Consider the following 71,470-nt stretch of genomic DNA (forward strand, 5'->3'; position numbering starts at 1 on the left):
GGGATCAAGCCCTCAACCTGGGCATGTGCCTTGACCAGGGATCCAACTGGTGACCATTTGGTGCATGGGATGACACAAACAACTAAGCCACAGTAGCCAGGGCTATCCACAGATTTTTATTTGTTTCCATTTACTCCAAATAATTCAGAATTGCATGGTGGTGGGAGAAAAGTTTTGGTGGTTAAAAGCGGAGGCTGAAGACACATACTTGAGCCACAGATAACTTGCTGAGGAGGCAGACAGACATTTTTAATTGGCTGCATTTCATTCGCAGGGCTGGCAATTTGATGTAAGGGATGTTTTAAGAAATTGCTAAACCCTCAGGAATTGTGCCAGAATAAAAGAAAATCATCCTCATATCATTTATGACGCAGATGCCAATGCCACATTTCATTCCTTTTCTGAGTTTTCACAAAATGTGTAACGTTGCCAAGCCTGTGATGGGACAAAAGGACCTCCTCTTCAGCAGTTTTGTTAGTTTTGATTCCCTTTTCAAATCTGCTGTCGAGTTGTCTGTTTCTGCGAGGACCCTGTTTGCTTCTCCGTTAGCTGAGACTACAGGAAGCTCAGCTGAAGATTCTGGAAGACTGCTCTCCTCTGGCCTGTGTGTCCTCCTCCTCGCTCTTTCCACATGGACACCGACATGTATTATGTTCTTTGCAGCTAGTTTGTCGAACTACCTATCTTTTTAAAAACTCCTTATTTGAAAGAAAAGATCTTGAGACATACAAGTTACCGATAAAGTATTTATTGCCTCTCCCATCCCAGGAATCAGATTAAACTTTTAATAATTTGCTTCCAAAGGTCTCTTCTAACTTTGGGTGAAGACTATGATCACTTCTGAAGAGAAGTCCTGTCCAACTACCGACGAGAGGATGTTTGGGGAGGGTGTCCATCTGGACAGGATCACGGGGAAATGTTTCAGGCCGATGAAAGATCTGAGAACGGGTACACTTTTCACTCCTTCTTTTCCACTTGTTGTGTGAGACCTCCAAACCCAATACCTGTTGGGCCAAAATTTTTGGCATAGCAAACTGGTAACGAAAACAGGGTGGGGGAGAGAGAAGGGTTGGTTAGCACCATTATTTTAGTTTCTTGTCTGCCTACAGTTTTCACCTGTAAGAAGCATCCTTTTAATAATTTTTTGTAAGATAATTTGTAAGTAAAATGAACACTTTAGATCTTCTAATAAAAATTGCTTATACTTTGCGCTTCTCTATGTTCACATTTTCTCATTGGAGTTGACGCAGTCTGGCCCCTGGCTGCCTGCCCAGCCCTGTCTCCCACTGCTTCCTGCCTCCCCAGGCACATAGAACGATGCCCCAAGTTTGGGGCCTTCGCACTCACGGCTTCCAGTGCCTGGAATGCCTCCTCCCGAACCCACACTCATCCTTCAAGACCAGAGAAAGCTTGTCCTCTAAGAAGCATCCCTAACACCCCACACTGATCACTGGCCTCTCTGTATGTCACTGCCTTGTGTAGGTCTCTGCTGTTAGAGCTTTTTACACTTGCACATGCAATTATTTGTCCACATGTTGATCTCCCTGCTGCTCACAGCAACATGTTAGGGTTTTATGGCTTATGAATGCTGAGGACACTGTGTCCTCTACTGCCAGGAGAAGCCAACCATGGTGTCTCATGGGAAAAGCCTTGGCAACCTACAATCTTGATTAGTAATGTCCTCCCTCTGCCCGCCTCTCAGTGTTCCCTCTCTCAGTGTTCCCCTCACCCAACTCCAGCACAGCTCCTGGGGTCTAGGAGAGGCTCTGAGGTTGAGGACGCATTACCTTGGCCCTAACGCAGCCCTCTCCTTTTGTAGCATCAGGGAAGAGCTACGCCTCTATTACCTCTGTGCAAGACAAAGGGATCATGGAGGCAGCTCGGGGCAGAGCTGCGAGGACCAGAAGGAAAACCCACTTGTTGGTTTTATCTCTGTTAGTAAAGTGGTGTGCAACGTCAACAGTAGTAATGTCAGGAGGGAAAGAGCAATGGAGGGATGGAGGGAAGAAGAGAGAGAGGAAGAGAGGGAGGGGGAGGGAGGGAAGGATATGTCTTGATGAACTGAAGAGAGGGCAAACTGAGTTCATCGTCCCCAGTCAATCCCACCTGCCACTCAGGTACACAGAGGGCTTTTGGGTTTTCAGAAGAGAATGTGATGCTATTTGTCTAGGCCTGTGGTCTCTTCCTGCTCATCTCTCCCCTGGGCACCACCCCTGAGCATTTGCAAGCATCATCCCCCATATGCTCTGATGGAGAGGACCAGAGCTAGGTTAGGCAGATTGCTTTTTTAGGTGTTCTTCCCATCCTGAGATCCCAAACCCTGCTCAGGCTGGGCAGCCGTGTGTTCTGCAGACACAGCTCTCCTCAGGAAAACATCTCAAGAGAGTGTCCGGAACCACTCACCTTTGCAATAAAGCTCTCCATCTTTGTCAGTGACGTTCGTGGACTCCAGGCTCTTCCCACAGATGGCGCAGCGAAAACAGGTCTTGTGCCAAGGCTGAGGAGCACAGGAGAGTTACATACTTAATGCGGGGGACAGTGCATTCTGCTTCCATGTTCACTACCCTGACCAGCGCATCTAAAGAAGTGCCACTGCCTTAACCATTCCTGTATCTAATCAGCCTCCGGAATAATTTTTCCAGGGATTTGAAGAAAATGAGATGTTATGGACTTGGCCAGCAATTCTCAGTGCCCCTAAAAAATAAACTTATCGTTGTGATTTCCATGTGTATCCCTTCAGAACAGGCTAGAAGACCAAGAAACTGGAGAGGGGAGCTTGGATTTGGGACAGTGGGTAACATTTACATGGAATATAAAGTTAAGGAAGAAAAGTGAATAAGGCAATTATCCAGGTAACTCAACCTCATTTAACTCTGTATTTCCGGCCGGGAGAGTGCATGGCTTGGGACATCCAAATCACCTGCCTTCTGCACATCCGCATGTCTACCAGGCATGGGCCAGGGGTTCTCATGTGTCTTCAAATGGCCACTCTGGGGTGGACACTGCCCTGATATTTGAAGTCAGTCACTGCTCTCCATGGCCCTTCCACCACTCAGTTAGTGTAAGCAGGATGTTTTCCTTTCGTCGGGCCCAGATCCTTTGGTGAAGAGCCTGGGGTCAGGCCTGAGATAGGAGCTTATAGAGCGAGTGTGCGTTGCTGTCTCAGACATTTGATCACTCTCCCGATTGCCAGGACATTTGAGGGAGGTTGTGTCTTGCTGCTGTGACATGTTTGCTCTGTTAGTGGTGAGGCCAGCAGCGGACTGAATTATGTAGTGGTGGCTCCTCTGGAAGCACTGTGGACCCTGAAGGGCAGGGAGGCTTGAGCATCTTTATCTCCGGAGCTTCTACTGAGTGCCTCATAGCTAGTGGGCTAATGCTTGTTGCATTGAAGTCACCAGTTCTCGTTTCCAAGGGCACTGCAGGGGACAGCCTTAGCCCGGGAACGCGGGTGAGGATGGATGGCTCTTAAAGTGGTCCCTCAGAGCTAAAGGGAATGAGGGGTCTGGCTCCCACCCACAGTCTTGCTTCTCTCATTCCTCCCAGCCCATCCAGTGGAGGTAAGCAGCTCCCATTTGGCTCATATAGAAGTCCTTACCTTGCCCCCTGCCATCACCTTCTCAGCAGCATAGACTGACTTTCCGCATCGAGGGCACTTCTCTGATTCTCCAAACTTTGCAGTGAACTTGGAAGGGTTGCTTGTGGTGGCTGACCGTGCTTGCTTTGGGGACCTGATGGAAATAGACAAATGAATGAAACCTATCCACCTCCCTTGCTGTATGATCTTGAGCAAGTTACTTAACTTCTCTGTGCCTCAGACTCCTCATCTAGAAAATGGGGACAGTCATAATGCCTTCCTCACAGAGTTGTTGAGAGGGTTAAATGAGGTGACATGCACAAAGCTTTTAGAACAGTGCCTGCCTGGTATGAATAAGGACTCCTAAATGTCAGCTATGATTAGTTTAAACCTTTCCTTTCTACGGTAAAGCACTTAAGAAGTGTTCCATGTATGTTAGCTTTTATTAATTTTGTTACTGTGTTGTTATTATTGCTGTGACTGTAGAGATTTTTCTGTTCCATCTGGAAGCCCATTGGTCTACTTTCCAAAATGAGTTGTGAAAATATTATAGGGCAAGATGGGATCTTAACGGTTAATACTAAACAAACCATAGTCCATTCCTTGTCCCCATGAGAACAATGTACAAAATAGAGGCACCACAACCACCCCTGTGTTGCCATATCTTTTGATATTTTCTTGTCCACTCATCCCTTAGTCTCACCATAACCTCTAACGAAGGCAGGACTAGTTGGAGGAAAGTGAGGGTGGAGGGGCCACTCATAAGCAGTGGGACAGGGTCTCCAGACTCTTGTCCCTCTTTGTGCAGCATCATAAGACAACCCTAACATAGAAGAGTGAGCCTTGGGTAGTGCATGGCAGAGAAGTCAGTTGGTATCATCTTGAAACATAGTATCTGGTTGGGACTGAGTAATGAGAAAAATCAAAATGACTGATCACACATCCTTGCACTTGCTCAGGCTCTTCCGTGGGCTCTTCTTTTTGGAAGTGACCAGGTGACTCTTCAGATGGTCGGACTGCTCTGTGGGGCAGGCTCTCCCTGGGACATTGCCTTTCTGCCCAGTCCCATCGCAGAGCTGAGCCCGGCCACCAGCTGGCCAGACAGCAGCTGCAGGTGTGTGGCTGCCAGTCTATACTCAGTTCTGGGCTGGAGGTCAGCGTGCTCATCAAGACAGACTGGCAGACGGAAGAGGCACAGTGTGAGGTCCCAGCCCCCCTAGGATAATGTTGGGGGAAACCTCAGCACTGTGTTGGCAACAGGCAGCAGGGGGCACCCACAGGATAGTTGTAATTGATTGTTTACTCCTGAGGCACAGCCCCACCCCACAGAACCACTCCTCCTGTGGACATTAGTCATCTTACAACCCAAGGGAAGAAATCTTTTAGTGACACACACACAGCAAATGGCCATTGCTTCCCTGCCATATTTATGTGATTTACACAGAAAAGCTCAAAGGGAAGAAATGAGACTCCATGCAGTTTTATAAAAGTCAAACAAAGGAATATCTGTACTTTGTGGGTTTTCTATTGACATAAGAACCAAGGGCCATGGTGCAAAAGTAACTGCCCTTTAGACAGGCAGATAAAGAGACTTTGGGGAGATGGCCCATTATTAAAACTTGGTCAGACTGAGGATTCCTATGGTTGGCAAGTCAACAATAGTTCATTCTCCCACTTCCAGGAAACGTTGCTATGGGAACAGAATGAACTGTCCTGGTAACTGGGGCTGTGCAGGCCGGGAGAAGCAGGACAGTCACTCACTCTTGGAATTGGAGGCCCAGGTGTTCGCCTGTGTCGGTGCTGAGGCAGCCGGCGCCTTGTCCAAACCCGATGCCCTTGGGGCCGTACTTGCGCCCATAGCAGACCTTACAGTAGATCTCTGAGTCGTGAGCTGCGACCGTGGTGCTGTCCAGAGCCTTCCTACAGGCCACTGCCGAAGAGAGGAAGGTCAGGAGGTTGGGGTTAGACTCCTCCCCACTTCCCTGCACCTCCAAAGCCATATGCTCGGGGCCAAGAGACCGAGCAGAGGGGCCCTCGGCCAAGAACACTTTGATTCCTGACCGCTGCACCTGTCCTGGGCACAGAGAGGGAAGCAATGTGTTCAGTGGTGCCCAGCAAGAAAGAGGTGGAAGTGGAACCAGGCGTGTGGTCTTGGGTCAGCTAAGAATATTGTCCCTGAATCGGAAGAACCTGAATTATGGAGTGACTTCCTAAATGACATCAGGGTAGTATGTGTGTATATACGTGTGTAAGTAGAAGGTAAGGGGCTGAGACAGGAGAGGAACTTATTTTTTCTTAATCATATAAGAATTTGGATTGAGCAGTTTCTCTACTTATCATGGCCTTAGGAGGGCGCTGCGACATTCAAGGAGACAGTTACCATGGAGGCTTCTTCTGATCCAGTCTGAAAGCCGAGAGGAGGTGAGGGGGGCAGACCTGCCTCAGAGACCCTTAGGGCTTATCTTGGCTCAAGCCCCCTGGTCACCCTATGTTATCTAATGTAAAGTGTCCCCCATCATGAAAAGTGTACGAAGTAAACCCCCATTTTCCCAGAGAGAGGATTTCTAGAAAGATTTATTTTGCCTATTTAAAAGAAAAACTTTTAAGGATATAAGTGAAAGTGTCAAATCCCTACTTATAGTACTTAATTTAATGACATAATTCAATCACATATTGACTTGGAGATGTTATTTTTCTTTTCCTAATTGCACACAAATTCGGGAAACAAGGGCAGCCAGATTGTTTCTCTGCATCTTCAGCATCAGCAGTGTCTCTGAGACACCTGGCCCAGCCTCCTGGGCAGCTCTTCTCCACTCTCTGCAGCCCCGTTTGCCCCTGGTGGGAGGCTGTCACCTGGAAATTGTGTCTCAATCAGAAGTACCTATTAAAATGACATTAGGGCAGCTTTTAAAAATATGTAGGATTTCCACAAAGTAACAACGGGCTCAATTGCTTTGTAGCAATGGTCCTTCAAGGTTGTTCATGGTGATGCTTAGTGATTATTAGAGGGAGGTCACAGCCCCAGGAATAAGAATACACATACATTCAATTTACTTGCCTCCTTTTTTATTTTTAAACCAGTTCCATCAAATGACCTCTAGAAGCAATTCAGCATTGAATGAGGTTGTTTCAGGCTCATCTGCCTTCCTCAAATGGTATTTTATTTTTAAAAATGAAGTAATTGAATAAGAGTGTGTGTGTAGACAATAAAGATGTAGATGAGGTAGGACTGGCCAGAGGCTGGTGGCTGTGTGATTGGGGAAAGAGAAGTTTATGAAACAATTATGTCAATGTTATGGGTATTAAAAATTCTGTTAAAAATTTTTAAAAAAAGATAATAAAATAATTGAGAGACTGTCTTATAGCATGGGAGACTTTATAAAGCTTTGAAAACAAGGGAAACCCTTATGAGGGATATTTTGGGAGGAAAGTGCTTTATATTTGGGTACCTAAGGTGTGTATCTGTCTCTGTCCTTGTTGCTCTCAGTTGCCAATTAGAACAATTTCTTAAATATTGATAGATGTTCTAGATTCTGAACATTCCTTAAGGGCAAGATTTTCATGTTAATATCCCCAGAACATAACATGCAGTCTGGCCCAGAATTAGTCCTCTGTAAACATTTGTTGAATGGGTAGATGGATGGATAGATGGGTGGGTGAATAAGTGGATGAATGGATGCATGTGTGAATGAAGACGAGCGACTTGTCCACGATTATACAACTGAGCCATGCCTGGCTTCAGAGCTTTGACTCCTCCTCCAGTGCTCATTCCTGTCACTGCAGGACTGCTGATGCCCTGGCACAGCCTGGCCCATTCTATACCACTCGCATGCTTGACCCGCTCTCAAGCACAGACACAGTGAGCTGTGCTGACCAGTACCCCAGACACTCGCATGTCACGTGAAGTACTGTAACCGCAAAGTGCACACTGAATTTCAAACACTCAATACAGACAAAATAAGAATATAAAAATAATTTGTGTATTGATTACACATAAATTATAATCTTATATAATAAAAGGCTAATATGCAAATCAACTGAACAGCGGAATGACTGGTCGCTATGATACGACACAGGACGCTCAACACAGGAGCTGCCCCCTGATGGACAGTGTGCTCCCCCAGGGGAGCGGGCCTAAGCTGTCAGTTGGACATCCCCCAAGGGCTCCCGGACTACAGGCGGGGCTGAGGGACCCTCCCCCCCGTCACTGCTGAGTGCACAAATTTTGTGCACTGGGCCTCTAGTTTTATATATATTATGTTAAGTAAAGTGTTTTACAATTCATTTCACCTGTTTCTTTGTACCTTTTAAAAATATAGTTACTAGAAAATGTAAATTTACATATGTGGCTTATATGTCTTTTGGACAGCACTGGTAGGGAGGATTAAGATTTGTCTAGAAGTTGGGCAAACACTAGTGGGGACAGGCTTAGGTAGACTGTGCCTCTCTGAACCCCATTTCCAGGGATTACAGGGTCGCCTGTGGACAGGCAAGTCTTTCAATGATAATATTAAAAAGTGTGCTTCTCTCTAGGACCTTTCTGTTTACCACTTTAGGAACATATACTGCTCAGATCCCCATGCATCCCACCTACGAGTTCTAAGGAAAACATCAACGGGTGGAAAGGAATGCACTATCACATGCTCACATCCCTTCCGCCACGGCTCCATGGAACAGGGGCGTCCTCCTGCTGACTGGGAAACACAAGACACCCTACCATGGAGAGCTTCACTACCATTTTCCATCCCCACTCAGGTATCAAAGTTGATCAAAGGAGAATAAAGGCCTAGAAAGCTGAATTTCCATATCAAGAACTCCAGCTTTCTCCTTACAACAACCTGTACGGTAGGTATCACCATCTCCATTTATAGATGGGAGATTGAGGCCTGATGGAGAAATGACTTGCCCAAGGTCTCACAGTAGATGGCAGAACCCAGACTCAAACCCTTGTCATTTTTACTCCAATGCCAGTGTCCTCTCCAATATTCCCCACTCCCACTCTTTATTAAGAACATGAGCTGTTTTTGGACAAAAGCTAGAGGGTTATGGGATAAACTCTCTTGAGCAATGACTTTTGGATAACTGTAATAATAATAATGAATCTGATGGACATGTCGGGTGACTTAAAAGAATTACCCATTGTTAAAAACTCAAGGCATCAGTAAATCTGCCAACCCAATCACTCAGAACAGTATTTTCCCCTGTCCTACTGTGATATTTATGTTTGCTGCGGGAGGTTAGAGATAATGGAAACGCCTGCAGCAGATAAAACGTTACTGTTTCTGGCAGTTTAAGGATGGAGTGTCTCCTGCCGCAACAGATGGAGCCCACCCCTTGAAGTTCTGTTTGAAACAGTGTGACGCCTTGTGGTCACTGGGCTGCGGCAGGGAGGTGGGGTGGGAGACTGTGGGGGGAGGGGATCTGCCAAATGTCCAGTAAAGCTGACCCTTAAGCCAGATCTACTGGAGGGAAGCAAAAAGGTAAGTGGCCAAAACAGACTGTTCTCCTAAAACAGGGCTAACTACTAAGAAATTCCAGAATGCACTCATGTCAAAGTGTGCATTTGACCAGAGAGAGTCAAAGATGCAGGTGCTATTCCTGGCTCTGCTACGGATGCTTACAGCCCGGGCTCACAGGTGAGAAATGACTTGTCCAAAGTCACATGAGGTCTTAACATTGCCTCAGCTTCAACCTTTGTGAATCTGCGTCTGGCAGGTGATGCTAAAAATTCCCTTTGTCAAGTGACTGGTGCCCAGGCCCAGAATTGCTTCCTTTTCTGACTCTTAAACAGAATTGGCACGTGTTCCCTTGTCTGACACAAGTTCTTTCTTAGGAAAAGCCAGTTGCAGCTGACGTCAGTGACAGCTGGCCAGTGGGAGAGACACCTAGAGCCAAATCCATCCTGTCCAGATAACTAATGGCTGTCTTTCTCTGCCAAGTCACACCTTGCAAATGTCACCCCTGGGTTAAAGCTTTCATCACTGAGGCCAGCTTTGCTCTGACTTTGAGCTGCAGGGAAATGGCCTCTGAACTGGGCAAGTGGTTGGAGAGAGGGTGCTCAGGAGAGCACTGACCCTAAGGTGGGAGCCACAAATTCCCAAGTGATGCTGATGTTGCTGGTCCCGGGACCACGCTGAGAACCACGGATATGTAAGCATTGGTGGCTAAATGTGAGCTTTGAAACGCCCCCTGGATGCTGAGGGGCCCTCGTTGGTGTTCACCCAACTCACTGCAGTGGAAACAGGTCTTGTGGAAACTCCTTCCGTTGCACTGGATTTCTTCCGCGTGATAGACGGTCTTTTCACAGGCTCCACATTTTGCACCGCCACCCAAGTTCGGCATCTTGAAGACTTTCTGACCAAGGTCAAGTCTAACAAGATATAAAGCAAATACCCCAAATTTAGGCAGCCTCGGGCGTGAACCAATCATTGACAGTGCAGTAGTCTGAAGACCAGGATTCTGCCCTATTTTGTTTGGTGGTTCGTTCGTTCATTCATTCATTCATTCATTCACTCATTCATTCATACATTCAATAGTTACTATGTGCAAGTCATTGCATAAGGCTCTGAGCAAGTCACTTCACTACATTGGGACTCAGTTTCCTCTTCTGTTAAATTTCAAAAGCACCTGCTCCTAGGGACTTCTCAGTGTTCTTGGAGGGAATGAATGAGCTAATTTTGTGTCTATAAAATTACATACAAATATTAAGTGTCATCATCTTTTCCATCTAGGGTTTTAAGAAATATTCCATCAGAAGTGGCAATACAAAAGAAGAAGATGTGGCAATAACCTATTAGTGGCATTATCTCTGATCTAGTCCAGTGCTTCTCCATTTACCTTGGATCTTGCTAATAATATGCAGATTCTGGGAGAGGCAGGAAATTCTGCATTTATAACAGACCCCAGGCAGTGCTGATACTGCTAGTAATGGACCACCCTTTGGGTAGCAAAGCCTTAGTTACTCTTGCTGATAAAAATATATACTCTATAAAATACCCTGTTCAGATTTATTCCTCCTATTCATTAATTCCTTTTTAAGGAAATATCCCAGCCCAGGCAATAAGCTATATTGGCACTATCCTATATCAGGGGTCTGGAAACCTACCTTCTGCTTTCGGGGCTACCCACACCTCGCCGTGCACATCAAGATGAACTGCGTAGCTTTTCTTACATCTGTCTTCCCAGCTATGCTATAAAGAGGGTTATTCTTTTCCTTGCTGCTTCACAGTGTTGTTTAGAGGACCAAGTGACACGATGTGCAGGAAGGTACATGACAGAGCTCCCAGTGCCAGGTGTCACAAGAGCCAGCGAGGATGCTGTGTGTCTACCCACACGCTTTGAGCACATCCTGCTGCAAGGAGCTGCTGATACCCACAGCCCTGGGCCATCATTGTCTCCTCACTACAGAGTTAAGTTTAAGAGATACTAGACAGCCCTAGACGGTTTGGCTCAATGGATAGAGCGTCGGCCTGCCGACTGAAGGGTGCCCAGGTCCGATTCCGGTCAGGGGCATGTACCTCAGTTGCAGGCTCCTCCCCAGCCGAAGTCCTGGTCAGGAGGCAACCGATCAATGTGTTTCTCTTACATTAATATTTCTCTCTGTCTTTCCCTCTCTCTCCCACTCTCTCTAAAAATCAATGGAAAAATATCCTCAGGTGAGGATTAAAAAAAGACAGAGAGAGAGAGAGATACTAGGCAAGGAGGAGCATCAGAAAAATGTTTTTTCTTTCTGTGTCTGTGTATAAGTGTGAATCCAGTTTTCAGTTTCTCCAGAGCAAAACTAAAGTAAATCACCCATACTCTGACATTTCTGAAATCCTGCCAGCCCCATGGGGCCTGAATTTTCACTGGGATCCTTTGGTTTCTCGAAGCCTGGTGTGTCATCTTGTCATCGACACCAGACACTATCAGCTCATTCCAAGTGGCTGCTTCTGACCTTCTCTTTCCCTCCTGGGAAGCTAGTCACCTTCTTATAATAGTTGGCCATTGCCACTAAGCCCTCCTGGTCACTGGTCAGGAATGTGTCTCCCAGACTCATAGCAAGGACAGGTTTTGCTAAGAAACAGAAGGTAAATAGCAAACAGACCACTGAACCCGATACTCAGACCAAAGGGAACATCCCTACCTGAATGTCCCTGCAAGGAGCTTTTTCCATTTACAAAAACAGTGTGAGGTTAGCCGGGAACATCCTATCCTTCCTCTCATAGGAGCAGGCTCTTGAACTCAGTATAATTGTAGAAAAAGCTTTTTTTTTCTTAAAGGAAACATTTAATGCTTCTATTTCTATAGTTCAAGTTGTTTGGTTAGTGGAAAGAATAATGAATTTTGAGTTGAAAGGCTTGGGAATCAAGTTTGTATTCATTCATTCATTCATTCATTCATTCATTCATTCACTATGCATTTACTACCTACCTATCATGTGTCAAGCACTGCATCAGGTACTGGTGAGGGACCCAAGGAGGAAAACATAAAACTAATAAGTGAATTGTGTCCCCCAGAATTGGGAAGTCCACATTCTATTGAGGAAGACAGGCAACAAAGAAGAGTCTTGTGAGCCGTGCCATGCAAACTCAGAGGATATGGCTACCCACGTTTAGATTAGAAATGAAAGCAGTGGTGTTGAAGGGTCACAGAAGTTGGCACATCCAAATGGGGTTTTGAAGGGTGACCAAGAGTTTGTCAGAGAAAGAGGAAGAACACTTCAGGCAGAGAAAAGAGCACCAAGAAAGGCATAGAGGCCTTAATATTCCCCAAAAAGTTTATTTATTTTACTTCATTAAAACGTTAGGACTTTTATGATTGGAATAGATTTTCACAATTGACCAATCCCTTCATTTATAAACAAGGTGAGGCATAAGTAAACACTTGGTGTAGTAATTTCTTAGCTAACCTCCTTTTCTTAGAGCCATCTTTCCCTAATTAAAGTTGATATATTATCTGGAAAAGAATGGAATCACATAATTTTGCCCATGTTCATTTTGATCTGGAGTTTCAATATGATATAAAATAAAGGAGAAATGCAATATATCTCCAGGAATGTGACAGTTACACTTGTGAAATTAATGATGTGGAAATTTTCAAGGAAAAAAACCTGAGGTCAAATTTCTCACTTCAGATCTCCACTGGAGATTTCATTGGCATGTCCTGCAAGTTAATGGGAGAGATATATGCCTCCTGGATGTATGAGGTGTGTGTGTGTGTGTGTGTGTGTGTGTGCGCGTGTGTGTAGCAATCGCCTACACGTGATACTTTCCAAAGTGAGGATAAGATTATAGATAATAACTTCTTCACAAAGTAACCTAGCCTAGTACAGGTTTTTAAAAAGTGATCATAAATATCTGACATACATATGTCAGGATTTGAAACCCCAAATAGAAATCCGTAAAGGTTCTATTGAACAGGTGCCCAGTTTCATTTCTGAAGATGGAATTGTAGCAGTGGAGGCCAAACACAGAAGACACCTCTGATTTTTTTTTTCTTTCCATGCTTAAAGGCCCAAAGATAAGGGTGTTGTAAAGCATCCTGAATTGGAAGGCATGGATTCTATTCTTGACCTTGTGACCTTGAACTTGAGTGAAAAATGGCGATAATACTGTCTCCTGCACTTTCCTCGCAGGACCACTGTGAAGGTCATGGAAAGACGGAATTTAAAGCAGTACAGCAGTATCCCTGGGAGGGACATGTTCTAAGACCCCAGAGGATGCCTGAAACCAGGCACCATAGTGAACCCTATACACACGGTTTCACTTACAGGAACCACTTCACGGCTAATCTGTGGCATATCCGAATTGCCAGCGTTGCTACTCTTGCAGTTTGGGGCCATTATTAAGTAAAATGAGGATGACTTGAACACAGCCCTGGGACAGCACAAGAGTAGATGTGAATCCGAGATTCACGTCTTGGGTGACGCATCGCGAGATTTCATCCCTACTTAGCGCGGCGCGGTTTCATCACACGACGCAGGACGGCGTGCAATTTAAAACATATGAATTGTTTACTTCTTGGAATTTTCCATTTAATATTTTTGGACCAAGGCTGCCTGCTGGTAACCGGAACCACGGGAAATCAGAACCTCGGGTAAGGGGGACTTTATTGAGAAGCTATTCAAAGGCAAGGCGTCGTCACGCCCTTTATATCAGGGCATGCAGACAGCACCAGTCCGCTCAGTAAGTCACTATGGGCTGAAGGCACATCTAGGCCCTGGCTTCCATGCATAACCTTTTTAGCCTCCTGCATTACTTTGGAATTCCTGTGTCTCAACACTCCCCTAGCCAGGCCCACGATGTGAGTTCACGCTGGCAAGACACCAAGGGATGGGCCATTTGTTTATCAGTGTTGCCCGGCACAGGCGAGGGCCAGTAAAGGTGGGACACCAAATATAGGCATGCCTGTCACTCAGACCCATTTGTCCCCTGGGTCACCATCTCCGTCCCATGTCCTGGGCCTGGTGAGGAGACGGCTGCGTTGTCACTGAGGAAGTTGCTCAGGATTGAAATGGGGGGCAGTCTGAGATTTATGGGGATGAGGCAGAAGGCAGGGCCCTGCTACGTCAGCGGGTGAGAGGGGGACTGCAGACTTTTGGATACCAGGTCCCAGTGAGAGACAACTTGTACAACTTCTGAATGAATAACGCTGTGGCAGAGATCACACTGGGAAGGCGCCGTAGTGGGGGCTGGGAAAACCCTGGTGAAATGCAGGAGATCAGAGTCCCAGTTCTGTCTTGCCTCTTCGAAGCTATATGATCGGGGAAAACCTTTCAACGCTCTGAACCTCAATATCATTCTCTCTAAAACGGGCATGGTAATCCTGTCTGTTTCCCTATTGCTGGTAGGACTGTAGCAGTTCAAGTACGTCAAATAGCTTTGTCAACTGTAGAGTATTATAAAATGTAAGAGCCCATTAGTTCAGTACTAACTCAAAGTGGCCATGCATCAACTGAATTTTTAAAAGAAAAACCAACTGTGTATCTTAGGCACATTCTTCCTAATCCAACACTTTGTTTCTTGGTTTTTAAATACCAACTATGGAGTGGAAAGGTGATTACCCTAGGGCAGAAGTGGGTGGGGTGAATAAAATGGGCACTGAGTGATTCAGTTTCCTCTTTGTCCATTAAAGTATCTGGGAAGGAATCTTAGGCCCTGACCGAGCAGAGACCTCAATCGAAGATGCCATTTTTAGCTCAGTGTTGGTTCATTTAGTTATCCTATTAGAAGCCTGATCATCCATCATCCTATAGTGAGTTACGTTGTCTGCACTGGCTGAGACAAAGATTTTGGATCTTATAAACTGTTATCTGGAACCTCAGAGACCATTATTATTGCAAATATAATAACACTAGAGGCCTGGTGCATGAAATTCATGCACTGGTAGATTCCCTAGCGGCTGCCAACTACCGGCTGGGTACTCACTGCCTTCCTCGGCTGGGTACTCACTCCCTTCCTCCGGTTGCCTGCTGCCACCGCTGGCTGGGTCCTCCCTCCCTTCTCCCAGCTGGCCCTGCCCCTGGTCAAACTCCCAGACAACTCCCAGTGGAGGGGACAATTTGCATACTACGCTTTTATTATATAGGATTATTATTGAAGCTAATGTGTGTCTGAGGACCTGCCCTTGGGCCTGTGTCATATCTCATTTAATCTTCACAGCAACCCTTCAAGCTAGGTAATATTACAAAATTTAGAGAGGGGGAAATGGAGTCTGAGGGAAATTACATTGCCCAAGGTCACATGGCGACTTGAAACTTGGGTCTCTCTGACCCCAAAGCTGTGTTCTTATATTAACGTTAACTATTACTTATTGCTAACCATGCATCAGCTGCCTTTATATCAACTATTTTTAGTGTTAACAGTCCTACAGAGCTAAGTTTGTTATTCCCATTTTGCAGATAAATAAAACTGAGACTTAGAGCTTAAGTGACTTGTCTGAGGTAACACGGCTGGTAAATGGCAGAGCTTCAATTGGAACCTCAGTTAAGCTGGTTCTGTGTCCCATTGTCCCTGCTCACAACCCACTGGAGAGGGGTCAAGACTCAGCACCTCCATTAACCAAACGTCCCAGACAATGGGCATTGGAATCTGGTTAACCCATTGTCTCTCAGTGGGACAGAGTACTCATGGGTGGGAGTAACCGGGAGACTGAAGTCGATTCAGTAACATAAAGGACTTTCCAAGGCCAGTGCTATTCAAACATGGAAAGGACTCCTTTGGAGCTGAAGAGTTCTCTCTCACTATTGATTTTACCTCGACTGGGGATGGATGTCCAAGTGCTGCAATGTTGTGAGGCTCCTTCAAGGGTCCTTCAAGCCCTGAGACAGATTTGGGGATCTTAATGGCAACTGAAGCCTCACCTTACAGAAATGCTGCCCCAGTTGCATCCCCTCTCAAACAATTCCTCCTCTCTAGTCTCTTAATCCAGGTAAGGGAGATGATGTGGCATAGTGGAAACTCAGGCTTTGGAAAGAATGGCCAGAGTTCAAACGACACAATCAGTGGGACTGTCGGCTAATTGCTCAATATCTCTGAGCCCAGTGTCTTCATGCAAAGACAAGATGGGGAGGCTTGAGTTAGAAGGTTGTTTTCAGGTTAAATAAGATAATAATAATAGCAAAGATACTATATATAGATCCTTAATACGTAGCAAGTGTTTAATAATTTGTGTTGCTATTATTATTTTACCTCTATTTTTAAAATCCATTTTCTTTTTAAATTTTTATTTATTGATTTTTAGAGAGAGAGAGAAACATCAACTTATTGTTTCACTTATTTAGGCATTCACTGGTTGTTTCTTGTACATGCCCTGACTGGAAATTGAACCCACAACCTTGGTGTATCAGGATGATGCTCTAACCAACTGAGCTACCCAGCCAGGGTCTAAATCCATTTTCTTAAAACAAGCAAATTTCTCCTTACTTCTGCTCTGTGGCCCTTCTGGTCCAGACTATGAAGCAATTCTGTTTCTCAGCCTTCAGAGTGTGCTGCACCCAGGAAGAGACACAACCAGGCCAGGGAAAGAGGCAACCCCTTTGGGGGATCAGGGTGCCTGGTGACCCAGGGCAGCCACTTCCTTGCTTTGGCAGCTCTGTTGCCTAACACCAGCTGACTTCTCCGGTGACCTGTGCTTTGAAGGGAAACAGCAGAGCCCCTCCCTGTGGCTCAGGGAGACAGTGCCCTTCAGCTCCCACATGTAGGACACTCAAGGTCAATAGCTTCCTCCTAAGCTTCTTCCCTGTGAAGAGGCCCTTTAAAACTTAGACACAGTACACGTGCCTGCCCATTACTCTTAGGGTGTAACATGGGGGTCATATTACATCTTTTCTGACATTATCTCTGAAGGAGGGCCAACTTTCACTCTCAGAAACTCACTTTGTTCTACTTTGACCGTTGTAATTTTTTTTTTAAAAAATATGCTTTTATTGATTTTAGAAGGAGAGGAAAGGAGAGAGAGATAGAAACATCGATGCGAGTGAATCAACATTGATCAGCTGCCTCCTGCACGCCCCTCAACGGGAATCAAGCCTGTAATCTGGGCATGTGCCCTGACTGAGAATCAAACCAGTGACCTTCTGGTTCATGGGATGACACTCAACCACTGAGCCACACCAGCTGGGCTGTAATTTGTTTTTAAAGACGATGTAGCACTGGCTTTGTCATTTTCTAGCCGTGTGACCCTGAGTAATTACTTCGCTTCCTTAAACTTGTTTCTTCCCCTGAAGAATGACTTCTTGCAGGACTCGTTGTGCCAGTCCAATAAGCTACTATTGTCTCCCCTTCCTACCCCCCCAGATCCCCTCCCCCCCGCCACCATAAACAACCAGCAAATCATGATCAACCCTTTCCCGTGATGAGAATCTTATTGAGGCTCAGAAGAGTCTCCCATCCTCCATGGTCCTTAAGACAATCACAGTCTTCCTCCTTTTCTTCACTGTGATCAAGAACTAGTTTTTTACATTTGAAGGCATCACATTTCTCTTTGGCCATGAAGCCCCACCCTGGACACAGTATTCCCAGATATCCGAGCCCTACGCTTGTAACTGGAAGTCTGCCTGCTCGGGAGTAGTATTTCCTGTGTATTATATTCCTATCCTGGGTCCATCCTCTTGTAAAACAAATCAATCATCTTCTAACTCCCGCTCAGCTTATCATTCACTCTGACCTCTGGACTTTTGTCATCACACTTGCACTTAGCAGGAAATCCTCCTGCAGCCCATGGGGTTTGGCCCTGCGCCTTTTCCGAAAGGTCTCGAGTATTGTGCAGCGTTATTAAGCTTTGCAAAGTACTTTCCTGTACTTCATCTCATTGGAATCTAGCAAATCCCTTTGGCCTTACCTTAATTTTCCTGCTCAGAAAATGGAAACTCAGAGAAGTGATGTTCAGGCTGCCTCCCCGTTCTCTAATGAATGGCTTGCACACGTGGGCCCAAGAGCAGCTGTCTGCCTGGGCTGGAGATGACACCAAGCCCTGAGGGCCAGCTGTACTCCCTGCCAACATCCAGGGCTCATTTTAATGACTAAGTTGATCAAAATGGAACCAAAGGCCTAGCCGGGGTGGCTCAGTGGTTGAGTGTCGACCTGTGAACCAGGAGGTCAAGGTTGCGGCGGGCTCGATCCCCAGGAGGGGGTGTGCGGGAGGCAGCCGATCAATGATTCTCTTTCATTATTGATGTCTCTATCTTTCTCTCCCTCTCACTTACTCTCTGAAATCAATAAAAATATATATTTTTAAAAATGGAACCAAAGCCAAACCAGAAGAATCCCTTACATTTTCTGGGTCATAAAGCAGTTTTACATACACTGTGATGAATTGGATATACCCAACCTTGAGATTCAGCCCCAAAAGTAAACTGAGGACACAGGGTCTTCCTACTTCCCCGCACTTTCTGCTGTTCCAGCCCACCGTTCCCTGCATTAGTGCTGCCTCTACTTCCCCAGCCCTGGAACAGGACTTGGTCAATAAAAGCCCATTAAATTTGCATTGAATTGCACTGCAGAGAAACAAGGTTTCTCTGACTAGTTCACCAACTTCACGTTGGAGATGTCACAGTCCCAGCTCAGGGATAGGAAGAGAAATTAGAGGCGGCGGCTTTGTTCTTTGGGTAGCATTTCCACTCAGACCATTGCTTAAAACCACTCCTCATTCTCAGTCACACTCGTGCCTGTCATTCAATGGGATGTAAAAACAAGTGAGGGGGGGGGGAGGAGGAGAAGAAAAGAAAACATTCTTGACAGAAGCCTAGAGGAAACACTGGGAATCACCCCCTCACTCCTGGTTAGGAATTATCCTCCTACTAAATAGAGCCCTCAATGGATTTTCAACATAGCGATACCTTTTTCAGATACTCTTTTGGTTAATTTAAAATTATTAAAAGCAAGCCTGTTGCTAAACATCCTTGGGATAGGAAAATCTATTTTAAACCAACAAATGTCACCGAGTATTTCCTATATGCAAGACAGGGTATGGTGAAGAATGAAAATCTCAATCACTCACTTACACCTTAGGAATAGCACAATTCCTTGTATTTGGAGCACTGGAAAGCTGGCTTCTGCTCTACTATACCTACCACACAGTTTATAACTGTGCAGTATTTTACAGTCTAGAAAATGTCACTACATCCATACTGATCCTTGCAGAGAAGACCAAGACCCTGAGGGCAGGAGCTTCTCAAAGTCACACATCCATTCATTATGTGGTACTAGGACTAGAATTCAGGTCTTTAGGCTAAGGCAGTGGTCGGCAAACTCATTAGTCAACAGCACGGCAAACCGAGGCTCGTGAGCCACAGGTGGCTCGCGAGCCGCAGTTTGCCGACCACTGGGCTAAGACAATAGGAAACATTATTCCACCATGAAAATAGTTTTAGACCAAAAATAATACCTTATTCATTTATCTGTCTGTGAGGTTCTCTTAAGCCCCCAAATGTTAATCGCCCTTCTTAGGAATTTTCTAAACAACTGTTAGGTCCACACCAGAGTCGAGCATAACTGAATCTCCTCACACAGGACCACCAGAGTGGTTGCTCGTACTTGGGATGTGAAACAGATCCTTACGCTTTTGGGACCTTCCATAGTCCCAACGAGCCACCAAGCCGGGAGCCCACCTCCAGCCCAAACCCTTGCTTTTCTCTACTTACCTGCCTGTTCGGTCTCTGTCAGCTCAACTGAGTAAGGAGGGGCTAACGTCCTTTTAAATATATGGAGGCCTTCACCAGCCTTGGCCTGCAGAGGGAAGGGCGGGAGGGAGGCTGAGGGGAGACATGAGTAACACAACTGCTATCAGAGGCTGAAAATAGCCTGTGACCAAAGCCTTGCGTTTTGTTCCCCCCACACCAGCTGTGGGGCCCTTGGAGAACAATATTGCTTCAGTTTTCATTGCCAACTGCCTATGGCACCTAAGGGATCAATTTGTGGAGTGTAAATTTCTGATCAATTGGTTGTACCAGGAGCAAAAACAAAGAAGGAAGTTATGTTCAAAATCATTTTTCCAGGCTCCTTCTCCTCTGACCTTTCTGGAAATCAATGCGAGGTACCTGCAAATGAATCATGAGCCATATCTGGGAGCCCTCTTGAACTCCAAGGCACAGGTCAGTACACTCGTGAAGAGAACTCAGAGCTAAAAATAAGAGTGATGGGTGTCTGAAACGATCCTTAGACACGCTCTTCAAAGAAGCTTGGGGGGAAAAGCTCAGTAATCATCAGGGTCCCGTCCCTCCATGGCCCACCATTCTAGGAAAAAAAGTTTTCTCAAAAGTTTTGAGTTACTTTGCGCACCATCTTTTCTACTTAAGAATTTAACCCGACAGGCATCATATGTATGACCAGTTTTTATAAGTCTCTGTAAATCCACATTTTCATTGGAGGTTTAATTTCTTTTTGCCTGGTATGCACATATTTTGGCTTTGATCAAGCCTCAGGGACTCACATGAATTGTAGAATTTTATAGTTGACAAGAAGTTTGGAGATTTAATAAACTAATTCTTCATGTTATGACTGAGGTAACTGAGGAACCTCCTCCTCAAGGCCAGACAATGAGCCATTGGCAGGTTCCAGATTGCAATTCAGGTCATTTGTCTCTCAGGTGAAGGCACTTTCCACTAATGTTGACCGGGATGTTGAGATTAGATGTAGGTAGTTCCTAATCGAAAGGTGTGTACTAGTATAATTCATATTAGTTTAGATCAGCTATATTAGCCCTTTAGTTATAGGACCACACACACAAAAATTGGTTGAGTGATAGAATTTTTCACTGTAAAAAGGTTGTGTTAATTTCCTTGGCTTGTAAACAATCATATTCTCCACATGTTTTCATAAGGTCTTCCCTCATGTGTGTCTATGTTCTAATCACCTCTTCTTATAAGGACACCAGTCATGTTGGATTGTGACCCACTCATATGACTTCATTTTATTTTTAAAGGAACTGTCTTCAAATACAATCACATTCTGAGGTACTGAGGGTAGGACTTTAACATATGAATTTGGGGGAAATACAATTCAGCCCATAACAGCCTTAATTTTGCCTTACACTTGGATGCTAGTTTAACAGTCTCTAGAGTTGTTCTGTTCAATACAACAGCCAGTAGTCATGCGTGGCTATTTATATTGAAATTATTTAAAACTTATAACAATAAAAAATTCAGTTCCCAGTCACAGTAGCCATATTCCAAGTGTTTAATGCCCACACTTGGCTAGTGCCTACAAATTGAACAGCCTAGAGAGAGCATGTTTCCATTATTGCAGACGTTCCCTTAAACAGTATGGCTGAGCATCTTCATCTGACAAATGAAGCAAATCCCTTTGGATTCTATGAAGAGCAGATAATAGTAAGCACGTGTTAGATACATAGCAGGGTGCTCAATCAATACTAGCTGAATGTTGACTCAGCAGGAAGTGAATGGTAAGATTAGGACTATAACCCCCTCTTCTCTGTCCCATTGTTTCCCCAGAACAACCATAAATGAGTAAGCCATTGAGAAATGTAGGACATGAAGAAGATCAGGCAAGAGAGTGAGGTGGAACAATGAGGACAATCTTAAGTATATGCCTTAAAACATGACTTTTATACCCCAAGTCAGAATAAACATTCTTCTATTTAACCCTCATGAAACTTTGTAAGGAAGGTATTATACCCATTGTCTAAATGAGAAATGAAGTAAATGCAGCTCTGGAAGGCTAAGAAACTTCTCCAAGGCCACACAGTGAGTCAACAGTAAGCCAGTGGCGGTGTCAGGCCTCGAATCCACTACTTTCGCTTCATTCCCCTATAATCACTAAAAACTGGTAATCATTTGGAAACACAGATCACTAAGGAGACAGAGAAATTTAAACTCAGATCGAACCCCTCCTACAACAGTGGTTCCCCAAATTGTTTGATCATGGTCCCCTCAGTAAACATGTTTGAACAATACACACACATACATGCATATGTACATACTAGTATGTGTACATATATTTATAAATTATAAAAATTATTGTAATATTTTATATAATAAAAGGCCAGAGGCGTCACGACTGAAACGACCAGAGACCAGACCACCACGGCCCCTCGCCAGGCCGGCCCTGCCCCCAAGCAAGCAGTTAGGGGCAATCAGGCAGGCAGGTAGAGTGGTTAGGGGTGATCAGGTAGGCAAGCAAGTGGTTAGGGGTGAGCAGGTAGGCAGGCAAGCGGTTAGGGGCAATCAGGTAGGCAGATGGCCCCTTGCAGGGCTGGCCCCACCCTCCAGCAAAGAAAGAGGGAGGCCCAGACCAGCCAAGCCATCACACCCCAGCCTGTCACCTGCAGAGGGAGGCCACTGGTGGCAGGGAAGGGGGGAGCAGCATTGCACAGATGGCAAGCAGTGGCAGCAGCGGGGTTGGGGCCAGCTGCCTGCAGCCAGGAGAAGGAAAGTCCTCATAGGCCCTGATCTCCGGCCAGGCCTAGGGACCCTACCCGAGGGGTCGCGGATTGTGAGAGGGTGCAGGCTGGGCTGAGGGACCCCCCCAAGTGCACAAATTTTTGTGCACTGGGCCTCTAGTTATATACATAATGAAACATACTCAAAAGGATATACTAAAAATTTAGAAATAATTGTAATAAAAGTTTCAATTTATTTTCTCATACTCCAGTATTGTTTCACATGCTCCCTCATGTGCTGGTCCTCTTAAACTTTGGAAAACACTGCTGTAAACCATGCCATAGAAAGAAGGAACAGGCTGTCGATCACAGAGGCCTGGAAATATCAGCTTCTATCTGCTCATCCAAACGACTCTGAAAGGAAACATGATTGGATCTTAATGTATTCAATATCAGCCACATTCTTAGCGTTACTAGTGCTTTTCAGTATTTCTGTGCACCATGAGTATGACATTTGCCATGGGTTCTTACTGCAAAGACAGAATTAATTTAAAACTATCATTCAAAGGTTGCTCCTGGCCCTGTGTCCCATCCATGAAAGGCAGAGAAATGGGTAAAGCAACACTTAAATGTATTAAGATGACTTTCCCCACCAAGAGATAAAAATAAATATTGCCATCTTCACTAAAATGAAGTGAGACTTGATGAAACAAATAGCTGAATTTACATGCATCATCCAGATTTTTAAATTTTTTCTTGTGTTTTTTTTTTTTATGGCCACTCATCACTTGCTGATTATAGTGATAACGTGTTCTTTACATAATGCTTTCAGCTTAAAAGCATGACCATGTGTTTCCTCTCTCAGGTGTGATCTCTTTCTCTGTCCTTCTAAGTCTGTTTCTGTTTTTCTCTCAAGCAGGGGAGGATATAGGTGTTATTATTCCCTTTTTATAGAAAGGGAACCTGACTTGAGGGGGCAGGTTACACAGCTAGTAAAGTCGGGGGTTGAACCAGGTTCTCTGCTCCAGAGGCAATGTTCTGAGGGCAATTCTAACAGATCTGGTTGGCGTCAGGAGAGAGGACAGTGTCGATCCCAGAACCACTGTAGGTCTGAGCACCGCCATAGCCAAAGTTCAACTTGCACTGAGAGATCAGCAGAGCTTTACATCGGTGGTCCCATGGGTTCAGTAGAGGCTGTTCTTACATCTGTTATTCGGTCAGTACAAAGCCTCTAGGAGAAGCCCAAAGCAGTTCAAGCCCCTGACCCATGCAAGGCCAGCAAATTGACAAATGCAATGAACTCACAGAGGTTCAGAAGTGGATCAATGAGATTGTTTTCTTAGAAGATATTTCCATGGGTTAGTAGAGTCTATGACAGTTCACCTGTGTCAACAACAGATACTTCACCAGTTCTTTGAATCCAGCCCTCCTCTTTAGTCCCGCTCCTCTTACTGCTCTGGTTCGAATATCTGCCTAGACGTTTTCTGGAGCCTCCCGTGCAGTTTTCCCCACCTCTCTCCGTGTCTCACGCTGCTACCAGAGCCCACTTTCCAAACACAGGTCTGATGATGGCACCCTTCAGCTTGAAGAGCACTGTTGACACCCCATTACTATAAGATCAGATTAAAAATCTTTGATACAGGCCAGGCCAGTGCGGTTCAGTTGCTTGGATCTTCGTCCTGGTCACCGAAAGGTTGCAGGGGCAACCAACTGATCAATGTTTTTCTCTTTGTATCTATGTTTCTCTCTCTCCTTCTCCTCTCTCTCTCTCTCTCTCTCTCTCTCTCTCTCTCTCTCTCTCTCTCTCTCTCTCTGTCTCTCTCTCTCTCTCTCAAATCAATAAAAATGTATCTTTGGATGAGGATTAAAAACAAAAAACCTTTCACTTGGTGTTCAAATTTCTTCATCTCGCCCCAAATTAACTTTCCAACGTTTTCTCCCACCACCCCACTTTCCCTTATCCTATCTTTCAGCCTCTCCAGTCTAATCACTGTTCTCTAAAAATAGCGAGCAGTTTCATGCCTCTCTGCTTTGCTCATGATCCATGCTCTGCCTGGAATGTCCTTTGCCTCCTGAACCAGCCCCCTCTGGTGGAATCTTCTTCATCCTTCCATGAGCAGCTCAGATGCTGCCTTTTCAGCGCACACCTTCACCCCCACCCCCACTAGGTAGACTGTGCCACTCTCTGTGCCAGGCCCCCAAACACTCCCTTCACACTTCTCATCACAAGAAACTGTGGCTGGTTGTTCACATGTTATTTTGGCTCATGAGATGGTGAACGCTTAGGGAACAGAGCACCTGGATTATCTTTGTCCTTGGAGTTGGCACCTGGTAGGCAAGCTGAAAATTTTGGGTTGAATTTATTCATATTTCTGAGAGGTCTTGAAATACGAAATTCCTACCAGATCTGAGTTAAGCAGCAAAAGAGAAAGCACAAACTTAGCAAGAAGAAATTATTTAAGCATATAGTCACTCTACCTAAACTGTTAAAGTAAGAACTGGATGCATTTTTAGAAGAGTTAGAAGACTTTTATTGGCTCTCCCAAAAAGTCTGTGCTGTGGCTAAAGCGGAAAGAGCACCTGGTTGGAATGGACAGATAACGGGTTTCTTTTAGCTCTGTTATTAGCTTAGCTGTGCGCCTTGGACAAGTCGGCTCCCCTTTCTGTTTCGTTATTTACAAACGTTCATGCTGGGTAAAATGACTTTTAAGTTGTCTTCTAATTCTAAAATTGGATGATTCTTCTTTTCTAGTTAGAAAAACTAAGTCTATTTTTCTTTGAGTGTGATGATCCCTTAGTAATAAGAGCAGACATTTTATCTTGTCATAAAAACACCTTTGTCCTACCGTGGCCTCACTACATAAAATCTGAGTATTAGAAAGAGTACAACATATTTTATGAAATGAGAGTTCATTAGAGAGGGAAACAAACAAACAAACAAACAAACAAACAAACTAACAAAAAACTCCTTACTATCAAAACATCAGGGCTCCGTTCCTTTGAAATTGAAAGGGTATCCATTAGGCAAGCAATAACCTCAGAAATAATAGTTGCTCTGTTGGGTTCATAAAGATAAAGGAGAGAATAAAGTGGAAAGGTCATACATGAAAACAGTTTGGAGAGGAAGGAGAGATGCTTGGATGTTGAGTTTTAAGCTCAGGATGTTAGGGAAGGCATTCTTACAATATGTCACGGGTACAAAGAAAATTGGGAATCCTCAAGACGGTGAGTGGACCTGTGTCACTGGCTCGTGCTGGGTGCTATGGCAGTTTCCTTTTGCATAACAAGAAAGCGCCCCCCACCCTCCAACATTCTGAAATGCTGTTTTATCCATTTAAAAAAGCTTTGTTTTTTAGAGCAATTTCAGGTTCACAGCAACATTGAGTAGAAGGTACAGAGAGTTTCCATACACCCTCTGCCCCCACATGCCACAGCCTCCCCCATTATCAGTTTCCTGTACCAGAGTGGCACATTCAATCAATGAGCCTCCACGGATACCTCATTATCATCCAAATTCCATAGTTTACATTAGGGCTCACTCTTGATGGCTTTTTTTTTTTTTATTGTTGACACTATTACAGATGTCCCACATCCCCCCACCCCTGCCCCTTGCTCATCTCTACCCAGCCCCTCCCTCCACCCCCTGGGCCCAGCCTTCACCACACTGTTGTCTTGGTCCACGGGCTATGCATATATTCTATGAGTCTCAACAAATGTATGATGATATGTATCGACAATGATAGTATCATACAGAATAGTTTCAATGCCCTAAAAATCCTCTGTGCTCTATCTATTCACCCCTCCTTCCCCCCTAACCTCTGAAAAATGGATCTTTTTATTGTGCCCATAGTTTTGCCTTTTCCAGAATGTCATATAGTTAGAATCATACAGTATGTAGCCTTTTCTGATTGGCTTCTTTCACTTAGTACTATGCATTTGAGGTTCTTTCATTTCTTTTCATAGCTTGATAGGTGATTTCTTTTTACTGCTGAATAATATTCCATTGTCTGGATGTACCATAGTTTAGTTAGTTATCTAAAACTAAGTGAGCCATGAAGGATATCTTGGTTGCTTCCAAGCTTTGGCAATTATGAATAAAACTTCAATAAACATCTGTGTGTAGGTTTTTGTATGAATATAAGTTTTCAGCTCCTTTGGGTGGATACTAAAGAGTGGAATTACTGTATTGTTTGGTAGCAATATGTTTAGTTTTGTAAAACAAACAAACAAACTGATTTTCAAAATGGCTGTACCATTTTGTATTCCCACCAGCAGTGAATGAGCGCCCTGCCTCGGGAGCTCTCCTATTGCTCCACATTCTTGGTAGCAAAAGGTGTGTGGTGGTATCTCATTGTTTTACTTTTCAGTTCCCTAATGACATATATTGAACATCTTTTAATGTGATATTTGTCTTCTGTATATCTTCTTTGGTGAGGTGTCTTTTCAGGACTTTTTCCCGTTAAAAATGTTTTTACTGATTTTAAAGAAAGAGGAAGGGGGAGGGAGAGAGAAAGAGAGAGAGAGAGAGAGAGAGAGAGAGAGAGAGAGAGAGAGAGAGGGATCGGCTGATTCCTACATGCCCCCTACTGGGGATCAAGCCTGCAACCCTGACTGAGAATCGAACCAGTGATCTTTTGGTGCACAGGATGACGCCCAACCAACTTAGCCACACCAGCCAGGGCTTGCCCATTTTTTAATTGAGTTGTTTATTTTCTTGTTGTTGAGTTTAAGAGTTCTTTGTATATTTTAGATAACAGTCCTTTATCAGATGCCTTTTACAAATAATTTCTCCCAGGCTGTGGTTTGCCTTCTCATTCTTTTGTCAGTGTCTTTTTGCAGAGCTGTTCTCATTTTTAATAGACCCATTCCAGCAAAATTCTACTTTTGAATTGCTTTAGCAGAAATTCCACTTATCCAGAAATTTCTTTCTAGCCTGTAGAAATAGGCTTTGTTCCGTTTGTATTTCCTTGACCTAGGAATTAATAGAAATAGAAGAACAATCATCTGTGATCAAAGCCGAGTTATAACTTGCAATGTGTGTTTCAAATATCCATTGAGGGGATGTCTTGGGTTGGCAGACTTTAACCCAATTTCTTTTCCTTTTTTGTAACCCAATTTGTTAAAAGTACTTTTGCTACATCTGAAGTCATAGACCAAGGGGTTCCAAAATATTTCATAAACCTTCAGGAGATAAAATTTATTTCTTGCTGAGTATACATACTATGATGACAATGTCTGTCCACTGTAATGTGAACTAAGTAGATGGCAAGATGCTTTGTGATTGATAAACAATTTCCTGAGAGGATTAGCTGGAACCTAAGAAAGGTCTCCTGTTTACTGGAAGATGGGAGGATCTTGCCTCATGAGTATTTAAGTGGTCAGTGTAGTAAGGAGCTCTAGTAACAGAATGCCATAGTGGTGGAGGGTGGCCAAGTATATGGTATGACAGCTGTGGATATTTTTATAGATGTGGATCCTTTTATAGATGCTGAAGATGGTATTGGTGGTTGTGTTACAGTTATCGTTGACTTGTTTGGTGATGTTTCAAGTATATGAATTCCTTCTAGTGAGTTCTCCCCAAATACTAGAATTTGAAAGTGTTGCAAGAACTCTCAGAGGCTATAGAGCCAGTACAGTTGATAGTCATGAGACCCTGTAATTTTTTCAGTCTGCAAAGGAAGATTGCATTATGCCTTCTCTCCTATGTGTGTGAAGGCAGATATCATGGGACTGATTTCAGTAAACAAAAAATTTTTCCTTATAGATCCTATGCTAATTGAAACTTAAACATCATGTTTTATTTGGGAGATTGGGAAGGAATATTGACAATGAAGATCCTGTTCTGGGAAATGATGAATCATAAAAACATGCCATGTGAGGAATAGCTCAAGGAACCAGGCACATTTACTCAGAGAAAAATTGGTGATGGTGGGAATATGAAAATGTGTAGCAAATCTCCAAATATCTGATGAACTGTTATATATATATATAGTGAGAAAATTGGTTTCAAGAAAGGGAAAACCTCGGACCAATGAGGATTGTTGCTGCAGATAGGCTGATATTGTTTCAATATAGAAGAAAATCATTGAGCTATCTAATAACATAGTGAATCCCTTTTCACTTTGTGGCAATAAGAGAAAAATTACAGAATTTTTAGAGCTCACTGTGGAAAAGATTAGTCCAATGACTCCTGACTGCCTGAGGGCTGAGATGTTTAATATCATGGTAACCTGTAACCCATTCATACCATTGGGAAGCTATGTAGTCATAGGACCAGTGGCCTCTGAAAAGATTAATTCCCCATCACAGAAAATCTTCAAGCAGAGTTTGGAAACAACTCACATGAGATGTTATAATGGCAATTAATTTTTTTAAATATATGTACTTTTTATGTATAGTTTTATGAATTCTGAGAAATGCATGAACTCACATAACCACCACCACAATCAAGATACAGAACAATTCCACCATCTTCTCCAAATTACTTTGTATTAACCCTTTGTAGTCAAATCCACTCAAATCCCTAACTGTTAACCACTGATCTGTACTCTAACCCTCTAGTTTTGCCTTTTCTAGAATGTTATGTAAATGGAATCACACAGTGTCCAGCCCTTTAAACCAAATTTCTTTCACTTAGCATAGTGTATTTGAGATTCATCCATGTGGTGAGTTATCTTCCATTGTACACATCTACCATAGGGCTTATCCTTCTCCACTTGGAGACTACTTGAGGGACTTTTAGTTTCCATTCTGGCATGTAGGGACCTTGGAGGTCATTATTCCATTCTAACAAGTAAGAGCTGAACAAGTTGAATATCAACAACTTTTCTTAGAGCCATCAGAAAATTGAGATCACAGGATAAACTGCTGCCCCCCAAATTGGAGAGACAAGCAGGTAGATACCAAGAATCACGATTTAGGAGCAGAAACTCCCAAGTATAAACCTCCATGGGAACCAGTACCAGGTTTCTTTACCCAGTACATGATGTCCAGCAAGGTTGTTAGAATTATTAGTCCAGGAATTTAAAACAACTTTCATTAATATGCTAAGAGTGTTAAAGGAAAAAGTAGACAATATGCAATAACAGATAGGTAATACAAGCAGAGAAACAGAAATTCTAAAAAAGAATCAAGAAGAGATGTTAGAATTCTTTGGTTAATCTCTTTCCCCTACCCCCCACCCAGTTCTGAAGTTAGTCAGTCTATTGCATGCTCTGGATCTAGTTTGTTCATCAGTTTATTTTGTTCATTAGATTCCACATAACAGTGAAATCATGTGACACTTGTCTTTCTCTGATTGGCTTATTTTGTTTACTGTAATACTCTCCAGGTCCCTCCATGCTGTCTCTAAGGGTTAGAGATTCCTCCTCCTCCTCCTCTCTCTCCTCCTCCTCTTCTTTCTCCTACTCTTCCTGCTGCTACTTCTTCTTCTTCTTCCTCTTCCACTTCTTCTTCTTCTCCTCTTCTTTTTGTTAATCTTCACCTGAGCCATTGATTTTTAGAGACAGTGGAAGGGAAGGAAAGAGAAAAACATCCATGTGAGAGAGATATATTGATTGGTTGCCTCCCTCACATGCCCAGGGCCAGGGACCAAGCCTGCAACCGAGGTATGTGCTCTTGACCGGAATCGAACCTGAAACCCTTCAGCCAACCTGGCACTAACTTGAAGGCCCAAAGTTAGGGTCCAAGCTGGAAATTTGGGAAGCTCTTGTTGAGATGATCTCCAAGGTGTTTTCCAAGTCAGAGATCCTCAAGCTCTATATTATTTAGAATATTCCATTCATAAAGCTGCTTGTTAGTGAGGTGCCAGTTTGCTCACTTCCTTCAAATGTCTACCTGAAGCTCTAGATCACATAGGTCAGTGGTCGGCAAACCGCGGCTCACGAGCCACATGTGGCTCTTTGGCCCCTTGAGTGTGGCTCTTCCACAAAATACCATGTGCGGGCACGGACGTACAGTGCGATTGAAACTTCGTGGCCCATGCGCAGAAGTCGGTTTTCGGCCTGGGCGAGTCTATTTTGAAGTGGTTCTAACGCCAAGCCACACTCAAGGGGCCAAAGAGCCGCATGTGGCTCGTGAGCCGTGGTTTGCCGACCACTGACATAGGTCATCTCAAATATTGTAACAGAACAGCAAAAAGAAAATAGAGAACTGGTAGAAAAAGCCAAGATATTAAAACCAACAGGAGAATAAGTGGACTCACAACCTGTAAGATTAGTTTTGTGGAAATTACAACTTCTTGCAATAATAACATCAGCAGATTCTAAATCTGCTTTATGTGGTGTTAGCCAGGAGGAATGCCATGGAGGCTCAAGTCTGAGGATTAGTGGTTTCATTAAGAGCCTCCTTTCCTCCGTAGGATTAGCCCTTTCCATATATTTGACAAAATTCTTTTGGTTGAGTGCAGTTTCTGCTTATATGCTAGGAATTACTAGTGAGTTTAAATTTACTTGTCATAAAAGTTTATTTCTAAGGGACTTCCGAAATTATTTGAGCTCGTTCTAGAATGACAGAAGAAGAAACCAGCCCTGCGAGGTTAAGTGCCTTATATGGGGGTCAGAACTAGGATGAGCAGTCAGACTTTGACTCCCGGGCCATGCATTTTCTAGCTGAGCTGAGCCAGGTGGGATCCGGGATGCAGGGTCTTCTGGCCTGGTCACTGAGCTGGGTCAGATAGCTGTAGTGGAATGTGGCTGAGTTCCATGCAATACATTTGTAAAGGGCACTTTGACTTAAAAAGGTTTTAGCCCCTGGATTTTCGGCTATAAACATATTGGCAACCAAAATAGCCCCTAGTTTATAAAGTTCAAACTAGCTGACACATCCTATTCCCTGGACACTGGGCAGTAGATAGTCCCTGCCACCACTGGAACTCCCCCCACCCCATTTCTTTTCAAAAGTGCCACATGGTATTGTATAGTCAGGTTTTAATCAGGGAAGCAGACCATGATGAGTTATGAATAAGGCATTACTCATAATTGGAAGTTATGAAACAAGTTAAAGTTAACTGTTTGTTTATTTGTTTTGTTAATCCTCACCCAAGGATATTTTTCCATTGATTTCCAGGGAGAGTGGAAGGGAGAGGTAGAGACAGAGACAGAGAAACATCAATGTGAGAGAAACACATGATTGGGTGCCTCCCACACATGCCACAACCAGGGCCAGGCATCAAGCCTGCAACCGAGGCATATGCCCTTGACTGGAATCAAACCTGGGACCCTTCAGTCCTTGGGCCAATGCTCTATATTCACTGAGCCAAACCCGCTAGGGCAATAAGGGATTTCTAATAGAAATGAGACCTTGTGCGATTGATTGTAGGAGGAGCTGTGGAAGTGAAAGTTAGGAAGGTTGAATTGGAGAATCAGAGCTGTCGCCAACCAGTCAATCAGTCAATCCAAAAGGCCAAGCATTCCTCTTTTTTGCTAACTCAAAAGCACAGCCACACAGGAAGGGGTTTTTGTGTGAAAGGTTGTTCTGGCTTAAACGAGTTGAGTGTAAATCACTGTAGGCAGCCAGCCTGAAATAGAAATAGCTGTCCCACCTTGGGAGTAATGCTCCCGAAGCTCTGTTCTCATTAGTCATGAACAGTCTGGAGTCAGCCTGTTTCACCCCAGTCTGAAAACACGTGACTGCTGTCATGTGATGAAGCTCTGGAGTGCGGTGTTCTGGAACCAGCATGGGCTTTGTCACCAGACATACCGACAAGTACATGCTGGCTTTGCACACATACTGTGTGACTGCGACATGCTGCTTATGCCCCTTGTAAAATGGGGCCACTAGTAACGACCTCATAGTATTGTTTTGAAGTAGGTATAATGGTAGGTGCTCAATAAAAATTATTCTTTTCATACCTCAAGTCTCACCCTTTCCCCTAATAGATCTAGGATGCATCCTGTTTCTCAGGATATCTCCATGTAGAAAGGCTCTTATTGTCTGAGTGTTGGATTTTGATAATGAATACAGGTGTATAATTTATATTCAGCATCCCTGGCATCTCATCAGGTCCCAGATTCCTAGGATCAACAAGTTTGGATTCCTGTGGACCACGAGAAAGACCACTGATGGGCAAGGGAAACACCTGGGAAGAAGCTCATTGCTTTCACCCCACAGGGGAGAAACAGAGCATCTCTTAAGTAGTTACAACTGTGGTCTTGGAATGGTGTATAGAAGCGAGGGTGGTGCCTGCAGTTCCCCTGGAATCCTGCAGTTTTCCTGGGTCAGGAGATAAGAATTAATAATGAAAGTAGAGGGAAGAGGAAAGTTGAAGCTGATAAAAAAGAAGTTGGAGACAGCACTAGCTGGTTTAGCTCAGTGGATAGAGCATCAGCCCATGGACTGAAGGTTCCCGGGTTTGATTCTGGTCAAGCGCATGTACCTCAGTTGCAGGCATGATCCCTGGCCCTGGTCAGGGAACATGTGGGAGGCAACCAATTGATGTGTATGTTTCTCTCTCTCCTCTATCCCATTCTCTTTAAAAAATCAATGGAAAAATGTCCTCGGGTAAAGATAACAAACACACAAAAAGTTGGAGATAAAGAACCATAGAATCAGAACTTGAAAAGTATATTCTAGAGCCATTCATTTCAGGAGGATATAGACCTACACATTTAATAGCCCCCAAGGCATGATTCTATCATAGGTGGCCTAAATTGTTTATTGGAGTTTAACAAAACAATAGTGCTCATGTGTTTCTTAAACATGAAGGAAAAGTTAAATTATATTCAAGGAACTCTATTTAGGAATCTGGGAAGCTTATTTTATCATTTTAGAAAGATTTTAATCAATAGTCTCTAAAATAAAAATGTTTTCATTTAAGATAAACTTCTAGAAGATTCATACACAGAGAATCTTTTATTATCCAAAGTAGGGTAACAGGCATGATTTTGCATAACACAGTGCAGAGCATAGGGTAATAATCGAATAAATATTTTAAAAATAGAATTCAGTATTTACAGGACAAACCAGTCTCTGAGCCTAACGTATGAACTATGGAAGATTCTCTTACAGCCTTTCAAAATGCAGTTAATTACTTGGCTGTTGGAGGACACTGATAATACATTACCTACCTATAATTTTCTGCAAAATGTTGACAATCATGACAAGTCCACATTTAGTTACTTATCCGACTAAGTAAGTAATTGACCTGAATGCATAGGAAATTGAGATGTAAAACCACTTCTTTAAAAGTTAAATAAAAGGTTATACTCTTTTTTTAAAACATACAATAATGACATGTATACTTCCAGCTTATCTCCTACTTTAGGCCCTCAAGTATTGAAAACTACCAAGTGGCGATAAATACTATAAAGAATCTACAGTCCACCCACAGTCTCCAATATTATTAATAGGATTGCTCAGACAGCTTATATGCTTAAGTTTTGGAAATCTCCTTATCCTTTATCTGTAGGAACACGAATCACTTGAAAAGGACAAGGCTGAGAAATGTGTTTTAAAGCTGGGTTTAATATATATATATATATTTTATTTTTTCCCCCCATCAAATTCTGTTGCTCTAGTTTCCTAGATTCATTGTGCCTTTTATTTCAACTATTTCCCTTCCAGGTATTTAAAATGGCACTTTGCATTCATTTGAACATAGGTGAGTTGCTTGCATTTTCTGGTGAGATAAGCATATCTGAAGGCTTTTTCTCTTCACTTGTTGGCCAGGGAACAGAGAACTAACTGGTATGGGGATTGGGAAGCTTTGGCTTTGGGTCTCCCTCTGTGATTTGTAAGGGTCCTTTGGTTACTAGGCTCACAAATGATTGGCAACTTCAAGCAAAGGGAATTTATTGGAAGTATACAAAGGCCCACAGAATGGATGGAGGGCTGAAAATCAGGTTTGAATGTGGGCAGGTGCCAAGGCCTTTCCAGAGGCTGGGAAGCAGGAACTCCAGCAACAAACTTTCAGGGGGACCAAAAAGGTGAGATCATTGCTAAGATGAAATGAAACATCAGATTCCAGGGAGGCTGGCCTAGCCTGGATGACAAGCCCACCCTTGGTATAGAGATGAGGGGCCTCCAGTTACAGCCCACTGTAATTCCTTAACTGGAAATCAGAAGGCAGTTTGAAGACAGAAATTGCATACCAGGCCAATAACTTTGTCCACTACTGTGTTATTTGGCATCTTTAAAGTTGCTTCCAGCTTTAAACATGGGCATGCTTCTCCCATGAAAGCCTTTGGGGTTATCACGCGCCCCTGATGTTTGCATCTATGAATGCCTATGAAGCCAGTGAACAATAATAAAACAAATTGGAAGAAGACAGTTATGAGCACTAGTGTGTTGTATTAGTTCTCTATTGCTGCATAACAGCATTACCACGAACTTAGCATCTTAAAGCAGCACACATTTATTCAATTACAGTTCCCATGCATCAAGAGTCCGGGGACAGCTTAGCTGGGTTCTCTGCTTAGGATCTCATCAGGCTATAGTGAAGGTATCAGGGTTGTGATCTCATCTGAGGCCTGACTGGAGAAAGAACCACTGGCAAGGTCACCTGGGCTGTTGGTAAAATTCAGTTCCTTGTAGCTCTAGGTAGGACTGAGGATTTCAGTTTTTTCCTCGTTTTTGGCTGCAGGCCACCCTCAGCTCAAAGAGGCTGCATACAGTTCCTTGCTATGTTGGGTTCCCCAACGTGGCCACTTGGATTCCTCAAAGCCAGCAAGGGAGAGACTCCAGCAAGACAGGCACTACAATCTTATGGAAGCACATAATTGTGTGCATGTAATCACGCCATCCCATCACCTTTACCGTGTCTATTGGTTAGAACGGATTCGTAGGTCCCACATATACTCAAGGGGAGGGAGTTGCATAGAGACGTGAATACCAGGAGGTGGGTGTTGGAGCAAACCCATGAATCTGTCAGAGTGGCAGAACTGAATGGGATCATCCCCAGAGCTGCCGTGGAGTCTAACATACCTCTTTCTGTGCATCTGGTTTCCCTAAATGTCAATACTGGGGAGGTATCTCATGTGGAAAACTGAGTGGGGCAGAACAACACCCGGGTCTCCAATCTCTCCAGCTCAGCTACAGGGAAGGGGAGGGATGTAAAGAGCTTCTAGTTGGTGTTTCCCTCGAAGTTGTCTGTACGCAGTTGAATCTCATCGCCTCCACTGAACTATATCTTTTGTCTGTATTTACCATTTGGTAATTTTTTTTTTTTATTGCATGAAAATTCTTTCATTTATTCACATGTATATATTGTCTCCCTCAACTATACAGGTGTGAGCAAAAGCAGGGTTACAGTTGTGAGTACATGAAAGTTTATTCTTGTATTATTATGACAACTGCAAACCTACTTTTGCTCACCCCTTGTATTTTATAAATAAGCACCTAAAGGCAGGGGCCATTTCTTCTATCAGGAACCATTCACATGTCTTTCAAGCAGTGTAAAAGGCAGAGGCACTTTGGAATAGCTCATATTGGTTATCTAGTGGTGAGAAGGAAGAGGGGATAATGTGAAAATCTCTCCCCTTTTAGTTGTACTTGGTTATGTTAAAAAAAAAAAGTATATTTGAAAGGGGTGACCTTACAAATGCTCCGATTACCCTGATACAATGCGCTTGGTTTCTACCAGAGTTGCTAGGCTTGCACATGGAGGCAGGTGAATAATGGACAACGAGGGCCAATAGACATGGTTGAGTGTGACTCTGGACTTATTGCTTTAATTTCTGAGAGCCCCAGTGACCTCATAGTCCTAGCTCATAGAGGGAGTAGCTTTAAAAACTGAATTAACACAGTGCCCGGCATACAGTAAACATGTGGGAAATAGATATGATGATGATCCTTGAAGACCCTGACCTGGGAGGGCACGTGTCAATTCTCAAGTTGCAATTCGTCCCATAACAAAGGAAGGGCAAGGTGATGCGCACTCAGCACATTGTAGCTCATGTCTTCTCCTGGAGCTCGAGGGAGTTAGTGTAGAGCCTTGAGTGTGGAGAAAACCAGAAACTGCTGCTTTCCCCTCCCTGGAGCTGGGTCATTTGGAAAGTATGGTAAGAGGACTGTATTGCAGCCCCTCCTCTGTAGACAGCAGGAGGCCTGGGGTAGATGCTGGTGGTGCCAGGGCAGGGTAGCGAGCACCCCAGACCCCCCCTTTCATTTCTAACCTCCCTGGGTATGAAGGGAAGCACAAGACTTAGCTTGGTGACCTTGACCAAGCAACAGAATCTCTGAAGCCATTTTCATTTCTGTAAAAATGAAGCCAATGGAAGATCACACGAGAGACAGAATGTAGGAATATTTGGTAAACTTTGCGTGTCTAAGGGAACCCAGGAGGAATGATGCTCCACACCAAGAATTTGCCCTTGAGGTCAGTGAGATAAATTTTCATTTTCTTCCCACAGTGCCCTAAGTGGCCAAATGAAAATGTTAAATACATTTTAGAAAAGTTTTAATTTCAACGATTTATGATTAAAAATACATTTATAAATAATTTTTCCATAGACTTGATTGAGGATTGTTGCAAACTTTACAAAAAGACAGACTGCAACAAAAACAGATTAAAATTACAAAAAATATAGCTATAGTCCTATTTAAAAATACATTATACATCACAGCTTTTTCTTTGTGCAAAGTTTAAGAGAATGCTGTGTTAGGCATGTCACATATTCACTCAAAGGGAAGTAAACTTTAATACAGTTACTTTGCATAATGGTATAGGCACAGGTGAAATAATTCATTCTTTTCCCCTAGAATTTAATATACCTTAGTTCAACATTTTACTTTTATTTTTTAGGATTAATAATGAATTTAGCTTAATACAAATATATATATATATGTATGCGTGTATATGTAAGAAAATAAGTGTTTGTTTTGAAATTAAGTAAACCCTCAACGTATTTACAGTTAGTATTTTCAGGGAATGTGTTCTCCAAACGAGTCTGAGTACATCTTCTCTATTAAACAACTCTTTAGAAAATTAAATGAAGCCAAATTTGTCGATTAATGGACATCCTCCGTTGAGACTTCCAGTTTTCGCTGTGGGACAAAGAGAGCTCCTATGGAGGTTTTATTAGCACCATCAAAATCCATGCAGGGTGAGCCCATCGATTTCACTGGTCCACCTGGGGTACGGAAGAAACTTTCGGCCACTAACTGTGACCCTTTGGGTGTGACTGGAACAGGCTGATTGGAAAGAGAGGAATGGAAAAAAGAAGTCAAACCCACACCACAGACAGGTATGCTCTAACTCTAGCAGCATTTACGAGACTGGACTGGAAGGCCATGTCACACGTGGGAGCCCAGCATATTTTGAAATCGGCTAGGTAAGCCTGGATGACTTTTACATTCTCAACTATTTTTGTTAAGGCAAGAAAAGAAGCTCACAGTAAAGCAATAATATGAATTCCTTGCACACTTTTTCCAGGCTTGGAGAGCAGGCAGGCCTTCAGCCTCCTCACTCCCCCATCCTTTCCCTCTCCAAAGAAGAAAAGCAAAAGCAAGTCTGACATTTGGGACATAATAACCCCAGGAAAAAAGTAAGTGGAAATACTCTCACCTGCTGTGCCCCCATCACAGCAAGGGACTGTCCATTCAGTTGGTTCTGGCCCAGGACCGGAGAGTTATACCGGGTGGCCCTTCCTTGTTGAGTGCCTGCATGTTCTGGTACGACACTAACAGCCTCTATTCTTGGAGACATGGGAAGAGTTCCGGGCCCGGAGCTGGCAGACACCTGCACACTGGAGGAGATGAGCCCCAAGTGCTGCAGGGTGAAGTTTACAATGGCCGAGCTTGGGTGCTGGACGGGAATGGGGTGGCTCGAAGTGAGAGCCGGGCTGTTCCCTACAGGTATGGCCGCCACGGAAGTTGGTGAGACCATTAGCTTCAAAGGTGTTACATGAAAAGAGGGAAAATTAACAGCAGTGAGTTCAGATGATGTCACTGGAATAACACCTGGGAAGAAAAGGAGGGAAAATATCTTAAAAGCACAGGCATTTGTCCAAGAAGCTTACAAGGCTTAAGTAAACTTGAGACTGACCCCATCTATATATCTATCTATCTATCTATCTATCTATCTATCTATCTATCTATCTATCTATAAATATAAAACCCTAATATGCAAATAGACTGAACGGCAGAACAACCAAACAACCGGTCGCTATGATGTGCGCTGACACCAGGGGGGCGCGTGCAGAACATGGCAGGCGTTGGCCACAGCAGGTGAAGCAGGTGAGCGGGGGCGCCAGACAAGGTGGGGCACTGGTTGCTGTCATCGGGGAGAGTCTCTGGTGGTTACTGAAAATTCTTTGCTCCCGTGCACCGCGGTCCCACCTGGTGCTGGCACCTGCTGCCAGCAACAGCCCTGCTCGCCCCTGAGGGCTTCTCCATCCCCCACCCTGCTCCTGAGGGGCAATCGGGGCAGCAGCTGCTGCTCGCACCTGCTGACGGCACTGGCCTTGCTCACACTGCTGGCACCAGCCCCAATCACTCCACTCTGTCAGCAGGTGCGAGCAGGGCCGCTGCCATCAACGCATGGGAGCGGTGGAGGCAGGAGCGGGGCTGCCAGCAGACAGGAGACTGGGGGCCGCGGCGGGAGGGGCTGGGCAGGAGCGCAGAGGATGGGCCAAGACCCACCCTTGTGCCCACCGCAGCCTCGTGGCCCACAGTTCCTTCCAAGGTGCACGAATTCGTGCACTGGGCCCCTAGTGTTTGAATAAATGCTTGATGTACACTCACCTGCAATCGGGGAGCTGTAGATCCTGTGGTTTGGGGAAAATGTACCTGAGTTTTCTTTACTAGACAAAAGGGACTCTGCCCCCAGGGATGAGCACTGGGTGAGAGGGATTAGGTATCCCGATGGGAACAGTGTCTAGAAAAAAAGAGGAAGGGTTTATTTTACACACAAATACTGGAAGAAAAATGGTCCTGTGCCTCTTCCAGGACTAATATACCTTGATGGTTGTCTCATTAGACTGATGCTTCCCAACAGTAGGGCTATAGGCAGGACAGCTATACAGCTCCCTGAAGACAATGTCCCTCCCTCCCATTCCAACACTTGTCCTGAGTCATACAAACCATGAATATTTTTTCCATTGATTTTTAAAGACTGGAAGGGAGGCAGGGGAAGGAGAGAAGGGGAGAGAGAGAGAGAGAGAAACATCAATGTGAGAGACATTGATTGGTTGCCTCCCGCATGAGCCTTAACAAGGGCCGGGGATTGAACCTGCAACCCAGGTATGTCCTTGACCAGGAATCGAACCTGTGACCCTTCAAGTGTGCAGGCTGGTGATCTAACCATTGAGCACACCAGCCAGGGCACAAACCAAGTGTTCTTAAATGCCCTCTGTGGTCTTAAGAAGGGTCCTAACGGTACCACTGAGTCTGCTTAGAGGAGGATTCACCCAGCAGATCCCTTTCACACCGACATCCTAATTCCTGCTCAGACTCCTTGGTATCATGTGGTGCTAACTGTGGGAACCAAGTGAATGCAGTTGGACACCATAGGGACACTGTTATGTTATTATAGATTGTTCTTGAATTACATAGAATGGTATTTCCCAGAGTATTCTGAAGTACCCTAGTTTCAGGGGATGCAAGCAGGCACCGCTTGAATCATGCTCAAGTATGTTTGGGAAATGCTGAATTCACAGGAAAATGGTGTTTTAATTAGAGAATTTCTTTAATAGTGGCATGCATTGTAAATCTCCAAGGGGGAGCCTCCAGCCTGTAGCATTTCCCAGGCTATCTGGCAACTAAATCTTTGGTAGTATTGGAATTCAGAGAAAACACATTTTAAGAAATGTTGATTTAGAGAAGGGGGTTGCCAAACTATGGGCCAAAAGCCAGCCTCCTGTCTGTTTTTGTAAGTAAAATTGCATCGGAACACAGCCATGCCTATTCATTTATGTATTGTCTATAGCTGCTTTTCTATTTTCTTTTTACCATGGCAGAGTGGAATAGGTACAATGGCGACATATGGTCTACAAAGTAAAAAATACTTACTATCTGGTTCTTTACAGAATGATGTTTACTGATCCCTGATTTAGAACAAAGGAGTTATACAACTACAGATTTGTTTCCAATACTTTAGGTTCTAATGATTATCAAGAAAACATGCATATACTATTACAAACTAAAGGGCACGGCACCAGAATTCAAAAAATTAGGTGAAAAAAAGAGAACGGATTCATTCACATGAGAGACTCAACTGCCATGGAGCAAAAGCTTTTAGGCAGTAACATTACAGACCCAATGGAAACGGCCCGAGTGTTGGGCTGTGCGCATCCTCCCCGTGCCTGCTAGATCACCGTACCTGACCAAACAGAGAAAGCCCAAGAAGCCTGCTTCGGCTTTAGCCTGAGCGGGACTGGCAATAGCTGAAAGCAGCTCTTGTAAACGTGTGTGTGTGTGTGTGTGTGTGTGTGTGTGTCCAGATCTTTCTTCGGGACATTGTTAAAACAACTGTCTACACTTTGATCTAGCTGTTAATAGTCCTGTCTTTTCTTTGGGAACCAGTCAGTTCAGAACCCACAATGCTAAAAGTGGACCACAAACTTTCAAATTTAGTTTCTTAGCTGCTTGGCACTGCTCATTCTCTTTACTAGTAGGTTCCTTGAAAGCTACAGAGATAGAAATTGTTAACGAGTGAATTTAGGGATTTTACAAATCCTCTTAGCTATTTTGCTATTGTTAATCATGCTCTCGTAGTACAAGTTGCTGGTTTAATTCTTTCAAGTCTTCAGCAAAACCTGTAGTACTCTACTACTAGTTATTTTTCAGTTTTCTATAAACTACATTCATCATAACATCTTTTAGCCTACAATGCCAATTCCCTTTTTGAAAAAAAAACACCCAAAGAATTATTAAATGAGCAGGATGAATGAATTTGACATATTTCAACTTGCATGTTATGATCTCATCTAGCCTACGTTAGCCCTCTTACCCCCTCTTCCTATTACACATCCTATTTTATTTTCACTGTAGTTCTTATTATTAATTGGTATGTTTGTGTTATTTGTATACTGTCTTCTCTCCACCCTCAGAAGTGTAGATTCTCAGTAAATGTTTGGTGAATGAATTAATACACAAATTAACACATTTTCTTTGTTCTGCTCAGTTCATGCTAAAAAGAAATGGTCAAAATGAAGTCACAGAGATGAAAAAAGAAGCAGGGGGACATGGAAAATCTATCCACTGAAAACCCTAATCCTGAATAATTAAGTGAGCAACAGGAGACCATTATTAAATTACCCCATTGGCCCGAAGAGATTATGGACCTCCCCCCAAAAATCCAATCAGGCACAAGCCTTGTAATTTTCTCCCTAGCATGGATATTACATACAAAATGATACTATACTAAGAGATTTTGAACGGTTACCATGAGGCCATCCTAAGGGAAGACTTGACAAACTCTAAAGCCTCCTTAATAGTAAGTTACAGATAATACCCTTCATCTTATAAGAATCACATCCCTTTTACATATATCATCATGTAATAAATTCACCTAGCCTCACAAAAACTGTAATAGGGCCCCGCGGCAAGTATTCCAAAGGTAACCATCACCAAAGGAAGGTGCTGGGTTCGGTTTGGTTTGGACCACAGCACAGTGTTTTATACCCGGTAGATGATTGGGAAAAAACTGGTGGAACAAATTTGTTATAGATGCGGGAAAACAAGATGTAGAGAAATAAAAGAATGCGAGTTAAGCAGCGACAGAATGAGAGAGTAACATCTGCTCCCACATTGAGTGGTGCTCATTCTGTGATCATGTCTTTCACAAATAATTGTCCTAAGGGAGGAAAATGAGATAATGTATGTAAAAGTGCCTAATCTTCCTGACATCCAATAAATGTTAATTCCTTCTTGAACTATACTCCACCTAGAAAAAAATGATTGGGAACATCACAATCCCTAGAAACCAGTGTCTCAAATATACTTACAAGTTAAGATTTTTCTACTTACACAAAATAGAAATTTTGGTTTCGATTTTAGAAAGTAAAAACAGGGGGAACAATTTATCTTCTAGGCAACAGGTGCCAGTTACATGACATCAAACAAACATTAGGCACTGACTCAGAAAGTAGGAGTCACTGGAACCCCATGTATCCATCCATTCATTGGGGGTTACATCTGCTTGTAAATTATTTAAGACTTTCATGACAGGTGTTTGCATTCGTGTGTGGTGGAGAAATGGACTAAGGACAACCACCCATGGTGCTTTAAAAAGACAGCAAATAATCTCTTCCTCCAAAGGCTAAAAATGTCCCTGCCATCGTCCCAGCCAGGGGATTAGCTGTCTGGGGCTTTGTTTGCATTACGGATGCTAAGGAACAGTTCCTTGTCTTCTGAGAGACTGCTCTTTGCTCTGGTAGATTTCACAAGCCACCAAATCCTCCTCTAATCAGTTGGGGAGTTCCTAATACTTTGCACATTGCAAGGGTGTACTTACTGTGGAGACATTTTCAAATCCTGTTAGGTTCTCTTTAAATTTCTTTTTGGAACCACCGTCTTCGAGCATGCTTGCCCTCTTTGAGCCTCTCTCTCCAGCAGATTCTGTGTCTCCATTCTGTGCACCCTGTCTCTCCGGCATGGGCAACAGGCTAACTGGCCTGATGGAGACATTGGGCTTGGTGGCATCATTGGCTGCTTTCTCGGTGGTGGCATCTGTGCAGTCTTTTGGTCTCGTAGCTTTAGAAGAGGGGTTAGGGCAGACTGTCGGGCTCAGGCCTTGGGGCGGCATCATGGTGTGGGTATGGGCAGGCTGCAAGTAGATGGCATAGGACGGGCCCGAAGGGGCTTGAGGTAGGATTACGGGCACCGCCGATGACAATGGGCTGGGGAACAAAGGGACCACCCCCAGGGGCTGGATGAGGGGCGGTGCTGGGAGCTCCGGCTCAGCATTCACTGAGGAGTCCAGCGGGGCCACTGGCTTGCAGTGCCCGGATCTGGCCGGCTGTGGTTTTGCTTTCTTTCTGGATTCACTAAAAGACAAGATTTAAAACATGACATAAACACATTTTCTCTAAAATGTTCTACCACTTTAGACTGTCCCAGATGGAAAGTCTTGCTTTTATGAAACCAGCAGATAGTTTCTGTAATATTTTGCTGTGAGTTTCAGAAAAAGACTATCTCCCCAGTTTCCAAGGCTAGTGCCTTTTCTTACATAAAGTAAGTAATCCCAATGATGCAGCTACATCCTTCATCCCACCTACCTTGATTGCCAACCTACCTTGATTGCTCTTCTAACTGCATTTTGCAAATCGCTGCGAGCTGAGCCATTTTACTTGGGAAGGGTTCAGAATTCTGAGAACTCTCAGCTGGTAAAATAGAAAGAAGGGGTGTGGGTGTTGGTCAAAGCGAAAGAATAAATGCTCACACAGATGACAGATCATCGAAGCCCAATGAACACAAAAAAATGCATCTCCCTCCAAAGCACACAGCAGTTAAACGAAAACCCCCCACAAACTACTTATCCTCTAGTAATTAGAGTCTAATTCATGCATAAGTTAGGCTTCAAGGGGGGTTAAGCATATGGATATGGAAACAATTCTCCTACAAGTCCCATAGGGATCTAAAAAAAATCAGGTAACAAGGACTTCTTCTGAGCAGAGCCCTGACATGATTAAAAACACACCTTTGCTGATCTTGATAGGGCTACTGGGAGCAGAACTGATCTTTCTCCGGTCACTTTCTATGCTCTTTACCAGTTTGATAAGAGATGGGTGCCGAGTAAAGTTTGGCTTCCTATGTGTGGAAAAGAGGTTTTTGGCACAGTTCTCTATTGAAGGCTGCCTCACTTCCACGTCCGAGGTGGAGAAAGAAAGGACAGGGTTCACACCTGAAAGAGAAAAGGGCAGGGCGTTAAATCGTGAGCGATTCATCTTCCTCTTGGGATGTAAGGTCAAAGCGCAGTTCTAACGTGATTTTAGGAATTAAGTGGCAGCAGTTCTAGATCACCAATCACATGCCAGACACTGCGTTATGGGCTTTTATTTAAATAAAACCTTGAATTCTGAGATAAGATTTCACACTTAACATTTCGAAAACCCATTGTAACTTATAACCAGTGGTGTGCTATGGCATAATTATCAGTTGTTTTTCTCTTATTGATATATAAAAAATTGTGCATCTTATAATCAGTGGTCTTTTATTTTTTTAATCCTCACCCCAGGATATGTTTTTCATTGATTCTAGAGAGGAAGGGAGAGGGAGAGAAAAATTGATGGGATGCCTCCCATATGCACCCCAACTGCGGATTGAACCCACAACCCGAGTATGTGCCCTGACTGGGAATCGAACCCACGACCCTTCGGTGTATGAGAGGATGCTCCAGGCCACGGAGCAACATTGGCCAGAGCATCAGTGGAGTATTAGTCTGATGAAATACGGTGACCCTCACTGCTATGGACTGAATATGTGTGCTCCCCCTAACCCCCAATTCATGTCAAAACCTAATGCTCAATATAATATTAGGAAGTGAGGCCTGTGGGAGGTGCTAAGGTCATGAGGGCAGAGCCTTCTTGAATAGGAGCTCCTCTTCCCTCATGTGAGCTTACAACGAAAACTTTGACCTTGGACTTCCAAAACTGTAAGAAACAAATTTCTGTTCTTTATAAGACACTCAGTCCATGGTATTCTGTTATAGCAGCCTGAACACACTAAGTAAGACACTCTCAACCACTCCACGAGGGAGGTACTTCTCAGGAAATGCATCCCCATTCAGATCTTAACCAATGAGGCATGGTCTCTCAGCTGGTGGAATGTGGGTCTGGGATATGAACTCCACCAGGGTGGCCCCAGAGCCTGCACTACAGATCCCTGTGGCAAAGGACCTCTCTCTGAGATTACATCCCACCTCACAATAACCTCACAAAGGCGCCACGGTTCTCCCAACTTTGCAGGTGAGGAAACCCAGCCTTGCAGGGGTAACGTGCCCAGGGCCATACAGCTAATAAGTAGCAGAGCTGATACTGGACACCAAGTCTCCCTCTGCCTCCATGGCTCATGTTCTTGCCACTTTCTAACACTTCTGTGCGGGAGCTTTGGTGGAATGCAGTGTCAGAATCCCAGAGTTGAAACGGAGACCAGGATACTGACCCCAGGATGAATTCATCTCATATTCTTCATGTGGACAGGCTCTGTCATGGTCACTGAGAAGCATAAGAACGATAGCAATAGTATCTTATGTTCTGTGGTGCTTTCAACTTTTCCAAATCCTTTCCCATTCAGCTTCTACCTCCTGGGCACTGTGTGGGAGGTGGGTATAAACCTTGGTTTGATGATGGGGCCAGTAGCCAGACCTTCCTTATTGGCACTCATCTTTTCATTTATCCTGTATATGTTCTTTCCATGTGGAGTGTGGGTAGGCAGGGGAAGGGAGAACAATCCCTAAATATGTGTTAATTCAAAACAATGAAGCAAAGAATTTAAGAAAACAGATACATACCACTGGGATTAGGACCGATTTCTGGGCCTGTCCATTTAAAAGCTGGTTTTCGGCCTCTTTCTTCAGTAACGTGAACTTTCTTGATGAGATCCAGGCTACTCAGAACATTAGCTATATCATACAACCTCCGAATTTTTGCTGGGGAGAAAAAAATTCATATACACCACTTACTGGAATAATGAAAGATCAAAGGACTTTGCTTCCCAAGGATTTCATATATTCAAAGAGCCATCTGATCCTAACCATCAATGTCAGGCAGAGAAAAATGTGACTCTTTTAAAGTTAGCCTAGTGATACTGCTTTAGTTAAAACAAAAAGTAGTTTTAAATATTGAAAAGACTCAGTGACTGCTGGTACTGAATTGTGAAATGACAGAAGCGTGTGTTGAAAAAGGAAAAATGACTGAATGAGATCACCCTGTCAGGAACATGTCACAGATTTTTTGACAAAAAGTCACCATTACTGGGCCATCTCCTAATGAGGATTCAGAAGAATTTTATGAACAGAAGAAATAAAGCATTAATGATAAATGCATTGCTTTCCTGCTTGTGAGAATTTATAACAGTAAGACTGACTTAATATCATAAGTGTGGAAAGTTCCATAGTCCATCAAAATTTGTAAATTGTTAGACTGTCCTAATATGATATGCAAAGACTAGATTTATTAATTCTACAGATCTTATATATATGAACAAGTTTTGTTACAGATAGTCTGCTTTTACCTCCAGCTTGGTAGTACAAAATTATAAATCAAGCTGCTTCTTCCTAGCCACGCCAGAAAATTCTGAGTTCCCTGGGGATTTAGCAAATTATACACCTGCAGTTCCTGGAATGGTTTCCAAGGCTGTGACTAACCAGGGAAATGAAGAGCTGAAAACTGGTGACTCAGAAAAGCAGGCAGCTCATTTGTAGTATCAGGACGTGTTTTCTGAATTTGCAGATCTCCCAAGCCAATTGTCGGCATTATTGCCTTTCTCTCTACTTAGTTTTATCTTGATAGAGCCACTATCAACCCACGGATGTCTGAATATCCTTTCATGAGACCAGTACAGCTCTTCAGGGATGGGAAGGGGTATTTGTGACAGCCCCCAGGTGTTCCCATAGCCTCTGCTGTTGCTTGAGGTAGCTCTTCCTCACCATACAGCTGGGTCCCCAAAGTGTCCCTTGCTCAGGCTAGCCTCATTCCCTACTTAGTGGTCTGCTAATGCCTCCTGGCGAGATGGGCGTGCAGCACACCCCTCCCCGTCTGCTAAGCACTCTTTTCCACACCCTCTCTCTGCCTTCATGGAGGATCCTACAAAGTCTGTTATAGATGTGAGGGCAGAACTCTGTGCCAGGAATCCAACCTATAATCCTATTCCAACTTTGAGCAAATATTTTGGGCCAAAACCACTCTTTCAACCTGGCAAACCGACTGTGCCGCAGTTCACTTCTGGGGACAATTTTAGAAGTTATTTGTACTCTGACACATGAGAGACAGTGGAAATAGCAGAGACCCGGGTTCCAGTCCCACTTTAGTTTACTGCTCATTTAGACTTCAGGCAACCACAGATTGTATACTAGTAAAATGCGACAATGCTACAGTAGCAAACAAGGTAACTTTTAACAAACTGTCAGACAAATAAGAGTAGTTATATGCATATCTTTTGGGTCATACACATTAGTTAAAACAGGATGGCCATGGCTTCTGGGGAGAAGTGACGATACAAAAGCAAAATTAGAGAAGACCTATTTATATAGCAAATATATTTGGAAATCAGTTTGTAACAGAGATTCTATTTTATTAAGAATAGGTCCAAAAGTCCACGGAGTCATGACACTTACTTTTAAATTTGCTTTTATCCAAATCTTCCACGTGGTCCTCTCCAATTAAAATCTTGGCAGCAGTTTCTAGGCTCACTATCTGAGGCGATGACACCAGAAACAGCATCACAAATTTCTGGCTCATCACTCTTAAAGACTTGTCTTTGCGGCTGTTTACAGAGGCTTTGAAGAAGATTGAGGATTAGAGAATTAAAATGCATGAAGGGACAAAAGTGACTTCTAAAGTAGCAAGGCTAAAAATACCACCACCTGACCCGACAGTTGACAACTGCGGCATTTTAGCACGGAAGGCAGCAGTAGCTTCAGAGCAGTGTTTCCGAAGGAACCTCCTCTTTAGACCTTGTGACTATCAGCTCTCACCTGCTCGAAATTCCACTCCAGGGAGTTCGACAAAACACATGTCTGCGTGCCCGTTTTGGTCCTTGTTTGCCTTGGTGACATGATCCTCTACACTGCAACTCTTACTGAAGTCAAACTCTTGTTCATATTCCTTCTTCTTGATCATCATGATTTGCTCGGCGTATCTGTTTTCCTCCCCGACGATTTTCAAAGCCCCCAGGGTTTTGTTGAGATTATGCCGCCCGTGCCAAGTGTACCTGTTTTTGGCCAGGCGGCTCACCATGTGTAAACTCTCTAGGACATTCACGATATCGTAAATGCGTCGACGCTCAACATCTACAAGGAATGAGCAGCTGTATGTTACTAGGATCAGATTTTGGAATGTGTACAGAATTGAATAACTTTTTTTTCTTCCATGGTTATTTGTCAGTAGGTTCCAGATGTTACAACTTATTTACACTCAACAAGGGTGAAGATGAGAAAGACATGTCCCTACTCTCAAAGGGTACAAATTCATTGACATGAATTAGAGATGCCATTTATTGAGGGTCTACTGTGTGCCATACGGCTTTAAGAAATTTCTAGCCTAAACGTGTGAGGTAGGTATTATCCTGCACACTTGAATGAGGAGGAAATAGAGGCTCAGGCTGGCTAAGTGGCTCACCCCAGGGCACAGAGCCAGTAAGTGGCAAAATCAAATCTTTAATACTCCAAATACCACACTTTACAACCTGTTTTTTTTCTGTTACTTCCCCCCCCTCCCGCCACACACACACACACACACACACACACACACACACACACACACAGACACACGGTTGTCATATGATAGCTATAAGGTGCTGAGGTTTCTTACTGTTCCTGGAACCTACCACATATGCCTTTGCCTGAAGGCCTTGGTGCTGGGCTATTCCTCTGCCTGGAATCCCTCTCCCAGATGTCCTCATGGCTCCCCACCTCAGTTCTTTCAAGTCCTTGCTCAAATGTTACCTTGTCAAACTGAGGACCTGACTGCTTACTTTAAAATTGCAAAACACGCCCCCAGCACTCCCGCTCAATCCTTTTATCCCGGTCCACGTTTTCTTTTTTCCATAACATGTATGATCTTCTAACTAATATACGTTATAATTTCTCATTAGGTCCTTTGAATAGTGTCTATTGCTCCCACTAGAATGTTGATTCCATGGGAGCAGGCATTTTTCCTTTTTGTTCACTGTTATCACAAGTGGCTACAACACTGCCTGGCACATAGTAGGCGATCAATAGATGCCTGCTGAATTACAGAGTACATCCGACATAGCTACAATGATGTAGGTGAATCGATGACTATCAATGGCATATTCTTAAAATGTGAAGTAAAATTAACCTTTATAAACATGTATTAGATCAAAACTTTATGGCTTAATAGCTATATATTAAAATATCCTGCATATCTCTTTGACGTTTAAGATACTTTCATGATTAAAAAGGTGCCCCAAATTTGCCTTAGACCTCTTCTTAGCTATAACTAGATTTGAGTCTTTAAAGAAAGGAGTAAAAGGGGGCAGGGGGGACACAGTAATTTTGCCAAACGCTCAGAAAACGCATTGGTCCTCATAATAGCGTTGAGCGGCAGGGAGCGCTAAAGCCCTGCTCCTCCCCACCCAAGCTGATGCTCATCATAAACTGTGCAGACAACATTCCACAGCCTGGCTTTTCAACCACAGAGCCAAGAGAGAAGTTCCAAGTTGTAGCTGATATGAAACAAGTCATAAAACAATGCTGCCTTCCTTTAAAGCTGCAGAGCTTTTGAAATGCAGTCCCAAGCAATCTCCATTGTGATTTTTTGCTTGTTTTAAGACTCACTGACATTGGAAACTATATGCCTTTATTCCTGAACTAATAGGGCTTTCGAGATTCATAATTCTCTGTGGCCTTCTTTGTGTCACTACAAACACTGTCTAGATGAGTGTGCGTCTGAAGGCGTAAGTCCACGAAGTCACTTTTTTCACCATTTCAGTGAGCTGTTTGCATACTTACTAAGTTCCTCAGCTACTTCGTCAAGACAGATGTCATTATTCACAGCAGGGTTGGGATAGTTAGGATATCGTGCTAAGAATTTATGACACAATAATCCTAAACTTTTCTCTTTTCGACTTGGTTGGGATTTCTCACATTCGTCTCCTGATAAGTGTTCCTACAAAGGAAGAGGTAAATATGTCTTATGAAATCAAGTTTGACAGATATAGTAGGGGCATCTGCATTCTATGACTAACACTGGTACGAGTGCTTTGTTTAAATAGCTGCAAAATTAGGGGGTTTGGCGGGGGCCGGGGGGCGGGAAGTATAAGGTGTGGAGCCAGTATAAGCTGTGTGGCAGATCTAAAAGGGAAGCTTGAGCTGAAAGTAAGTCCAAGGTTCAGAATTACCAGTGCTATAATGGATGGGGTCCAAATCTTTCTCGTGCTTTGGAGGTAATAGTCTGGGGATGGCGATACATTATATTGCTGGCATTTCTGCAATAGCTACTCTTCTCCTCCCCCCCAAATCCCTTCAGTCCTCTGCAAACCTACGTGTAAACAATCTTTGGGCTTAGGTAATCCATTTCTGTTGTTGAACAGCCCCCTTTTCTGATCTCTGTTGCGGATCTCGGGGCTCACGGCACTGATGAGCATTTTCAGGTTGGCTGTTGGTGTCCAGGGTTCTCCCTGGGAGATTTCCTTGGGCTTGGTGGGTGTGGTTAAAGGGCCAAAGTCAGGCTGGATCTCTGCCAACACTATATTTGCTGTAGTGGATTCTTTCAGAGGTGTTTTCATCTGTCCCCTTTTATGTGGCTCAAAAAAGAGATTTTCCTGGTTTAAAACAATAATTAAATTCACTGTAAAACAGGATTTATCAGATAGCTTTTGACTCTAGAAATTATACAATAGAATATTGCTACGGGAAAGAGTGCCAAAGGAGGTTGCAGAGTTGATTAAATTAGTAATGATATTGAAACCTGTCCTTTTAAAAACTAATGCTCCCATTTTTTTAAAAATTTTGCAACAAAACATGGATTTAATTTTTTTCATCTCTTGTTCCAAGGATTAAAAAATTTCAAAACTTACGTATTTTTAACTTTTTATGTTGTAATAATTTTAGCTTTAGAGTCAAGTTGCAAAGATAGCAGAGAGTTCCTATACCTTTCACTCAGCTTCCCCTAACACAGCGGTCGGCAAACTGCGGCTCTCGAGCCACATGCGGCTCTTTGGCCCCTTGCGTGTGGCTATTCCACAAAATACCACGTGCAGGCACGCATGTACAGTGCGATTGAAACTTCGTGCCCCATGTGCAGAAGTCGGTTTTCGGCTCTCAAAAGAAATTTCAATCGTTGTACTGTTGATATTTGGCTCGGTTGACTAACGAGTTTGCCGACCACTGACCTAACACAAGTGAAACTGAAATAAGTAAAGGTCTCCGTTGCAGAAACAATGTCCCATTCCTCTGTGTAACCAGCACAATGGCTGCATGCAGTAGGTGCTCAGTAAAACACCACTGATGTAGAAGAGTCAGACAGCCAAGAAGACGAGGGTGAGGGCTAGCATGTGGTCAGACTTGCTGGGAGCAAAATCCAGTAGGGAGCTAAATCCAGAGTGCCAAAGAGTAGGATTTCTGACCAGAAAAGGCTGCCCTTTGAATATCTACCCCTTCACTTTACTGATGGAGAATAAAACTAGTTACTCAAAGTCACAAAGCTTCTCCCTGGCAGTGGGGGAACTGCTACTGAGGCGTAAAAGGGTAAATTGACAACAGTTCAGAAATAAGACTAATGGAGACCATGTTTCTTCTACTTTTGGACACTGGGGACCCCACACATCCTTCCAATCTATTTTTAAAGAAAATGCTTGGAATGGCAATAAGCGAAAGAATAGAGAGACACACTAATTCCTCAGTGACTTTAGAAACAAAGATTAATGGGACTATTTTGTATGCCTGTGACTCCTTAGGATTATCAAGTGCTTTTCCGTTTGTATTTTCACCAAATCCTATAGTCCCATTCTGCAGAAGAGGACAGCCAGGCTTCGAGAAGTCACACCCGACGTGAACCCTCAATCCAACTATGGCACTCTTACATAAAGCCATGTAAGGTTTCCAATGGGAAACCCTCCTGAGCATGTGTACTGGAGAGGCGCTCACCCAGGAAGGGATTTTTCTAAAGGCTACTCTCCTTAGCCTCAGGCTATCAAAGTAACCGCCAAATCCGCCATTTTCTCAGTTGACTAATATATAAAACTTTTAGGAAATTTGCACATTTCTTTTTTTGTTAACTTAGCAGTCATTGAACACCAGTCAAGACACTCCCACTGACAATTCTTTTGCAATTTTACAAAAAAAATTTTTTTACCCCTTAGAGTGTTTGCAGACCCTATAGTTAAAGAAGCTGGTGATTCAGTAGAAAATTATCTTAAAAAGAAATCCAAACTTAAATCATGTCAAATGCCCTTTCTGAATTCCTTTTGTTCAAAAATTCTCAGAAATATCATAATGAAACTAACAAATTTTACTATTCTTAAAAATAACTTTTCTCTCTGCTTATCTCTTTGAGACTTAAGATTATTTTAACTCTGGGCAACTGTCTTCCTCTTCAAAAATTAAATTTCCCTTCCTTATGGGTTTTTACAGAAGCCAACTAAAAGAGGATGCAAAATTATTAAGATATTGGATATTGAAAAATTATGAGTTAAATTAGGATGATAATTTATTTAAAACAAAGAATAAACACTGAAGTTAAAACGGTACCTTTTCGTTCTCCATCCTGTAAATTTCTCATACTTTTAGAGTTTTTAAAAAAATTAAAAATCTGAAGTTCCTCCAAATATCCTGATGGTTCAGGTGGTCCACACAATTCTATTAAAATTTAATATCCTGAAAGAAAAAAGGAAATAGCAAAATTAAAGAAAAATCAAAGCAGGAGATCCACTGAAAATTCCTTCGCAGACACCATAGGCTACAGAAACAAAGACTAACGAAAACTGACAATCTGCATTTACATTTTGTTCCAGACCAGAGATAGCCCCATCGGGCAGGGAACTACATCAAACGCCTGTAAATTCTCTCAGCAAACGGATCCGCTGTAATGAGACTTCAAGCAACCCACAGAATTTCCAGTGACAGCCCTCTCTCACCTTTAGAGAAGTCAGGCCACCCTGGGAAGCCCTCCGGAACGGACTGGAGCAAGCTCAAGCACCCACCTAGGCACAGGTCAGGGCTGAAGACTGAGCTCGCGAGCCTAGGTTCCGCTGAAGTGACACGACCCCAAGTATCTGGTTAAAAGTCTGAATTTCGATGCTTGGATTTCTCCCCTGACACACACACACGTGCATAGGCTCAGCAGTCAAGTCTTGGAAAACAGCTTGATAGGCAAATTCCAAATTCAGTTCTTAAGCTCCAAACACACTCTGGGCATTTAAAGAACGCCTTCTGATTCAGATTTTTATGAAGACTTTCCTAAAGATGCCAAGCGCTATGGACTAGCTATTCGGAGGGCCAGTTCGCTTCACGAGGTTGAGCCCCGCCCTGGAAGACTGCCCCGGCTCCGTAAGGTAACCAGGTACAGTCCCTCTGGCGCCACACGCTTCGCACGCAGCGCTCTTTCCCCCTCCACCAGGTCAATCGCCCCCTCCCCCGCGGCCCGGTTCGCGCGCCGCCCGCGGGGCAGTTTCCGGACAGCATCCTCGCGGTTTCCAGGGCAACGGTTGCCGACCACTCAGAGAGCCACCCGCGGGCCTCTGATTGGTTGGAGGTGCCAGGGGCGGGCCCGGACCTTCCGCCCTCGATTTAAAAATTTGGCGCGGAAAGCCGGACTGTGGCCGGCGCCGCCCCTTAGCAGCGCGGGGCTAGAGCGCGGGCAAACCCGCGCCCGGAACCTCGGCACCCCGCCCCTCCCCCTCGCTCGCCCCCTCCCCTCTGCGCGGGAGCTCAGCTCCTCCCTCCGCCGCCCCCGGCGGAGCGAGAGGCGGGAAACGGCCGCCGCTGCCGCAGCCCTCGCCAGCCCTCTCCCGGTGCCCGGCTGGCCGGGCGCTGCTCCCCTCGGCGTCCCGCTGACCTGTCAGTTCGCCTCACGGTTGGAGCGGGCGGGATCTGAGCGGGGACTGCTCGGCACTCTTCCCCACTCAGGCTCCGGAGCCCCGCGAGTCGGGCCGTCCAGTCGGTCCTTCTGCCGCGCCGAGGTGGGTGCCAGAAGGGAACGCCGGAACCGGGACCGGCGGGCCGGCGGGAGAGCAGTGGTAGCGTGACCGTCCAGGAGCAGTCAAGCCCCCGATTTGAAATTAACCCGCTCCCCGCGCGAGCCCATCCCGCGGGCAGGGCGGGCCGCTCCCCTCCCCCACGCCCACTCTGCCCGGCCCCGGACATCGCGCGCCAATCCGAGCCTCCGGATCCGAACCGGCCGCGAATCACCGTACAGGCGCCGCCCTCCGGGTCCCGCCTCTACGACGGTGTTGGGGGAAAAGTTCAGCAACTTTTTTTTTTTTTTCCTTTTAATTTGCAAGCACCCCCTCCTCTGACTCAAAGGTGGGGAATGAAGTTTGGCCCTCCGGGGGCCGTCGGACTGGGACTCGCGCGCCCTGCGACCCCTGCCCAGCCCCAGATCCATTCACCTACCCTCCGGACCCTAGCCGGGACCATTCATTCCCCCTGCCATCCCTGGCATGCACGATTGTGCCGATCACCATCTGCCCCATGGCTCCGGGAAGAAATTGGTGTGTGGAGGGAGAGGCTTGGCCAACTGGTGCCAAACTCGAGGGGCGCGGGGTGCTGGCGGAGACCTGAGAACTCAGGTGTGTGAAGAGGAAGGAGGGTTAGGGTTGAATACCCGCCGAGCTTGTTGGGCGTCCGCCGTTCCCTCTCCCGGTCTCCCACCCGCACCTCCCTTTCCCTCATTTTCCTGTTTCCGAGCCTCGGGAAGCTTCGATATGAAATGTTACATAGTTCTAGATTGATAGTAGGGTTGGGAGACGCTGTGGTCCAACACGCTTCGTTTTGCAGACGGGGAAACCGAAGCCCGGGCGGCAGCGCTGCCTTGCCCTGCGCCCTGGTTGTCTTGCTCCTGTTATTTGCCTTAAAACGTTTCCCCTTTCCTGGGGATCTGCATTGGAGTTCCGGGACCGCACGTATTGCCCAACCGCACCTAGATCAGGGCGCCCATCTCTCGGCTGTTCGGTGTGAGCGCTTCCTCCTTTTTTTTTTGTAATTTCTTGTGTCAACTACAGCAAGTCCTGGGCTACGATTCCCCGGTCCCATCTCCTACTTTTGTGGCTATGAATCACCCGGCGCGGGACATTTTTACATTCCCGGATGCGCTATAAGGGCCTGGATACGGTGATACTGAGGCTGCGGTCACCGCGCTACAGCGACCGGCCGCAGGCCCAGAGGTCGGGTGACAAGCAGTGGCTCTTCCCCCAGCAGAACTTGTCCTCACAGTGCGCAGGGTGATCGCCCCGAAAGGTGCCTCTGTCCTCCCTTCGCTGCCAGCCTGGCACGAGCCATCCTGGCTCCTGGCAAGTGTTGTTGCTCAAGAAAGCGCTTGGACCTGAAAGCGGGCTCTTGGTGGGATGCCTACAGCTCTGGGATTTAAAATAAAGCCAGGGTCACAGGCAGGGCCCCACCGCCAACAGCACTGAGCGGCGGTTCTTGCTGAGCCCCCCGTACACCTTTTCTGGAGCAAGGTGGGCAGTCGGTGCTTCTGCTTTAGCCACTATATGTTTCACAAATTGTTTTGCCCCTCCTCCCTCCTGGTACCCATAGGAGTGCTCCTGTTCAGCTTTGCCCTGACTCCCTGAAGTTTTTACGGCCCAGGAGTCTTCTTTAAAGGGACTCTCTTCAGAAGCAGCCCATCTGTTCAGAGGCGGTGGCTAATGCGCTCGCATCTGTGGTCTACAGGACCATTCGTGTCTGAGTGACAAATAGTTGTAGGGCAGATTGTGCAAGGAGCAGCCATCTCTGGTGACACTGCACGGAGGGCATCTCATTTAATTCTCAGCACAGGCGTTAACCATGGGTTAGGATCCAGAAAGAGAAGCAGAGCATTCTTTTTAAAAATATATATTTTATTGTTTTTTTACAGAGAAGAAGGGAAAGGGATAGAGAGTTAGAAACATCGATGAGAAAGAAACATCAATCAGCTGCCTCCTGCACACCCCCCCACTGGGGATGTGCCCTTGACTGGAATCGAACCTGGGACCTTTCAGTCCACAAGCCGATGCTCTATCCACTGAGCCAAACCGTTTAGGGCCAGAGCATTCTTAAGTAACAAACACAAGGACTCAGGGTAAGTGACAGCATGGGATTTGAAACTAAGTGTTTGTTCCCAAGTGTTTTTTACCGAGAGTCATGTTCTTCACTGTGCTGATCTTCAGTTCCTTTGCAGGATAGTTGTACCCATTTTATAGAGAAGAAAACAGAGGCACAAAAAGATTTCAGTGATGGCCAAGTCCGCTATAGAGTCAGAACCATTATAATACAGGTCTACCTGCTCCCAGTTCATATATCCCATTACACAACCTCTGAAAGTTCCTATAAAAGCAGTCTTGATGGCATCTTAGACCAGCCTTAACCATCTAACCCTTCTCCCAACATAACAAAATGTAGAAGAACGGATATGTAAATTTTATTTAATGACAATTGCCATGTATTATTGAAGCATGTGAAATTATAACCCAACTCACTGACTATGATGAAAAGTGGCTCTATTAAGAGTGCAATGATATAGTTTTGAAATCTTAACCCTTTCAGGTAAAGGTAATAAAAACAGCAAGCCAGCTGAAACAATTCCACTCAACACTACACAGTGTGTTGATTTGAGATTCAGCATGAGTGTAAGAGAAAGGTATAAATCTATTGAAAACTTTTAGGTTTACTGCCCAGCCAAGAAAGAAGCAGCTGAACTGTTCAGAGAGGACAGGTTGAAATCTGTTTTCTTATTTTCCCCATCAAATGTGTTTTTCAGTTATTAATTACGTAATCCATGGGGATATTCATGCATTTGTTCCTGGTCTTTTGTTCATCGTGCTGTGTCATGAGTATGTCACTGAAGTTAGACCAGTTTTTCAACTGTACCGCCATACTTACAGCTTGTAGGACTTGGAGGACTGAGATGTTATGTAACACGTTCAGCACTAAACAATGAAAAAAGGTATCAGAGGTAAAGGGGGGAATGGGCATCATCTGAGGTGTCTAGATTCGAAGGTACCTTTCAGGATTTCTAAATCATGCCCATTTTCATCATCACCAGAGCCTCACACACCGTGTGTGAAAAGATCAGGCCCCTCTCCCACTGACAGGGTGGCTGAGGGGCTAAGGAAGGAGTTGCTCTATCTAGCTAGTGGGCTCCTAACCTTTCCTTCTTGCCCTCTTGCCACCGCCATCCTCCCCCCGCCCCCATCCCCCTCAGTGATTCCATCACCAGCTCTATTTCCTGACCCAGTCAGTGGGGCAGTGCGGGGTTGTGCTGTTTCTGTAGTACGTGTAGGCACAGTCACCACAAAACAGCTGTCTAGAGCTTTAAATTTCACAAATCCCCATGTGCTGGGTTAGATCACAGGTGCTCACGACCGTATCTCAGCCCTCCCCAGTCCTTTTGCCTAGTTGGATACTCTGCTCAGAAATGAACTGTGTTGGGTCCAGTCCCGGCAGAGTTTAAAGAGGGTTGATGTGACAAGGGATGCAGGAGATGGGAGCGCCTGGGAGCTGGCTCCTGCTGACTGTGGAGCTGACTTGCCGATGGCTGCGGCTGAGCTGTGTGTCAAGTCCGCTCCAACTCTCCTGTGACTTCCCGTGGGGAAGTCCACTCCACTGATGAGCCCTGGGTGGTTATTTTGCAGCCCTGGATTCAGCGGCAGCAGTAACAGTTGCTGCCATGTATTGAGTAATTACTGTATCTAAATGTTGAAAATGCTTTGTAGGTAACAGAACACAAAATACCGAGGACCCTTTTGTAGAATTGGAGTCTGAATTCTGTCCTCATTGTCGTACTGCAGCATCTGATCTTAAAATTGTCAAAGAGCTGAGGATCACGTAGGCACTTATCAGTAGATTGGAAGAATCAATTTTTCCAGGTTCCAGAATAATAAAAAAGTATACACACAGGGAGTGGGGGTGGGGACTCATTACATGAAAAAGTCCAAGTCAATGCTGGAATCTCATAACCTCCCTGATCAGTGATTGCTATCCTTTGAAGCATCACTGTGCTGACCCCCCTCAGGCAGATCCCCAGGTCCTGTCCTGTAACCGTATACATGCCTTTCTGTTACAGACGCCTCTCCTGCACCACTGTGTGCTCCTGGAGGGCAGGGAGAGGGACTTCTTTATTTCTCTTACTCCCCACCCCACCCCCGTGTCCAACGGGGAGTCTGGCCCAGACCAGGGGCTTGATAAATGTTACTTGATTGAATAAGGCTCTAGTGAGTGCCATATCGCCAAGCCCAGAAGATACCTTGTCTTTTTTTTTTTTAATTTAATTTCACTTATTTTTAAAAAATAAATCTTTATTTTTGAAAGTATTACATATGTCCCTTTTTCCCCATTGACCCCTTCTAGCCTACCCCGATCCCCCCTCCTCCCTGCCCCAGGCCTTCAGCACCCTATTGTCTGTGTCCATGGGTTATGCAGATACCTTGTCTTTTAACCTCTATCTTCAGGATCAAGTTCAATGTCTGTCCATACTTGGTACTCTATAGTGTCAGAAAAAAATGATCTCATAATTAACGACCCTATAAAATGTTTTTACCTTAGCTAAGTACTGTTTCCAACTCCCTTTTAGTCATGACTGTTTTATCTGTTCATTCACTATAACATAGTACCCTGAATGCCTCCTATGTCCCCAAGCACTGAATTAGACGTTTAGTATATACAGGTGAGCGAAAGAGACCAAGTCCTTGCCCTTTTGGAATTTACAGTCAAGCAGTGTCTGGTACAAAGTGATACTTGCTATTATTATTACTGTTACCTTTTTCTCTGTAAATGTGAGACTTCTTTACCACTCAATTTAGCAAAAGTCTTTTTTAAAAAAATTTTTTATGTATTTTTCTTCCCTAGAAAATTTCCTTCCTTCAGCCCAGGTTTATGGGTCACTTGCTCTGAGCCTAGGGTATGTACTGGGTACCAGCTACAGGACATGGGGGCTGCCCTGGGATCACTTACCATCATTCATTCTCTCTCTCTCTCTCTCTCTCTCTCTCTCTCTCTCTCTCTCTCTGTTCCAGAGACATGGACCTCATTTGGATAAGTTGTCTACTTTTCTGAGTCTTTCAAACTGCTGCTTCAGAGTCACTGGGGGCAGCCAGGTTTCTCCTGGAATGATCACTGAAGTCAGCCTAAGTGGGTTAGCTAAACCTCAGCCAGCTCTCAGTTGGAGTCCGGACCCAGGAAGACGGAACAGGCTCCTGATTAGCTAAGTCAGGCTCCGGTGGGGGTGGGGCATCTCCCCACAGGGTTACAGACCTTCACTAAGCCCTCTAACAACCCACTTCTTCCTCAAATAGGTCTCTTCTAACTCCTTGGCACTTGTGAATTCCCTTAAAGTCATGGTCTCCAGGATCTGGTTCGACCTAATATACCTCATGATACCCAGATACATTATGGTTGTGTTTAACTGTTCCTTTTACCACTTTACTGTACAGTACAGAGATTGAATAGGACATACATAATTAATTTTGTTGATAAAATAATTAGGATTGTCCCAAAGAAGTAGATAGCTCTCAGCTTTATTTAAATAAATGAGCACCTGTGATCTAACCCAGCACCTGTGATCTAACCCAGCACTCAGCTAATCAGGAGCCTGTTCTGTCTTCCTGGGTCCCGACTCCAACTGAGAGCTGGCTGAGGTTTAGCTAACCCACTTAGGCTGAAACCTGGCTGCCCCAAGTGACTCTGAAGCAGCAGTTTGAAAGACTCAGAAAAGTAGATAACTTGTCCAAATGAAGTCCATGTCTCTGGAACACACACACACACACACACACACACACACACACACACACACAGAGAGAGAGAGAGAGAGAGAGAGAGAGAGAGAGAGAGAGAGAGAGAGAGAATGATGGTAAGTGATCCCAGGGCAGAGAGAGAGAGAGAGAGAGAGAGAGAGAGAGAGAGAGAGAGAGAGAGAGAGAGAGAATATGATGGTAAGTGATCCCAGGGCAGCCTCCATGTCCTGTAGGTTGATAAAGGTTCCCAGTGTTTTTCAGTGTGGAAATTGGGTGGAGTAACTGCATTTTAATCTGCTCACAAATTGGATAAGTTCTACATGTGGTTTTTAAACAGTGCTAAGGTTTGTTACAAATGCAATCTTTAAAGTATAAATCTAGAATTGTTTTCAAGTTAGTTTGGATACTATGAAGCAACTTTACATTTTTATTAAAAAGGGAAAGACTTTTGTTAACCAAAATTTTTTAGATGTTGGTTATCTTGGCATCACAAAGTCACATCTGTGTCATATCACAGATGGTTGTTCTTAGAGAAACGTGGGTTCTAGTAATGGAGAGGCATCTTTTAGTCAATTATCTTATTTGAAAGAGGATAGGATGTGGATAAAAGTTAGGACTTTGGAGTGAAATAGACCCTGCTTCAAAGCTCACCTCATCATTATGGCTATGTAATCTTACTTAACCTCTCTGAGTTTCACTTTTTCCTCCTCACTAAAATGGGAATCAAAATATCCATCTTGAAGGTTTGTTGGAGGATAGGATGAGATAAATGGATGTAGAGTGCTTAAAAAAATGTTAGCATATTATGGTAAGTACTCAGTAACAAGAATTATATCCTATATAATAAAAGGCTAATATGCAAATTGTCCCCTCAGGAGTTCGACCGACAGGGAGTTTGACCACTTGCTATGATGTGCAGTGACCACCAGGGGGCAGCGTGGAATGAAGGGAGGCCCTTGCCCTGGCCGGCAGCTGGCAGCTGGGAGAAGGAAGGCCCTGATTGGCCCTGATTGCAGGCTAGGCCTAGGGACCCTACCCATGCATGAATTTTGTGCACCAGGCCTCTAGTATTATTATAATCCAGACAAATCAATATTCACTTTTCTTTTTCTCTTTTCTGGTTTTAATCACTCTGGAGAAAGAAATTCCCAGTAGTCAGATTGTTTGGCCAGGAAATTGCTCCTTCTGACCAACTGAGTCTTCATCCTCTGCCTCTTCCCACCACTCCTGCTGCAGGTGTGGCTGTACTCAGGGCTCAGCTGTGGGGGAAGATGACAAGTGTCTTTGGAAGCCTTATAACTAGAGGCCTGCTTTCTTTTTCTTTCTTTTAGGACTTAACCTTTTGCACTCAGATGTCGAGTGTGACTCGACACGGTAAGCATTAGAATAAAGGAATCGAGAAAAAAGCAAGCGAGTGCAAAGGGTTAATTTATAGAAATGCTCGAGAAAGATGCATTGAAGAGGAAAAACACTCTAAGATAACATACTTTTATCCCTTAGTAGAATTAGTTAAGTGTATCATACTTTAAGGTTTCCCTGGTTAGTTTATTGGCTCTGTTGGTACATGTTGCCTCTCCTGCTCTTTGCTTTTCTGTCTGCTCCCAGCACACAAACATCTTAATTGCTCTAAGCACAGGCCTGGGTGTAGAATTGGATTCGGTTAATACATGCCAAGTGGCTTAGAATCCAGGGACTCTGGCTTTAGCCTTGGCTGTGGCCCCTGTTAGCTCTTCGACCTAGGGTAAGCCACTTACTTCTTTGAGTTTCACTTTTGTCTTCTGTGAAAAGGGCTGCTAATGTCTGTGACATAAAGACTTCATTGATGATACGGACATCAGTGGAGGCAGTGTGAGCAAAAATGTTTGAAAATAATAATTGCTTTTTGACTATAAGGAAATAATCTTATTAATATGATCAAATCTCTTCCCAGCTTATTGATTTCCATAGTAGAAACTGTCATTTGCTTGTGATCTTAGACAAGTCATCCAACTTCTCTGAGCGGCAGTTGTCTCCCCTCTGGTAGTGGGGAGCAGACCTGATTACTCGAATCTCCCAACATTGTATAATTTTATGCTGATGTTGAGCTTCCCTTGGAAACTGGAAACAAGCACAGGCTTTGAAGTTTGACAGACTGCGGTCAGTCCCCCACTTCCCAGCATTCTGTCCTTTTGTCTTTCTGGACCCGTAAAGTCTTGTCTCAGAGCGTTTGGGTATTTTTGAGAATTAAGAGCAGTTTGGCTGAAGGGTAACTTTTCCTGCAATAAGACAGCGATGAGTAGGACTCTGCAGTGTTGGCAAACAGATCAGACGAAGATTCAGGTCTATGATTTCCAAACTCCAGTGGCCCATTTGATTTGCTTTTGCAAGGTTGCATTTTTGTTGCCTAAATAACAATGCCCCAAAAGTTGGGATGGTTTATTGGTCTCCCTGCCACTGCGTCTGCTGCTCTCAAGCATTTCAGACAGGCCTGCCCTGCCCCTGGCCCAGCTGTGTCAACAGGCCTTTGAAGTTCACACATACCAGCTGACTGGTCAGCAGCCCCTGGGACCATCCCACCACCTGTGTCACAGGAAATCAGAAAAGACGTGTGGAAAGCTGGCATTGCCTGATAGGTGGGGAGGAAAATGATGGGGTTCTTGATGAAATACAGGAGAAATGTACCCAAATTCATGGTCCAATTCCCTTAGTAGGATCTGGGATTGTTCCTCATGGATTTCTCCCCTTCTGGCTCAAATCAATACAGTGAATTGGTTTGTCTTTAATTGGACCCAAATATTTGCCAAGCAGTGTTTCTGTGGGGCTTAACACAGCGACCGAATGCTGGTGATGCTGGTCGTTCTGCAAGATCTGGAAAGAGCTTCTGAATCATCAAAACGTGAATAAACCATGTCCAGGAGAATGTGAGCGCAGGTTATTTATTTATTTAGTATTCTCTCTTTGGGGGCATTGGTGTGTTTTTGTTGTTGTTGTTTGTTTGTTTGTTTGTTTTGTTTTTAGCATTTACTGCGACTTCCCTATGGTACAGGCATTTTGCCAGCGCTCTACATTATTATCCATGTTCTCTCATTTGATCTTCACCACATTCCTGAGAAGTATGTTTTTATCCCTGTTTTGCAAATGAGGAAAGCTCTGGGCGGTTAAAACTGGTTGAGGGTAACCAAGCTAGTAAATAGCATAGCAGGGACCCCTCGCTATCTGACACTCAAGCTCATATTCAGAACTTCTGCTCTGTGCTGCCTACGGGCATAGCTTTGTTTAGATAATGTGCTGGGGAACTAGGAATCAGATCTTTGGTTGACTAGCAAGCCCGTGCACATCCTCTTGGTCATTGAGTCCCATCAGTTTTTCCTTTCCAACGTCCCTTGCATTCTTTGCATTCTTACCCTTGTTACTGCACACTTGGACCATTGCAGTAGCCTTCTGCTCACATTGCCACCAGTCTTTTCCTTTTCCACCCTTTCTGCTTCCCCTGCCAGATTCATTGTCCTTTAACACTGCTTTGTCCTAAAACGTTTGATTTAAGATGGTCTCTCTCTGGCTCACAGGATAAAGTCAATAATCAGGGTTTGACATTAAGACCACCCTCCTCCCCCACCCTTCTCCACACTAGCCATGATTGGCCTCAAAGTTGCATCACTTCATGCAATCAGTTGATGTTGCCTTGGATTTTCTAGCTTCATCATTGTTGCCCATGAAGCATCCTCTGCCTAGAATGTTACACATCTTTTCACCCAGCCTCCCCTCTGTTAAAACTTCATCCTGGTCTAGCTGAGATGGCCTGTCTCCAAAGAAGCTTTCTTTAGTTGCTTTGCAGGAATGGTGCCCCCTGGACATTTTGTAATTAAACAGTACATCTCACATGTTGCTTCACTGCAGTTATTTGTGTCAGTATTTCCTCCCTAATCCTAATATGAGGATGGAATCTGTGTGTGAGAGTGTGTGTGTGTGTGTGTGTGTGTGTGTGTGTGTCCCACTATGGTCATTCCCATTAGCCTAGTACTGTGTACTTAGTAGGCCCTTACCTGATTGATGAATGAACTAATAAATGGGAAAACCAGATAGCAATATATAAGACTTATTGAGTGTTTATTATATGCCAGAGAGTATTCTTTGTACTTTTGTAGGTAACAATTTCTGTAATTCTTGCAACTACTCCCAAGAGATAGGTGATATTATTGCCCCCAAGACAGAGACGAGGAAACCAGGACACTGTAAGCTGAACTAACTTGTCAAAGAACTAGTGGTAGATCCAGGATTCAAATCCAAGCAGTCTGCCTCCAGAGCCTAGCTATTCCCTGTGGCTACCTCTCCAGGACTCCTTTTATCTTTCCATGGAAGGCTAATAGGTGGCCTCCCACAAGAGCTGGTTCATGGGCTTATAGATTTATCATTTGTGGCGGGTTCAGGAGAGCCTGAGAATGGTTAGGACCCAGTAGTTCTTCTCTAAGCCGGAACACAGAGCCTTGCCCATTTTTTTTTTTTTAAATATATTTTATTGATTTTTTACAGAGAGGAAGAGAGAGGGATAGAGAGTTAGAAACATCGATGAGAGAGAAACATCGATCAGCTGCCTCTTGCACACCCCCTACTGGGGATGTGCCCGCAACCAAGGTACATGCCCTTGACCGGAATCGAACTTGGGACCCTTGAGTCCGCAGGCCGACGCTCTATCCACTGAGCCAAACCGGTTTCGGCAGCCTTGCCCATTTTGGTAATGAGCACTGGGCAAATTGGCGAGCCAATGTAGCCAGCCCCGAGTGTTGGCGTTCCTCAGGCGATAGGTGCCATGTAAAAATAAAGCATGTTTTCCATGTGCTGTGAAACGTAGTAACTTCATTCACAGTAGTCAGACTATGGGCCTGGGATGCCTGTAATATCCCACTTCAGGCGTGAGATGATTACTCGATTAATAATCCTACTCGGTCTTGTGCACAAACTCATCTCATAATTAACTTTTATATTTTTCTTAACTTTACAACTCAATCTGTGTACCAGAGTGACTGAAAACCCACATTTATCTACTTTAGTAAACATTTGCATGTGCAGCAATTAGACTCACATATTGTGTGATCAGCGTCCTTCGCTAATTGCATAATTTTTCTGCATTTAATCATCAGATGGCCTCCTCCTCCTCCTCCTCCTCCTCCTCCTCCTCCTCCTCCTCCTCCTCCTCCTCCTCTTCCTTCTCCTTCTCCTTCTTCTTCTTCTTCTTCTTCTTCTTTTTTTTTTTTTTTGGCTACCTGGTTTGCTTCTGGTTGTGAGCTGCATGTGGAATATCAGGCCAAGGCACCTACAATCACAGACCCAAAGACATTCTAGAGCTGGAGGAACTGCTTCCTTAATTATAGGTCAAGAAATGAAGGCCCATGGAAGTGAAGGGACTCACCTCTCACCTATCCAAATGGCTCATTGAGTTCCTGAAGACCTGAAAGGATAAGTACATCTGCCAAGAATATCTCCCAAGCCATTCCAGTGTAGAAATTCCATGAATAATTCAAGCCTGTCTTGACAATTAGTCTGGAACTTGAGTCTGGACTCGAGCTAGGCTGGGCCTAAAAGAAATCAGTTTACAGGCAAGGAAAAATCTTGGGATGTTCCGAAGTTGTAACTCTTAGCAGTGGTTTACCAGCTTTAGGCTGCTTATTGCCAGCAGATGTTTCATGATAAGGAAGGCTGGCAAAACTATTTCCTTCCTTCTGCCTCTTTCTGTAAAATTCTTTATTCCTCTATAGAGTTAGGTTAGAAGAGAGTAGAAGGAATTAGGGATGGGCATAGAAAGAATAAGAATATTAAGAGGTAAATGGAACTCAAAGATCTGCTCTACTCAGCTTGTTTTATAATGAAACATAGAGGGCCATATCGAAGTCACAAAATAGGTTTGGTCACGTGTCTGGGACTTGAGTCTGAGTCTTTCCTTGCAGTCCAGGTTTTTCTCACTATAGTGCTCTGCTAATGAAGAGACCAAGAGGACACCGTGTGTGCTTTGACTCCTTGCACTCCCTCCCTCCCTTGGCACCTTTACGTAGAGTACTAAGCCAAGGGTGGAGGGATACAGAGCTCAGACCTTGATCTTGGCTGGGATGAAAGGGTGAGGGAAGGGGACCCACCCACATGAAGAAGATACCTGCTCCCCATTGTGGAGATTTTGGACTCAGAGAGGATTTAAGAGAAGGCAATGAAGCCCATCACAGTACTGGCCCACAGTAGAAACTCCACTGATATTTGCAGGATGAATGTTTGTGCTGGCAAGGGGATGAGGGTGGGTGATGAGGTCAGACAGATAAGAGCCGGCCAACTGTTGCTACCTGCAGTTTCTTTGCTTGGAAGGTAGAGGAAATCATAAGACCTGTCACAATGGACTTTATCTCTTCATCTGCCCAGGAAGAAAGACTTGCTCATCAATGTGGAAGCACTAGGAAATACCGGGCTGGAAAATATAGTCCAGTGGTATGTTCAAAGAGGAGGAGAATGGCTGTTAGCCTCTGCCACATCTTCTCTGGAGCTGGGAAACCTTCTTGTTGCTGCCGACAGCGTTAGGATTGCCCTGCTCTGAGCCCACAGCAGCCAGGGCAGACCTCTACGGTGGCACTGGCCACCCCCTTTCAGATATGCCTTCTGTATCTTCTAGCTCCTGACACTGTATCTAGGGACTAGTTTGCTCATTAAGTATATATTGAATGAATGAATGGATGGATTGTACACTGTTGAAATGTATGGCTGACATCTAGTCGGTAGGGAGAGAACAAATGGAATGGCCAAAGTAATGCTAAAATATTCTAATTGCCTATATAGATGGACCAGAGTAATAAGGTTAGATTTACCTAGTGCAAATATAACACAAAGTTGACATTTAGTTTAAAAAAATCGATTGTCCAAAGAGTGTGTGATACTTGAGGGGTGCAGTCCATATGTTTTTTTTTAAAGCCAGGAAGGGGTAGATGTCAGAGGGGTAGAAGTTCAATGTGAAGCTAAGATTGCAATGCAGCTGCTAAAATGGCGTTGGATTCCATAAGTGGAAGCCGGGTCCAGATCAGTGCAGATGACATTCCCTGTAGAGTTTGAGTTTGCTCAGGTCACAGCCAGGGCATGATGTTCATTTGGGGTTCTATTAATAGCCACACCTTAACTTGGGCCCAGTGCTTTAGTTTACAAAGTGTTTTCCCAGGCATTATCTTGTTACACTGCCCTACTAAGATGGTTTATATACTGGCAAGGGCAAGCCAACTTGCTTAAGGTCACCTAGCTGGCAAGTGGCAGAGCCCAGCCTTCTGACCCTGGTCTGTACTCTTTCTGCTGCATCATGTCCCTTTATGTGGATCAGAGCCCCCGCTGTGCAGCCTTTAAAAGCAAGGCCAGCACGACTCTTGTCAAGTGCTGTCAACAGTGGACACGCTCAAATGGGCACCTCACCATCAGGCAGCCTGACAGTGATGCCTCAGAAACGACTTTTCCTAACTCAGGAGGGCTTTGACAGGCCAGCTCACACCCATACACACTATAACCGAGACCTGACACAGATTAAGATATACGTTACCAAAACTCCCCAAATTTCCCTCGTGTCAACACTGACAACAGAAAACATCAAACATCACATCCCTTCTGAGGGAGCCCAGGAAAGGACAAATCTCCATGCTCAGCTCCCTTGGAAAGGATTTATGAGCTGGAGTGTAAAGGAGGAAGAGGAAAGGGAAAATAGCTAACATCTGTCAGGTGCCTATTACATGTCTGGCTCAAGACATTACACATTTATTTGACTTTCCTGTTTTTAACACGGTACCTGTCTGCAGCCTCACTGCTCAACTTGGTCACCATTTGACTCCTCTACTCCCGGGTGTTGGGTTGTTATAATAATCCCGCACATGCATCTGGTCTCCCCCAGTGGTTATCTTATTCACTTAAAAAAAAAAAAAAGCCTGTGAAGAAAGGAAAAAACTGCATGATCTCACTTATACGTGGATTCTAAAAAGGCCGAATACATAGAAGCAGAGTGTCAAACGGTGGTTACCAGGGGGAAATGGGAAGATGTTGGTCAACAGGTACAAAGTTGTAATTATGTAGATGAATAAGTCTAGAGAATGATGGCTACTCTTAATAACACTGTATTGAATACTGGAAATATGCTAAGAGTAGAATGCAGGTGCTCTAGTCACAGGAAGGTAACTATGTGAGGAGATGCTATGTTAATTAGCTTGACCAGTAACATTTTCACGGTGTGTATGTATACAAAATCATCATTTTTATTAAGAACAAAAAAAGAAGAGATGGGTAGGGCAGAGATTATTCCCTCATTTCATAATGACACAAAGAATGCCCTTCCATCCTTTTGTCCATTTATCCATTCATCCTTTCATTTATTCATTCAATGGCTTTGTTAACCTACCTATATGCTAGGATCTGTTTAATGCACTATTGAAGCAGACATGTCTGTGAAGCTCTTGAGAGAGAGAATATAAACTTATAATAAAAAGCGGTATCATATTTGTGCCTCATGTAGGAAAGCCATGCTCTTAAATAGGGTGTTGAGGTGTCATTGCATACCATGACCAGTAGGTGGTGGTCTGGACCCCAGGAGGCTCAAGAGCCCTTTTCAGCATTCCATGCCAAGCTTTAAATTTTATATTCATTACTGTACTTAAAATCAAATTCTAAGTCCTATCATTGAAAGGCTGTATTCAATTTGATTTTAATTCCATTTATTTGCCTTTAATTGTACCATGTTCCTCTAAAAGTGGTTAAATTAAATCTAGTTGTGTCAGGGCTTTCTGGGTAAGTGAAAGACATGTCCAGGAAATTCAGACTCCAAGTAAATTAGCATCTCCAATGATTGGTACTAGGTCCTGGATTCCTTTCTTAGGAAATGCTCATGAAAAGTGAATGCTATCGGGAAAAGATTTGGAAGGTTACACTTTAAGATGTTAGGATATCTCCCAGTGGTGGGAATACAGATGGTTTATTTTCATGCTTGTCTGTATTTTATTCATTTTTTACAATGAGCATGTATTAATTTTATTGTTTGTTTGTTTTTAGTTTTTTATTGAAGTATAACCTACAAATGGAGAAATAAGCAAATCTTAAGCAAAGAACTTGGATTTATATATTTATACACATGTGTAGCACAGATTAAGATATACGTTACCAAAACACCCCAAATTTCCCTCGTGTCCCTTCCCAGTAACCTTCCCACCTCCCTCCACTGCCCCCCCTAGGAACCACTATTCTAACACATAGATTACTTTTGCCTAGTTTTGAACTTCATATGTATGGGATCATACAGGATATTCTCTTTTGTATCTGGACTCTTATTCAGTAATTTAAGTTGACATGTACAAATACATAAAAACTGACCAATCTGTCTTGTTGTTGGGTAGCAAAAGCCTGTTCTTCACTGGTGTATAGTATTCCATTCTGAATATGTTGCAGGTATATATTTTTATAGTTGAAAGAAATACTAAACATGATTTAATATAGACTGCTTCCATGCTGGAGGCCAAGAAGACATTTCAACTGCAAGTTAATCCTCAAGTGCATGGACTTAGGCAGCCATGCAGGCATTGGTTTGGGCACAGAAGCTCAGGGTCTTTGGGAGAGGATGGGAGTTAGCTACTTGTTGGACATTGGGTGAGGCTAGTTCTGACTCTCCCACTGGTGTGCCCCTGGGGCAAGTCTCAGTTTCCTTGTCTGTAAAATGTGTAGTGGTACCAGATTGAGAAGGAAAAAAACCAGAACATCCAATTAAATTTGAATTTCAAATAACCATGGGACAGAAGCAAGAGAGAGGGAGGGGCAGGAGACAAGTCAGAGTGAGAGAAGGGACTTGGATTTCCTGGCCATCCCTAGAGCCATGGGTTCAACACACACTTGAGAAGGGCTTAGTCCTTGGTGGGACCTTTCTCCCTGAGGATAGAGCCTTGTGTCTGTGAGGGGACCGAAGCCTGTGCCTGGCCCTGTGATGTTCCCTGTCCCCAAATCCAAGGGGAGGGGCCTTGAACTCTCCTTGCTGCTGTTCTCAGCCTGAAAAACCCAGTGGTTCTCACCTGTCAAGGTCCCACTCTGGGGCTCAGATGGATGATCTTCACCTGAAATAGGACCAGTTCCAAAGGTGCTTGTGAAATCAAATCTAGATTTGTGTCACCTGTCTCCCTTTCAATGTCTGTGACCATTTTAGGTTCTTAATGGATACAGTTATTTCTCATTTTTTTGTATGGATTCTGTATTAGTAGGTTCACCTACTTGCTAAAATGTATTTGTAACCTCCAAATCAGTACTCACTGGGCTCTCGTGGTTCTTCACTGCCGCGTGCAGAGTTCCCGTCAGGCATGTTCCCAGCTGTGGTGCAGCGAGGCGATGCTCTGCCTTGTCTCCGTTGGACTCTAAGTAAGTGTCCTTTTGAGGTCTTCTTAGGGCCATTTTCCCCCTTTTTTGCATTTTCGTGCTTTTGTGTGTGTGATTTTGCTGTTTAAAGCAGTGGTCGCCAACCCATGGTCCGCAGACCACTGGTGGTCCGTGAGGTCCGAAAGGTTGGCGACCGCTGGTTTAAAGTGTCCCCAAATGTACTGAAAGTGCTGTCTAGTGTTTCTAAGCACAAGAAGGCAGTGATGTGCCTTACAGAGAAAATATGTGTGTTTGACAAGCTTCATTCAGGCCTGAGTTTTAGTTTTGTTGACCATGAGTTCAATGTTAATGAATCAATAATATACATCAGGTAAAGGAAGGTGTCTTTAAACAGAAACACATGTAAAACAACAAGGTATGTACTGACTAACAAAAATGTTGTGACCAGAGGCTCACAGTAACCTAACCCTGTATTTCCCCTGGGAGCAGTGGTTCAGTATTCCCTAATTCAGTATTCGTGGTGACTTTATAAAAACGTAACTACTGGGAATAACAAGAATCCACTGCATATGGCCAGTTATCTTCTAGGCACCGCATGAACTGGTTGCTCATTATCTTCTCTCCCTTGACTGCATCCCCTCCAGCACTTTTTTTTTCTTCTTCCATTTTTATAACATTCCAGCAGGCTTGGACCTCGGGGCCTTTGCATTGCTGTTGCCTGGAATACCTTTCCCCCGGGCATTGTGCAGTTCACGGCAAAGGCCATCACCTTAGAGAGGCCCTCTCTGCTACCTTACCTGCTTTGTCCTGCTTTATTTGTCTTCATAGCAATCCTTGGTATTATATCATATGTATTTCTGTCTACGGGGAGTTTTGCCTGTTTGTTCATTGCTGTCTGCTCAGTGCCTTGCACAATGTCTGGTGTAGATTAGGTGCAAATTGAATATATTTTTTAAATTAATTAATGCTTCTTGAAGCTGTTACCTCTCTGTGGCTTCTAGGTGTGCCATGTTCACAGAAGCAGTGATCCTGGCCTTGCTCACTGGCGTCTGCAGGGCATCAGGACTGGTACGTATTTAGGTTCCCTGAGACCCTAGGAGAGAGGAAGCCTGTTTGGCAAGAGGCAGCCTCATCCCCAGAAACCTCTGTCCAAATCAACGTGTCCCAATCTGGGGATGAAGAATCTTTCCCACCTCCCCAGCGACCCTCTTTATTATATTCTCAGTATTCGGTTATGATTCCTATTAATCACGT

At 44.2% G+C, this 71,470-nt stretch overlaps 2 protein-coding genes across 4 annotated transcripts; both read right to left on the bottom strand.

Annotated features, from left to right (window-relative positions):
* Window positions 1–732: 732 nt before the first annotated feature.
* CSRP3 (cysteine and glycine rich protein 3) lies at window positions 733–19,784 on the bottom strand. Of its 3 annotated transcripts, none has more exons than XM_008148982.3 (6): window positions 19,701–19,784; window positions 9,808–9,947; window positions 5,339–5,507; window positions 3,599–3,731; window positions 2,404–2,497; window positions 733–1,034 (listed from the first exon to the last, which is right to left on the bottom strand). In XM_008148982.3, exons 2-6 carry the CDS (start codon window positions 9,917–9,919, stop codon window positions 958–960), a joined length of 585 nt encoding a protein of 194 aa, XP_008147204.1. In that variant the 5' UTR covers window positions 9,920–9,947; window positions 19,701–19,784; the 3' UTR covers window positions 733–957. The 3 variants fall into 3 exon arrangements, with proteins under 3 accessions (XP_008147204.1, XP_054580842.1, XP_054580843.1); XM_054724867.1 differs by lacking the exon at window positions 19,701–19,784 and adding an exon at window positions 11,990–12,011; XM_054724868.1 differs by lacking the exon at window positions 19,701–19,784 and adding an exon at window positions 10,683–10,735.
* Window positions 19,785–36,851: 17,067 nt separating this feature from the next.
* On the bottom strand, window positions 36,852–52,767 carry E2F8 (E2F transcription factor 8). Its single transcript, XM_008148981.3, has 12 exons — window positions 52,707–52,767; window positions 50,501–50,779; window positions 49,968–50,124; window positions 47,970–48,284; window positions 47,610–47,771; window positions 45,786–45,923; window positions 43,974–44,177; window positions 43,569–43,656; window positions 42,789–43,320; window positions 39,077–39,209; window positions 37,899–38,293; window positions 36,852–37,525 (listed from the first exon to the last, which is right to left on the bottom strand). Exons 1-12 carry the CDS (start codon window positions 52,719–52,721, stop codon window positions 37,343–37,345), a joined length of 2,601 nt encoding a protein of 866 aa, XP_008147203.2. The 5' UTR covers window positions 52,722–52,767; the 3' UTR covers window positions 36,852–37,342.
* Between the last annotated feature and the right edge of the window lie 18,703 nt (window positions 52,768–71,470).

Source organism: Eptesicus fuscus, chromosome 13 (assembly GCF_027574615.1).
Source record: "Eptesicus fuscus isolate TK198812 chromosome 13, DD_ASM_mEF_20220401, whole genome shotgun sequence".
Lineage (NCBI taxonomy): Eukaryota > Metazoa > Chordata > Mammalia > Chiroptera > Vespertilionidae > Eptesicus > Eptesicus fuscus.

Excerpts from the sequence above, each read along its gene's own strand:
- CSRP3 (XM_008148982.3), bottom strand. The coding sequence starts at position 9,919 with ATGCCGAACTTGGGTGGCGGTGCAAAATGTGGAGCCTGTGAAAAGACC. Across the intron at positions 5,508-9,807 it reads CAAGACCTGTTTCCACTGCA|TGGCCTGTAGGAAGGCTCTG; the intron begins GTGAGTTGGGTG and ends TCTCTTCGGCAG. Across the intron at positions 1,035-2,403 it reads TGGAGAGCTTTATTGCAAAG|TTTGCTATGCCAAAAATTTT; the intron begins GTGAGTGGTTCC and ends TTTCGTTACCAG.
- E2F8 (XM_008148981.3), bottom strand. Across the intron at positions 44,178-45,785 it reads AATCGGTCCTAATCCCAGTG|GTGTGAACCCTGTCCTTTCT; the intron begins GTATGTATCTGT and ends TTTCTCTTTCAG. Across the intron at positions 37,526-37,898 it reads CTGTGATGGGGGCACAGCAG|CCTGTTCCAGTCACACCCAA; the intron begins GTGAGAGTATTT and ends CTTTCCAATCAG.